Source organism: Helianthus annuus, chromosome 15, assembly GCF_002127325.2.
Source record: "Helianthus annuus cultivar XRQ/B chromosome 15, HanXRQr2.0-SUNRISE, whole genome shotgun sequence".
In the NCBI taxonomy this organism is placed as follows: domain Eukaryota; kingdom Viridiplantae; phylum Streptophyta; class Magnoliopsida; order Asterales; family Asteraceae; genus Helianthus; species Helianthus annuus.
The window spans coordinates 15549575-15621098 of record NC_035447.2 but is presented as its reverse complement, the minus strand read 5'-3'; the positions used below and the strand labels follow the sequence as shown (position 1 = coordinate 15621098).

The 71524-nt window shown below is 36.5% G+C and overlaps 6 protein-coding genes and 1 non-coding gene across 8 annotated transcripts; 3 read left to right on the top strand and 4 right to left on the bottom strand.

Moving 5' to 3' along the window:
• The first annotated feature begins 14086 nt into the window (after positions 1-14086).
• Positions 14087-19681, top strand: LOC110910885 (glucose-6-phosphate/phosphate translocator 2, chloroplastic). Its single transcript, XM_022155462.2, has 5 exons — positions 14087-14938; positions 17241-17466; positions 17579-17801; positions 18771-18984; positions 19400-19681. Exons 1-5 carry the CDS (start codon positions 14324-14326, stop codon positions 19409-19411), a joined length of 1290 nt encoding a protein of 429 aa, XP_022011154.1. The 5' UTR covers positions 14087-14323; the 3' UTR covers positions 19412-19681.
• Positions 19682-21922: 2241 nt separating this feature from the next.
• On the top strand, positions 21923-30853 carry LOC110910881 (phospholipase A I). The gene is given in 17 exon segments (XM_035984201.1): positions 21923-22789; positions 22942-23089; positions 23795-23873; positions 23978-24131; positions 24683-24892; positions 24970-25215; positions 25294-25456; positions 25964-26224; positions 26290-26411; positions 26918-27079; positions 27159-27351; positions 27435-27571; positions 27657-27795; positions 27890-28550; positions 29099-29315; positions 29409-29498; positions 30272-30853. Coding segments are annotated over 17 exon segments (4008 nt in total). The 5' UTR covers positions 21923-22210; the 3' UTR covers positions 30719-30853.
• A 290-nt stretch (positions 30854-31143) lies between these two features.
• On the top strand, positions 31144-31545 carry LOC110913356. Its single transcript, XM_022158191.1, has one exon. It carries the CDS (start codon positions 31144-31146, stop codon positions 31543-31545), a length of 402 nt encoding a protein of 133 aa, XP_022013883.1.
• A 96-nt stretch (positions 31546-31641) lies between these two features.
• On the bottom strand, positions 31642-34567 carry LOC110910882 (probable serine/threonine-protein kinase PBL23). The gene is made up of 6 exons (XM_022155461.2): positions 34473-34567; positions 33280-33401; positions 33021-33202; positions 32746-32935; positions 32200-32591; positions 31642-32033 (listed from the first exon to the last, which is right to left on the bottom strand). The coding sequence occupies exons 2-6, from the start codon at positions 33311-33313 to the stop codon at positions 31812-31814; spliced, it is 1020 nt and encodes a 339-aa protein (XP_022011153.1). The 5' UTR covers positions 33314-33401; positions 34473-34567; the 3' UTR covers positions 31642-31811.
• TRNAW-CCA lies at positions 34468-34539 on the bottom strand. Its single transcript has one exon. It is a non-coding gene; the product is annotated as a tRNA-Trp (tRNA).
• A 6016-nt stretch (positions 34568-40583) lies between the features above and the next one.
• LOC110910877 (cysteine-rich receptor-like protein kinase 15) lies at positions 40584-46330 on the bottom strand. Of its 2 annotated transcripts, none has more exons than XM_022155457.2 (7): positions 45254-46330; positions 44105-44239; positions 43881-44017; positions 41959-42169; positions 41627-41864; positions 41116-41266; positions 40584-41032 (listed from the first exon to the last, which is right to left on the bottom strand). In XM_022155457.2, exons 1-7 carry the CDS (start codon positions 46062-46064, stop codon positions 40733-40735), a joined length of 1983 nt encoding a protein of 660 aa, XP_022011149.1. In that variant the 5' UTR covers positions 46065-46330; the 3' UTR covers positions 40584-40732. The 2 variants fall into 2 exon arrangements, with proteins under 2 accessions (XP_022011149.1, XP_035840093.1); XM_035984200.1 differs by having other exon boundaries at positions 41627-41696; positions 45254-46329.
• Positions 46331-62560: 16230 nt separating this feature from the next.
• LOC110910878 (cysteine-rich receptor-like protein kinase 15) lies at positions 62561-65365 on the bottom strand. Its single transcript, XM_022155458.2, has 7 exons — positions 64498-65365; positions 64278-64415; positions 64056-64192; positions 63751-63961; positions 63413-63650; positions 63152-63302; positions 62561-63060 (listed from the first exon to the last, which is right to left on the bottom strand). The coding sequence occupies exons 1-7, from the start codon at positions 65294-65296 to the stop codon at positions 62692-62694; spliced, it is 2043 nt and encodes a 680-aa protein (XP_022011150.2). The 5' UTR covers positions 65297-65365; the 3' UTR covers positions 62561-62691.
• Positions 65366-71524: the final 6159 nt, after the last annotated feature.

Genomic DNA, 71524 nt, shown 5'->3' with positions numbered 1-71524 from the left:
TTTCCATTTAGAAAAGCTGTCTTAACATCCATTTGATGAAGATACCATCCATAATGTGCAGCCAAAGCTAATACTATTCGAACTGTTTCGAATCTTATTACGGGTGCAAATACTTCTTGATAATCTATACCATATTTCTGCCTGTATCCCTTTACTACTAATCTGGCTTTGTATTTGTCTACATTTCCCTTTTCATCATATTTTGTTTTATAGATCCACTTCACTCCTATTGGCTTTTGATGTTTTGGTGGATCCACCAATACCCAGGTGTGATTTTTATTAATGGAGTCCATTTCTCTGTCCATCGCTTCTATCCATTTTGCATCTTTACTTGCTTCTTCATAACTCGTTGGATCCGTACTTGCATAGAGAACAAAATTCACTACTTGATTTTGATTATATTTCTGTAACACCTCTGCATTTGAGAGTTTTCTGGTATTACGATATATATTCCTAATGCTTTTAGTTTTAATGACTTCGTTTTCTGAATCTGTAGATGAAGTGTCACCACTGTTTTGTTGATCTTGATCAGCACCTTGTCGTTGTGCTTCATCTGTTCCCGAGTTACTACAAGCTTGTTGATCACTATTGGTATCTTCTTGATTTTGTTCTCCATTTATGTTATCTGTCGTACAGTTATCACTCTCCTCTTCTTGATTCTTGTCTTTCTCTCCATCTTGTTGAGTGTGTATCTCCTCTCCGTCAGTGATAACCAGTGGTACATTTGATCCTTCACCTTCGAAAACCCATCTCTTATTTTCATCAAAGATTACATCACGACTGATGATAATCTTGTTAGTTTGAGGGTCGTATAGCTTATAACCCTTGCTAGCTTCACTATATCCAACAAATATTGTTTTTATTGACTTGTTGGATAATTTGTCTCTGTGTTGTTTGGGTACAAGAGCATAAGCTAGACACCCAAATACTCTCAGATGTTCTACATTTGGTTTCTGTCCATTCCAGGCTTCGAAAGGGGTGATGTTTGGTCTGGTCTTCGTAATTGTTCGATTTAGAATGTAAGTAGTGCATGCTACTGCTTCTGCCCAGTAGCAGTTAAGTAATTGCTTAAGATTCATCATGCTTCTACTTAATTCCATTAAAGTCCTATTCTTCCGTTCGGCTACTCCGTTTTGTTGAGGGGTATAGCTGTTAGTTAGTTGATGTCTAATCCCATTAAGTCTCAGATATTCCTGAAATGACTTGCTGCAATATTCCCCTCCGCGATCCGTCCTTAAAGTTTTGATTACATGATTCGACTGCTTCTCATTCAAGACTCTAAAATTCTTGAAGTGATATAACGCCTCGGACTTAAATTTAAGAAAATATACCCATGTCTTCCTAGTGTAATCATCGATGAATGTGATGAAGTATCTACATCCACCAATGGATTCTGTTCTCATTGGACCACATATGTCAGAATGAACTAATTGTAGTGGTTCAGTTGCTTGCCAGACCATTTTCTTTTGAAAAGGTTTTCTTGCATGTTTCCCTGATATGCAACCTTCGCATATGCTATCATCCTTCTTTATCTTTGGTAGTCCAAGTACTAACTCCTTGTTTTTCATATCAATCAAAGTGTCCATGCTTACGTGCCCATAACGTCTATGCCATAGACGTGAGGAATCATATGTAGTCATATTTAAGGCATATTTCAGATCACTTTCGGGATGTAATGGAAACATCCTGTTGTTAGTCATCTTGATAGTACCAATAAATTCATTATTTGAATCCTTAATAACGCATCTATCTTCTTTGAACGCGACTTCATATCCTTTCTTTATGAGTTGGCCTACGCTTAACAGATTATGCTTCAACCCCTTTACATAAAATACATCTGGTATCTTCCTTTCTTTCCCTCTAATAATAATAGAGACATTTCCGCTGCCTAATACATCTAACCGTTTGTCATCTCCTGTTCTCACCTCCTTTTTAAAAGATTCATCAAGGTGGGAAAACAGTTCTCGGTTACCACTCATGTGGTTACTGCAGCCACTGTCAAGATACCAACAGTCACTTTTGACTGTTTCCTCCATGTTGAATATCATGAACATAGTGTCATCTTGTTCATCGACATCATCTTCTGTATGAATTAATGCGTTATCCATTTTTTCGCGTTCATCCTTTTGTTGGCAAAACTTGGCGGTATGTCCAAGTTTATGACAATTGAAACATCTTATTGAATTCATATTGAAATTCTTGCCCTTATACTTATTTCGTCCCCTTCCTGCGGATTCATTCCTAAACGACTGCCTAGACCGATCTTGGCCTACATTCGTTACTTGAAATGCATGTTCACCAGGATTATCTTCATATCTTTTAAGTCTTAATTCATGTGATTGAAGTATCCCCATCAGTTCTTCCGTGGATACTTCAGCAAGATTCTTTGTTTCTTCGATCGTAATAACAACCGATTCATAACTCCTAGTCAAACTACGTAAGATTTTTTCTACAATCCTTTGTTCGTCTAATTTTTCTTCATTCATCCGCAATTGGTTTACTATATGGATCGTTCTATTGAAGTATTCTTCAATAGATTCTCCATCTTTCATATTTAAAGAATCAAATTCGCATCGAAGGGATTGAAGTCTTACAGTTTTTACGCGCGTTTCTCCTTTGTATGATTTATGAAGAATAACCCATGCCTCTTTCGCCGAACTTGCCTGTGAAATCCTTTCAAAAACTGTGTCAATTACGGACTGAAATATGATATGCAAGGCCCGTTTGTCTTTTTTAATCGATTCCCGGTATGCAGCGGATCGTTCTTCGGACGGATTCGGTCCCAGTTCTTGATACCCTTCATCGATAACCGTCCACAATTCTTGTGATTCAAGCAATACCTTCATTTGAATGTGCCAATGATAATAATTCTGTCCAGTCAGTTTGGGAATCTGTGTTTGTATGCCTTGTGTTTGATTCATGATCTCGAATTCGACAATAACTTGTGACTGTTAACGTTAAATGGATTTCTTGGATCGGATGTTGTGGCTCTGATACCACTTTGTTGGAAATCTTTGAATGATAGAACTTGATTCTGCAGAAAGTTCTAAGCGATAATGTTCATAAAATGAATTGATAATTTTACAGATCTGTTAATGTTGATATATATACGTACAAAACATAGGAATATTATAACTACCCTAAAATAAATAATAATACCGGACATATATATCTAGCTTATATGCATATATATTTGTAGACATATAATACCGGACATATATGTATACTTATATGTCTAACAATAGCAAGGAAATAAATTGGGCTATTCCAATAAATGATCTAACGCAAAAGCCAATGAGCAAAATTGAAGAAACTTGTAACAAAAAAGGGATCAAGATAATTTGATTTATTTCGTTACAAGGATATGGAACATTATAAATGCATCCAATGTAATTTACAAATAGAAAGCTCAGCTCTCTAAACTAACAAGGAGCAAAAGAAATTAAGAATAACAGCAGAAGTGATATCCCAAATACAATTTCCTAATCGAAAACAAATCCGAGCTAACCTCCTGATTGAGTCAATGTGACCAGATTATGTTTGTCGCGAGATGGATAACTCTTCCTTCCTTTATGCTCTTTAATAATTAGTCATAAGCCCAGTCATAGTACGCATTAGGCAAGGAATGCAAGAGTAAGATTTGCCGCACGTATCCGTATTATTGCCATCATTTAGTCCTTTGAGGACCCGATTAACCTTTTTCCCCTATGTCTAAAGAGTGTCTAAGAAAGTCACTAAGCTAAATGGTTTATGGGTTCAAAAGTAAAGATTAGAAACTAGTTTTTCCTTTTAACATAATTGGAAAAAAAAAGTAAACTACAATTTCATGTTCTTACAGTCTTCACAAAAGAGCACTACAAGAACACCACCAAAATATGTGAAGGAGTAGATTTGGGCCTTTGTGACACAATCAAAATTGTAATGACTTACAATTATGTGTTGATAAATACTTTAGAAAAAAAAAAGACTTTAGCGACATAGTTTTAATAATTAATTAGGACTTTATTTAAATTTTATTTAAAAATATCTAAAACTTGACTACTGAAATAGAAAACTAATAGAGTACATATATTTAGCATAGATATTAGTCATTATACCGTGCGGCATGCCCTGAAACGCATCGTCCGTTACCTAAAAGGTACTGCTTCGATTTGTCTTCATCTTGGGAAGACGACGTCCATGTCTTTAGTAGCATATGCTGATGTCGACTGGACGGGGTGCCCGGATACCCGCCGATCCACATCCAAATACTGCGTATACTATGGTGATAATCTCATCTCTTGGTCATCGAAGCGTCAATCTACTGTCTCACGCTCGAGTGCGGAAGCTGAATACCGGGGAGTTGCAAATGCGGTTGCGGAAATATGTTGGCTTTGAAATCTATTGCTCGAGCTACATCAACCTCCCTCTCACAATACATTAGTCTAGTGTGACAATGTGAGCTCCATTTACCTCTCCGGGAATCTTGTCCAACACCAACGCACTAAACACATTGAACTAGACATTCACTTCGTTCGTGAGCAGGTTCAACAAGGTTATGTTCGGGTCTTAGATGTACCATCTCGTTATCAGATTGCAGACATCTTAACCAAAGTTCTCCCACGAGTTCTGTTTGAAGATTTTCGTGTCAGTCTCAACATCTAGCATCTATTCCCCTCCTGCTTCAATAGCGGGGGTATAATAGAGTATATATATTTAGCATAGATATTAGTCATTATATTGTGCATATTCTGTTACCAGTCATCCCTAAAATATGGCCTCTATATATGGTGAATACATGAATGAGAAGGGAACGATCCAGAAAATATTTTCCCATTGTCTATCAAATACTCTTCCTATCAATTCAAAATTTGGTAATACTAAGTATTCTGATGATATATGCAAGTATAAATACAAAATAGCTAATCTTGGTCTTCAAGATCATAAAATTATCTCTAAATCAATTCTTATAAAACAATCGAATTGGGTATTTGTATTTGCAAGATGTAGACATGTAGTATAGCTCTAGATGTTAGAGTGACGAGATGGAGATGTTAGTTGATTCAAGTTGTTAATCTTTGAAATATATATGATTATAAGCTTTGATTGATTTCAAAGCAAATCTTGCACTGGTGAACTGTTTTTTGCGACCGGTTTCCCGTTTTCCGATTAAACTGCTTCTTCACTCAGCTCTGCTCCTTATCCTTTTCTTCATCTTTGTTCTGATTTCTCTTTATCATCACCATGGCTAGGCAATGATGTTTCTTCAACCTCTACACCTAATTTTCCCCAAACCTGTCATATATTACACAATTCATTCCAATTTAGCATGATGATACTAATTTCCTCAATTTGAAAACATCGGATCTTGACTATTCTGAAAGCTACAACTCTTTTAAAATTGCTAAATCGAAACTTACAGTTCCTCCAATTGAATTGAATCCTAAGAATGAGCTACCTAGGATAAATCATGTCACACCCCGACCGCGTAATACAACAAACCGCGGCGGAAAAGTCGGGGAGGGTCGTAACAGAATCATTGTTTCACAACACATGGTAATTGAAGTTTTGTTTTATTTCTTTAATTGACTCATTGTTTTGATACAAACCAAATAATTACAACAATTGTCTTTCAAGTTTTAAGTCACTAAAGCCCGTGTCCATCCTATGTGTAGAAGCAATCAACAATTATCACATAGTAGAACCTGAAACATATGTGAAAACAGTCAGCATAAAAATGTCGGCGAGTAAATAGGTTTTGTATGGCAAATTCATGGCTTTGAATCCATATTGCAATACCACGTCCAACTACGAGAGTTGTCGAGTATGTACCTTGAAATAAAAAAGTGTTTGATATTGCAATATGTTTTATCAACTTTACAAGTTGATATATGTAAAACCAAAACCATTGTAGCCATGAATCTTGACTGAAAACATTTGTCTTTGTAAAACCAAGTAGTGAATCGTTCTTTGAAAATAAACAAGTATGGTTTATATCTTTAAGTAAACCTCGTTGCGTGTCATCGTTTGAAAACATTCGTCCAAGTGATCTAGATAACGCTACGACATGTAATGTGATAAAAACACTTATATATAGGAAGTACCAGTGGCGTATCCACCATGCTTTTATCACATTACACACGCCTCGTTACCTAATCACTTACCATAAACCAATCGTCCAAATCGTTCTAATCGTTCAAATTGTTCAAATCGTTCCAGTCGTTTAAATCGTCTGTGTTTTAATTGTGAAATACAACTTTTGGTCATTCTTTAAAGAATACATTCAAACCTGTGTGACTCGATATACCACCCATCGGGTATCTTTAACTAGGCCCTGAAAGACCTTTTTAACAAGATTAACAAACCAACACATGATTTGTTAATCAGATAATAGTTTCTGTCGTTACCCACATTACCCACCAAAGGGATAGTCCGATAACGGGTATGTCAGATCCTATGGTACCATAACATACTACTGGTCGGCTTGATCATAGTTAATGAATGTCATTCGGATGTCTTTTGACTAATGCCCCAACAAGTTCGTTAACATTATTGAAATCATCATGTTTATATAAATCATAGCATTTGTTTATGAAAACGTGAAAAGCATTTAGCACATATGAGTCACCTCAAAACAATTGAAAGCATAAAAGAGGGGAGCTATGTACTCACTTGAGGTTGCAAGTATCCTTGATTAAGTGTCCTAACAAAGCTCGGGAAATCAAGGAATCAAGTGGCACCTAGTATCGGATCACTATGTTAATAAATCAACACCTAAATCGGGAGATCGGCTAGAATGAGGTCTCGTAAACCAAATGAGTATTGGAACTCATGTGATATGGTTTAACAAAGCCTACATTCTGATTTGAAACCTATCCTAAGTGCTTATGACCCGTTATGACCCGTTAAGGTAGTTTACACTTCTTTAACGGGTCATTTGCGCAAATGCGCGTTCGGATGGCCTAACTAGTCCTATGATAAGTATTATATGCCTAAACATGTTTAATTATGTTGCATAATCAGTTTAAGTGTCAAAATTTTGGTTACATATGCTTAAATTGAGATTATGCGCAAAAAGGGCATTTTGGCCATTTTCCTAAGGCATATAAACTACCTATCATACAACTAATTAAACTAAGTGACCATAAGGTATAACCTCGGAAGATTATTCCCTATACAACTATGGTCACAAAATATGTTTGGTCGGATCCTAATGATCGACCAAACGGGTCGGGTTTGAAAGTCTAAGCGGTTGTCGAGACCGCTTGACTTACGACCCTAAATAAGCACTAAACTAAAAGTGATGAGTTAAACGTGTTAAAACATGTTTAACTAAGTTAGAAAATTGATTTGGTATCAAAACAAAGTGTTTTGATACCCGAAAATAGTTCCGTCGTAAAATGCACATAACTGTGCACTTTGACCGAAACTTTGACTCATCACTTCGACTAGTCAACGTGGTAATCAGTAGGTATAGTCGCAAGGGATTATAACCATCGTGATTACGCTCACGTTGCAAAGTTCAATTGAACTTTGACTTGACCAATTCATGGTCAAAACCGAAAGTCAAACGGTAGTCAAACTGTTTGACTTTCCGCTTGTAATTGCTGAAATAAATGAACTAGCCATGGAAGAACACTTACAAAATGTTCTAAGGCTGGAAAATGACTAGAAGAACTCAGGTAGGTGGCCTCCAAAAGATGGTAGCCTCCACTTAGAGTTCAAGAGAAGAAGAATGAGGAAATGAGCAATGATGTAGGATGAATGCCTTGTTATTTATAGTTGTAGAGATGTCATGAGATCTTGACATGTGTATTGTGTGGTTAGCAAGCCATAATCTCATCCATAGAAGTGTGTGGACCAAATTAGAAGGCTTGGAGAACACTACACTTGGTGATTAAGCACATAAAACAATTAAACAAAACAAGGGAGTTCAGCTGTTTTGCTGAAAAAACTTTTTGCCCAGATCAGGGCATCGCCGTACGCGACGGCATAGGCCTTCTGCTGTCGCCGGACGCGAGGGCATAGGTCAAACTTTCAGAAATGGCAGAACAAGTCCCTGCACACTTCTATGAGCATTTTTGACGCATTTAACCCCCGTTAAGCCAATTTTAAGGCTCTACAAGGATGTTAAAGCATAGGGGACTTGAAATATGCTTGGAAATATCATGGATGTCAGTTCGTTTGGTCGTACGGTCACGTTGTTCGGTAAATTACGACGAAACTCGAACGGACGCGAAAACGATCCAAATTGCGCAAGGAACGGTATTTTTGCATTCCTATCACTAAAATAAAATATTTTAGTGATTACAAAAACTTTTGGATGTCCGGATATGGTCAGAACGCGAGATATGCACGTTTATGCAAACTTTCACAGTTTTTGACGCTTTTAGTCCCTGTTGATCAAATAAGCATATTTTCTCGCACCGAACCCCTCAAAGCTTATTTCTAAGCTATGTTAAGGGTATTTAGGGTATGTTTAGCTTATGATCTTGTTCCGGAATGTACGTTGCTATACGAATCGGCAGACTTTTGCAGTTTGTCGCAAATAGTCCCTGTGATCGAATAAACTTGTTTTTGCCATACCAAAACCTTCAAAACTTATTTCTAAGTTATGTAAAGGTTATTTAAGGTATGTCAAGCTTATGTCACTGTTTCGGAGTGTACGTTTTGCTAAACTAATTACATTTGCGTACTAGTTTACGTAAAACTTCCAGAAAAGCTTCTCGAGAGTTCGGAATCATACTAAATTTGATATGTGCACTTGTCACATGTAATTGTACAAATCCCGAGAATGAAATACAATATTTCATTGGATTCGTAATTGTATGATGATCGTAATGGCACAAATGTCACAAATCAGATGGATACATGTTAGGCATTGTAGCTATTACTCTATCATCATCTTTGTATTTACCACAACTTAATCCATTTTCTAATTCTCCTGGGCCTCATCATTTTTCGAGTTAGGCTACTCAGCATACCTCACCTCACTTTGGCTTTCAACCGACTTATCTGATATTTGTGAGAAATTTGATTCCTGGATTCCAAACTCTGGAGTCACTGCTCACATTACTACTGAACCTTCTTTCAATTATTACCCTGTTCCATATTCCGGTTCTAGGAAAGTTTTTTTCGGGAATTGTATGTCTCTTACTATTTCACATATTGTCACAACTTACTTCATTTATCTTATCGTAGTCTTGCTTTTAGACATGTACTTGTGGTTCCTGGTTTAGCCAGAAACCTTTTATCGATTACGCAATTAGAGAATCATAATCCGGTGGCTGTTGTTTTCTCACATTTTGGTCAATTTATTCAGATTCTTGCTAGACAGTTCCTCCACCATATGTGTGGTAGTCCGCATAAGCTATATTCACTTATTGCTTTCACATCGGCTTCCCGAGAGACTTAGCATTCTCACATGGGTCATCTGCCTGACTTTGTGATGTCTAGATTTTCATTTTTTGAATTTAACAAATAAATCCATGAATAAATATTAGATTGCATGTAGTGTATCATAATCATCTAGATTACTTTTTACTTCTACTTAATCACATTCCAGGGTTCCTTTACACATTATTCATTGTGATATTTGGGGTGCTAAGTTAATAATGATTACATTCATTTCACATGGATTTATTCGTTAACTCGTCATTCTCCGGCAATTGATGTTTTTCGTCACCTCAATTCGCTTGTTGAGAACCTTTTTTCATGCACCATCAAATATCTTTAGTGTGATGGTGCTCCCAAGCTTATTCGTAGTTAGAGGCTTGATACTTTCCGATTCTGGTATCACTTATCGTATTTTATGTCTATAAACACCCCAACAAAATGGGGTTGCTAAGCGGAAAATCATCATTTTTCTGAGGTTGCTCGTGCAATATTGATTCATGCTCACTTACAAAAGAAATTTTGGTATGATGCTTATGTCACTGCGGCTTTTCTCATCAATCGGTTACCTTCGCTGGTTCTTCACCATTCAACTCATATTGGGGTTCTATTCGATTCTTGACCAGATTACTTCACTCTTCGCACTTTTAGGTGTTTTTGTTATCCAGTTCTCGTTGACCCAAGTAGATAAACTCTCACTCAAATCTACTAATTGTATTTTTGTTGGCTACACTCCTAGACATTATGGTTATCTCTTTTATGATTCTCATACGTGTCGTATTTTCGTTCACGACATGTCATTTTTCGTGAGATGAGTTTTGATATACCTGGTTCTTCTTCTTTTACTTCCTCTTCTTTCATTACCATTTTATCCTTTTTCTATTCATCCTCCTTCTTCAACTTTTGCTTTTCCTTCCTTTTCCTCTTAACCTCCTCCTCCTACTTCTGTTTCTCGTTCATCTTCTCCTTCTCATCCTCCACATCATCCTATGATAACATGTTCTTGTAATCATACCTTAAAGCCTCGCGGATATATTTTCAGGTGTGTAGGATAAATTTCGACCGTGTAGGATAAAATTCTATAATGTGTAGGGTATATGTAGGAAAATTTTGATATGTGTGGGTTTTGTAGATTATATGTAGGTTAATTAATGATTTGTTGACTAATTAATTAAAGAGAGAAAAATTAATGAGATAAGTTATACATGAAATAATATTTTACCAATGTGTTCTTTCTTCTTTTTCTCCTTTCAATAATTTTCTTCTCATTTGATCCTCCCCATATATATATATATATATATATAGGAGAAGGATCCGTTAGAAACCACCCTTTATTGCGAGAACCGTGAAAACCAATGTGAACACAACCAAAAATACCTAAAAATAGTTAAAAAACACACAATTTTTTTAATATTTTTTATGAAAAAATCGCTACTTTTAGTAGCCAAATTTTTTTTTTAAAGAAAAATTTGGCTACTAAAAGTAGCGATTTTAATGTAAAAATATTAAAAAAAAAATTTGTGCTTTTTTGATTTTTTTTAGATTTTTTAAAGTTTTTTGGGGGTTTAGTTTTTAACATTTTAGCTGGGGGGGGTATTTTTTGCATTTAGCTTGGGGGGTTAGGTTTTTTTTTTTTTGGGGGGGGGGGAGGTTGGGTTTTTTTAGGTTTTTTTTTGCTATTTTAGTTTGTGTTCACATTGGTTCTCGCGGTTCTTGCAATAAAGGTGGTTCTCGCATGAACCTTACCATATATATATATAGGAGAAGGTTCAAATGAAAACCACTAGTTATCGCGAAAACTCGAAAACTAACAAAACAAACCTAAAAAACATACCAATTTTTTTTTGCATACCAATTTTCGCTATTTTAGATATATAAAATTTTTTTTTGTACACATGTGAATTATTACACATGTGCACTACAATTTTTTTTTTTGAAAAGAGTTAATTACACAAATGGGTCCTATGGTTTATACTTAGTTTCGTCTTTGGGTACTAACTTTTTTTTACAGGTTGAGGTTTTATGCTTTCAATTTTGTAACATCTTTGGGTACTAACACCAAAATTAGTTAATTAATAACTAAAATACCCTTGCATTTTTTAAGTTTGTCAATGTAACACATTTGGGTACTAACAACTAATTTTATTTAAGTTTAAATCAATTTTACAAAATCTATTTATTTTTTTATTTTCATCTTTTTATTATATCTCTAAATTAACATAAAGTCTATTTATTTTTTTTATTTTCATATTTTTATTAAATTTCTTATTTAACATAAAATCTACTTGTTACACTAGTATTTTTTTTAACTAGATTTGTTAAATAAAATCTACTAGCTATATAGTTTTATGTAAATTAAATTTCTTACTCGTTTTAAATAATGTAAACTTTACTCGTTTTCAATTTTGGATATATATGATCGATAATAATTATAATAAATATCTTTCATGTAAAAAAATCTAAGCCATTTTTAACTTGTTTTTTTTTTTTTTGTTCATTTACATTTTACTATTCTAGAAAGATATTTAATTTACATAAAATCTGCTAGTTGCACCAGTAAAATATACTAGCTATATAGTTTTATGTAAATTAAATATCTTTTTTACAAAAAAAAATGAGTTAAAGAAAGTCTTAATTTTTTTTAGTTTTATCTAAAATACCTAGCTATATAGTTTTATGTAAATTAAATATCTTTCTAAAATAGTAAAATGTAAATGAATAAAAAAACGAGTTAAAAAAGGCTTAAATTTTTTTACATGAAAGATATTTATTATTATTATTATCAATCATTTCTTTCCAAAATTGAAAACGAGTAAGGTTTGCATTATTTAAAACGAGTAAGAAATTTAATTTACATAAAACTATATAGCTAGTAGATTTTATTTAAAAAATTTATTTAAAAAAAATACGGTGTAACAAGTAGATTTTATGTTAAATAAGAAATTTAATAAAAATATGAAAATAAAAGAATAAATAGATTTTATGTTAATTAAGAGATATAATAAAAAGATGAAAATAAAAAAAAGATTTTGTAAAATTGATTTAAACTTAAATAAAATTAGGTGTTAGTACTCAAATGTGTTACATTGATAAACTTAAAAAAATGCAAGGGTATTTTAGTCATTAATTAACTAATTTTGGTGTTAGTACCCAAAGATGTTACAAAATTGAAACCATAAAACCTAAACCTGTTAAAAAAAGTTAGTACCCAAAGGCGAAATTAGGTATAAACCACAATACCCATTTGTGTAATTAACTCTTTTGAAAAAAAAAAGATTTTTTATATACAAAAACTAGCGATTTTTAATAAAATAAATTGAAAGAAAAAAAAATTGTGTGTTTTTTAGACTTTTTTAGTTAGTTTTCGAGTTTTCGCGTTAAAAGTGGTTTTCATGTGTTAATGAAGAGTACATTAACACATTCATTTTCTTAATGAACACGAATATTAAACATGCTAATTCTTTACTGGGATAATCACAAAAATAGCCATTGAATGGTCAACTTTTCAAAAATGGCCAACTGAAACGGCTCCACGAGCCTTTTCACGAGTTCCGACGCGACTTAAAAGAGCTTTCCTCAGCAACCACTCACCTTTTGACACGTGTACAACTGCAGTTTTTTTGCCCCATTAGGACCCACTTTCATCACGTGCACCTCTGTTCAGCCCCATTATTCAGCAATAATATAATATAACATCAACATCAGACGTAAGGGGATGCCCCAACAATTCTCCAGCCGCCTTGTCCACTTCTTCCCCTTTTCTCCACTCCCACTCAGGCAGGTATCTAGGGTTTCTTTTTCTTTTTTGTTCTACAATTTTCCATTTCTCCTTAATCCATTCCACTTATTCATCACAATCCGCAGGTCTCCTAACCGCTATTTCTACAGAATCTGCAAATTCAAATCCACTATGGGCCAGATCCAGTACTCCGAAAAGTATTTTGACGATACGTTCTATAGAATCTTCTAACCCCATATCAAACTTGTTTGTTAATCGGCTGTTGACGGAAGTCAATTAGAGGTGAAGAACTAAGTTGTCGGTCGGAGGTGATAAGAGATGGTAATCAGTGGTCGATTGATCGGCGCGGTGGTTATCAGAGGTGGAGGTGTTTGCCGGCGGTCGGAGATGATAAAAGTTGATCGGTGGTCGTGTACAGAGAGATGGTCGTCGGTAGTGTGATGGGGTCATCAGAGGTGGGTAGTGTGATCGATGATGGTGGAGGTTAGTCTATTGTGGGTGACGGTGGGTATGGTGGTCGATCAGAGGGTGAGTGGTGATTGTTATTCGACGGGTGAACAGTGGTCGTCGACAATCGTCGATGGTGGGGTAGTGGTGATTGTTGGTCAAAAAAGGGTGGATGGATGGTGGTTGATGTCCTCAGTGGTGGAGTGGTTCCTAATGGGGCAGAAGACAGGAAAACAGGGACTGGACAACCAAATTGGGGAAGAAGACAGGGATTGAACAGAGGTGCACACATGGCAAAAGTTGAGTGGCTGCTAAGAAAAGCTCTTTTAAGCCGTGTTGAAACTCGTAAAAAGACTCATAAAGCCGTTTCAGTTAGCAATTTTTGGAAAATTGACCATCCAATGGTTATTTTGGGGATTATCCCTTCTTTACTTCTCTTTTCCTTTTGGAGTAAGAAAACACACAAGTACTACAATGAAGGGACCTTGTTGTAACATTTTGGACAAGTATAAATAAGGTATTAGGTGTCCCCTTCTGCAGTGCATGGGTTTTCGTGATTCACATACTTGTCCCATACTCCCCTCCGCCGCCGCTGGTCCTCTCCGCCTCCGTACCTCCGCCGTCCTCCGTCGCACATTCACATTCTCCACTTCATCATCCTCGTAATCTCCGTCATTCATCTTGTTAAATTCTGAGATTTCAAAGCCCCTATTTCCCCTAAATATCCCCACAATCCACCACCCCCAAATCCCCAAATTTCACACAATGATTTGCTCTATCAAACACTCCACGACGTCGTTTCCATGCTCAGATCAATCACCCACAAGGGTTCCTGTTGGTGGGTCGACCCGAAACCCATCAAAGATCCAGTCTTTATCAAAACCCATTAGTTTCAAGGATTCAAAGATTGTTTTAAAGCAACCCCTTTATGTATCCCACCTTCAAGATTTTAGTGGGTCGGGTCGAAACCCATCAAAGATTCAATCTTTACAAAAACCCTCAAATGGGTCGGGTCAAAACCCATCAAAGATCCAATCTTTACCACCCCTTTACGTATCCCACATTCAAGATTTTGGTGGGTCGGGTCGAAAAGGGATCCATGAGACTGTGTGCAATGCGTATGAGGCTGATCATTCACAGCCGTTGGGTCAAAGTGAGGCGGGTCAAAAGATGAAAATTGGGTTGTATTTTGCAACATGGTGGTCTTTGAATGTGGTGTTTAATATTTATAATAAAAAGGTTTTGAATGCTTTTCCTTTTCCTTGGTTGACATCAACTCTTTCTTTGGCTGCTGGATCATTGATTATGTTGGTTTCTTGGGCTACTAAAGTGGTTGAAGCTCCTAAGACTGATGTTGAGTTTTGGAAAGCATTGTTTCCGGTATGTGGTTATTGTTGTTTTGCATATTTAGGTGTAGTTAGTTAGTTTTTTTTAATGAATTATGATCATTGCAGTTGTTATGATTTGAGTAAAGTTGTAGTTAGGGGTGTTTAGTATTCGAAAATCACAATTTTGAAGTTCGAAATGAATTCAAGTTGGATGCAAATTCGAAATGAATCCGAATTCTGCTTCAAATTATTCGATCAAGTAAATTAATACGAAATTCGGATAAAAAATCACGAATTTAAAATTTGTTTTGAATTTCAAATTGGATGAGAAATTGAGTTCGATTATTAGAATTGAATTTTCGAATCTAATTTGAATTCAAATTCTGATTCAACGCTTCAAAGCTATTAGTCGATTAATTTGAAATTCGATTCGTTGAACACCCCTAGTTATAGACTAATTTGTTGAACAACCAAAATTAGATTATTAGTTAGAACGTTGCTGCTCTCTATCCTACGGGGTAGAGGTAAGGCTGTCTACATCTTACCCTCCTCAGACCCTGTAGTGGGGCGTGATGTTTGGTTTTTTTTCTCCCATAGCGCCCCATAACGCCCCGAACACCACGACGGGCGGCGTTATGGGGACTTTTTTGGTGGGTGGCGCCATGCATATAGCGGCGCTATGTGTGTTTGGTTTTCAAACTTTGACCAATCAAAAATAGTTAAGGGTTTTTATAATTAATTAAAAAAATTGAAAATTAATAATTAGGTAATGATGGGTAGGAGCTTTATGACTACGGCCTTAAGTGACATAACGCCTCATAAAGCCCCTGTGTGACGTGGCACGACACGTGTCGCATAATGCCCGCAAAGGGGCTTTATGACTACGGATGGCCTTAGTAGATGAACATATCTTCATAATCTAGTTATATATGCGATTTAGGGGGCGTTTGGGATTTGCTTGTTCAAACTTTGATCTTCTAGTGTTTTCTAAATAGGCAGATTGGAACAAACAATCACTAAAAGATATTCGGATAAACAATACCAAGCACTCCAAACTGCTTAGTGGTGCATCAAATGCAGATAAAACAGTTTTAAAGTAATCTCAAATGCCCAATTTACACTTATAGGCGTTTTATTGTTTACATCTCAAAATCTGAGTATTTTCACATTGGATAGTTAGAAACAATGGCGAAGCTTGACCCGAATGACGGGGGGTCGGAAACGTATATACCCAAAAATTTCTATAGAACCGGGGGGTCGAAAACGTATATACCCAAAAATTTCTATACGAAAACTACATATATAACACTACTGAGCGAAAAGTTCGGGGGTCAGGCGCCCCCGCCCCTTCTATACTTCGCCCCTGGTTAGAAAATTGAAGTTACAATCATAGTTATCAAAAGCGGTCGCTTTTGGCGCCTAAGCGATATTTCTGGGCGAAGCGAGTTGAATGCGCTCCTACTTCCTAGGTGTTTTGAGCGCATTGATAATTAATCTTTTTTTTATTTGTAGATTCCTCATTATCTGCAGTATTTGTAGGACTATTGGCAACTGTTTATATTTGAATTCGGTATGCTGAATTAATCATTACTACTCACAGAAACTGCATATCCTAAATATATGGGTAGCTCCTTTTATCCTATTTTTTTGCACGGCTAAAAAACTTTCATTAGAATCCGGCAAACAAATACAACAGGAGCTAGCAAGTTACTCTTATCCTAAATACATTAACAGCAGTTTTTTGTTCTCTGATTTAGTTCTGTATTTTCCAGTATTTATTTTTAATTAGTTAATTCTGAATTAGTTCTCTAAGTTCTAGTTTTTGTTCTCTGATTTAATTCTGAATTCTGTTGTCACATTATTGTTTTGGTTTTGAGTACTTTATTCCCTTAATGAACTTTTTTATTTTTTTATTTAAGTGCGCTTTTTTTTTCTCGGGCCCACGCTTTTTTTGCGCCTATCGCCTAGGCCCTAATCGGAGCTAATGCGCCTAGAGTGCGCTTCGCGCCTTTAATAACTATGGTTACAATAACTTTTAGCGTATATTCTTGTTATTGACTATCAGTTTGAATGCGTGCCAAAAACCCCATAAGGCCATAACCTGTATATTTGGAAAATTATATAAAAAGAACTTTACTTTATTTACTCATTGACATGACGCAATTATCGACTTCCAAATGAATCTTTATATTTTTTTCGGTTTCTTATGCTTTTCATTGCACCAAGGCCCTCATCTAAAACACTTAAACTTGATTATGATTTAAAAAGAAGTGGTCGTCAGTCGTGACCCGAATTGGGTGTTTTTAAAATCTTGCTTCATTACATTGTTATAAATGGGATTTTTTTAAATGCAGGTTGCTTTAGCACATACGATTGGACATGTGGCAGCTACTATAAGTATGTCAAAAGTTGCAGTGTCGTTTACACACATTATCAAGAGTGGTGAACCTGCATTTAGTGTATTTGTTTCAAGGGTTTTTCTTGGTGAAACGTTCCCGATTGGGGTTTATTTGTCACTTTTGCCAATCATCGGTGGTTGTGCACTCTCTGCTTTAACCGAGCTCAACTTCAATATGACGGGTTAGCAATTTCTATTAAAGTATACATAAATGCATGCTTAATTCCTTGATTTGAAATTGAAAGAATGGAGATCATTAAACTTCTCTATATGTTTTGTATTTTTTACTTTTAGGGTTTATGGGGGCAATGGTTTCGAATTTGGCTTTTGTGTTTAGAAATATATTTTCAAAAAAAGGAATGAAGGGCAAATCTGTTAGCGGGATGAACTACTACGCTTGCCTGTCGATGTTGTCGTTGTTGATTCTAACCCCTTTCACCATCGCTATGGAGGGCCCACAAATGTGGGAAGCCGGTTGGCAAACCGCATTAACACAAGTCGGTCCCAATATCGTATGGTAAATTATCGTCATTTTCCCTTTCTTTCATATCAAGTTTATCTTTTTCGCTATGATTTTTTTTTTTTTGTTACAGGCAATATCATATATACCCTTCAAAACTTCATATTTATGTGACTAAAAAAATTAATATCAAATATACCCATCCAAAATACATAAAAATATTGGGTAAATTACATTTTACATCCTTTAAGTTTCAGCAAAATTTCAGGCGTTGACGCGTTGTCCTTTAACTAACGAAATTGTAGCGGATGTCCTTTAAGTTTTAATTTCTTTACAACGGATGTCCTTTATATCCTAATTTCTTTACAACCAATGTCCTTTATTGATCTTTATTTTTTTTTTAACTTTTTTAGGGAGAAAGGACACCGCTTGTAAAGAAATTAAAACATAAAGGACATCCGTTGTAATTTCGTTAGTTAAAGGACGCAAAATGTAATTTACCCTAAAAACATTATTTCCATCCATTCCGTTAAATACATTATTCAATATGACCATTATACCCTTTTGTTTCTCTTTACACTCCAAACTCCCATTCCTAATGCAAGGTTTAAATGAAGGGTATAAATGTCATAATTTGAAAAATGGTATATTTGATATCATGATTTTTTGTTGGGTAAACATTGATATTATAGAGTTAATTACTGTTTTCGTCCCTATGGTTTGTCATAAATCACTATTTCAGTCCACTAGTTTGAAAATTGCGATTTCAGTCCCTGTGGTTTCACTTTCGTAACCATTTCAGTCCACCTCGTAACCATTTTAGTCCCTGTACTTACAGAATAAATGGATTGAAATGGTTATGAAAGTGAAACCACAGGGACTGAAATCGCAATTTTTAAACTAATGGACTGAAATAGTGATTTTTGACAAACCACAGGGACGAAAACAGTAATTAACTCGATATTATATTAAGTTTGAAGATTACATATAGATACAACTAAATTGGGTTTGCACTTGTGAATTCAGGTGGGTGGTGGCACAAAGTGTGTTTTATCACTTATACAATCAAGTATCATACATGTCTTTGGATCAAATATCTCCTTTAACATTTAGTGTTGGAAATACGATGAAGCGGATATCCGTTATAGTGGCTTCAATTATCATCTTTCGCACACCCCTCCAACCAGTCAACGCACTTGGAGCTGCTATAGCTATCCTTGGAACTTTCATTTATTCCCAGGTAAACCACCTTCTTTCTTAGAGTCATCAAATTTGGTCATTTCGGTTGTGAGCTTCGATGCGTGTTACATACCAAACAGGAGAACACAACCCAAAAGACTAGTCTGGTGGGTGAGAGAGCCCATTTGGTATATAAACCCCATATCAGTTGCCCATACAACCGATGTGGGACAAGTCCCATACCTTGCAATGGTATTAGTCCATAACGATGTGGTGTGTTATAAAATCCGGCAAGGACATAGTACGTTGAACCTCCAAATAGTAAGATAGGTAGTTATGGTTCATAACTATGCAACCATTTTGAGTACATGTTTTAAATTGCTTATTGTTGATGATTCTGTTATTAAAAAGATAATTAAATGTCATTTTTTAATAAATAATATATATAAAAATATGATTGTATATTTCTTGGGCAGGCAAAACAGTAAAAATGGTAATGGAAGAAGGTGTTTTCTCGAGTAGATTTAAAGACGAAACGAGCTGTTATCGAAGCTTTTAGCGGCATTTAGATAGTAAAATAAGATGGAACATTCGTTTTGCGACGAAAGAGGCATCGAAATCTTGTTTTTTTTTTGTTCTTTTTTACTTGGTCAGTTTGATATTTTTGTTGATGGTAAATGAAAACAAGTTTGATGAATAAGGGTGTATATACAAACTTGTATAGATATATCTCTATATACGTGTAGAGATTCATAATATTATGATCGTTGATAATCTATTAGTAGTGGTAAAACGAGGGTGTCTAAGTAGAACAAATAATATTTGGGCCGGGTTGTTGAAACGGTTGTGAAAATGTTTATACTTGTGTTATAAATAGTTAAGAGTGACTCAAAATCAAAATTTTTAATGCCCTGAGTCTGTGGGTGCTTTTTCTATAACCTTTTGAGTCGTATTGAGTCGAATCTTTTAACCATTTAAGTCCAATTTTTTTAAACAAAATTGGACTCAAAATGATATAAAATGAATAAAATTGGACTCGAAATGTTATAAAATAAGCGGTTAGGAGCTCAGGCCGTTAAACTTTTTGATTTTGAACTCATATGGTTAAAACCACTAAAACACAGGAACTAAAAAGGTAATTTACTCAATAGTTAATAATGTATTAGTTATGATGAAAATAAGTGACTAATAGGCACTTTAAATTGATGCCGTAGTTATTAAGCCCAAGTTAAAATTGCACTTTTAACTTTTGCTTACGAAGTTACGTGCTTGAAAGGGTATACATGACTCTTTTAGTTTAAAAGATCTAAAGTTTTACATGTTTAACTTAAAAAAAAAAAATTGAACTCGACTTGTTTAGTTTATACATCTCAAACTTGGGTTGTTTCGAGCTCTATATGCTCGAGCTTGCCTTGTTAGTAATTTTAAAGATTGAGCTTAGCTTGTTTGTTATTCAGTTAGGGTATACGCAATGCTCATCCTGATCCTGCTCGGTATGCTCCATCCCCCTCCTTACACAATTTAGACGGAATGGTGTTCTAGTGCTCTCACTCTCATCATTTTCTTCTTTGCTTCCTCCCCTGATTAGTAAGGACTTCCCAGTTCCCACAAATCCATCCTTGTATCCCGATTGTCCCTCCATGTCATCTCCACCTCACCCGTATGGCCGCTGAGAGCTAGCCCGCCTTGCCTCCTCTTGCATGCATACCTTCCACCTTAACTATATATGTATATAGTTGTTTTATACAATATATCTGTATGTATTAATATAATATAACATAAGTTATTTTTATTATAGTTATAATAATACTTGCTATATAATTTTTATTTATTATATATTAGATGAAATAAAATTATTATGTTAATCAATAATACTACTAACTATTCAAGTTTAATTCAAGCCTGGGCTAGTTAGAAGGAAACATCTTTTTATTGGAGCATCAAGCACGAAACGATACAACGTTCAATAAAAGAGACATGTCGATGTACAAGATGGTGGCGGATGCAAAGGAAACATCTTATTACTGGATTTTACAAAGATCGAGGCATAGGCATGTATTCTGGGATGACTGGAGACCGTTTTGTATGTAGCTTTTAATTCACCTAGTTTTAGTCTACCCTATTCTGTTGTAATTGGTTTTGAACTATGCTTCTGTGTTTCCTTTGCTGCTTTACTATGGCTTCTATAGCATCTTGCTATAGGGCTAGATGTTGTTTGGGTTTAATAAGAAGCTTGTGTTGCCGTTAAAAAAAGCTTAACAAGCTTTTAATCTCGAGTAATACACGAACAATTGAAGTCGTTTATTCTCCCATAATATTTTATTTATAATCTCATCATTTAGATACATATGCAATCACAACTTTCATCTTAAAGTGTGAAATTTTAACTCGTTCCATTGTCCATTACGTTCTTTTTTTTTTCCCAGTGTCGTTAAATTTTCAATTAGCTTTTAAAAACCAACTATTTTACTTTTGCTATCAAACAACAAAATATGTAAGTTTCACCATTATTTTCATTTCATCCATAAACTTATCTTAAACTACTATTAATCACTTGATGGATATAAATTACTCCTATTTATTTACTTGTAAAGTTGTAAAGTCTAACAAGTCATTAGACTTTTATTGATTAACAACGACGTCGTATCACCGGTCTTCTTCCTTCAAACTTCAACGTACAAAACATGAAGAAAACACCACCAGATCAGATCCATAAATGCAATTGATAAACACTTAGACTGTCTCCAATGCATCAGCCTGCATTTACTACATGCATCCTAGTCATCACTGCCACATCAGCTTTTTACTCATTCTTAACAAATGCACTCTCCCTCCTCTTTTTAACTCCAACCCATCCTTCCCACATGCACCCTATCTCCTCTATTTTTTTTAAGCTTAGAATTGAATGGGCCCACCTTCTCTCTCTGCACTTGGTTGCACTTCCCCACCTACAAGCCTTCCCCTTCATCATCCACTCCATTGCATCCTTCCCACATGCAGCCTCCACGTCACCAAATGCACCCCCTTCACTTGAAGCATTGGAGGAAGTCTTACATATCACTTACTGTGTGTATACACACACACACATACACATTCATTATTCTCTCTGCAACCAATCATCCATCAGATCCTTCTAATTTCCCCCAATTTTGTAAGTTTGTAACACAATACCTTCCTTAAACCCTAATTTTTCAAATTGACACGTTCAGGAACTTGAATTTGTATAAAAATCAGAAATTTGATCGATAAATTCTTGTTAGATGAAGTCGGAAGAACCCTAGGTTATAATGTCGTGGGGATTAGGCTGGAAAAGGCCTTCAGATGTCTTTCATTTATCTCTATATTACGGTTCCGATGAGTCAGCATTAGATGATCAAAACAATGAGGATAATAACAATAATAATAATAATAACAATAACAATAATTGTTGTAATCAAGAGCTAGGGTTTCGGATTGATCTTGATTGGAATGGTGGAGATGATGAAGATCAGGTTGCTTTGAGGCTGCAGTCTCAGGTTATGGTGGCGTTGCCATTGCCGCACGATACGGTTGTCATTCGGTTACTGGAGAGTGACGGTTCTAGTCCGGTTAGAACCAGTGAGGAAGTGGTTGTGTCAGGGGATGGGAATGTGGTGGTATTGGAAATGAAGGTTGTGAAGCAGAGGGAACCGCTTAAGGCGGTGGCTATGTCACGGGTGGGTGGGTCGGGTCAGCAGAATGATGGGATGGGGGTGTTTACGAAGCTGTTGAAGTCGGAGTTTGCTGCGGAGGTGGGTTCGGGGCATGCTGAGGGGATACGGGTGGAGTCTTGTGCTGATCATTGGGTGAATGTTACTGTTGTCAGCCTTAACAACTGTGGGTTATCAGTAAGTTCTTTTTTAAAGGATACTGTAAGCTTAGAGATAAGTGTTGTGATATAGATTAGGTGTTCTTTTGGTGGAGGTTAAAGTGTTAAACTTAACAATGCTGTTAAGTTTCTGATCGCTTTTTCTAATATTGAACTGAAACTGATCAACAGATGCTTCCAGTAGAGTTGACTAAACTGCCTCATCTTGAGAAGCTATTCCTTAATAACAATAAGCTTACAGTTTTGCCACCCGAGCTTGGCGTTTTGAAGAAGCTGAAAGTTCTCACGGTTGATTACAATATGTTGGTTTCAGTACCGGGTAAGTTTGGAATGTGTGTTTTTAGGGCTGCAAACGAACTGAACGAACACGGGCAATATGTTCGTTTGTTAAGGAAATATGTGTTCACGAACTGTTCATGAACACTTACCGAACGAGATTTTATGTTCGTGTTTGTTCGTTAAGGAAATGAAGATGTTCCTGTTCATTTGTTAATTTTTGGTAATGTATGTAAAAGAATGTTCATGAAATCAAATAATGTTCACGAACACAAATGAAAACAAACGAACACAAACATGTGTTCACGAATGGAATATATAATACACTGATACTTATTAAATATTTTATTTGTTGGAAATTTTAAGTATTAAAATAAAATCTAAAAAACACTGATAAACTATTGAACACAAACGAACATACACGTTACCGAGCGTTCACGAACATACATGAACGAACGTGGCCTCTGTTCATGTTCGTTCATTTAACTAAACAAAAGGAATTTCTTGTTTGTGTTTGTTCATTTATTAAACAAACGAACTTCCCGCCGAACAGTTCACGAACTGTTTGCTGAACGTTCAGTTCGCTTGCAGCCCTATGTGTTTTCCTTCATAGTTTCGGTGTTTTCTGATTCTGGAATGATTTTATATCTTCTTTAGATTTCTGAAAAGACTCGTTACAGTTTATCTAGGTGTAGAACAAATGTACAGGTTGTGACTCATCTTCTTTTTCTTGTTTGAATACCACCAGTTGAACTAAAGCAGTGTGTTGGACTAGTGGAATTATCACTCGAACATAATAAGCTAATCCGCCCTCTTCTTGATTTCAGGTCATTCGTTCGTTAGATAAGTTATAACTTGTTTTCCTTTGTTGTAATCATCAAATACCTAATTTCAGTTAAAATGTACCTTTTTTTTATAATCTGTTATGCAGGGCCATGGCTGAGTTACATATTCTTAGGTTATTCGGTAATCCACTCGAGTTTCTTCCCGACATTTTGCCTTTGCATCAACTCCGCCATCTTTCTCTTGCCAACATTCGTATCGTGGCTGATGATAATCTTAGATCAGTGAATGTCCAGATAGAGGTACTGAATGGTGATAATAAATTAAGGATAAAATGCCATTCTCGTCCCTGAGGTTTGGCTAGTTTTGCGACTGTCATCCAAAGGTTTGTTTTTCCGCATCTGGATCCAAAAGGTTTGAAATCTTGCCATTTTCATCCTGCTCGTTAACTCCTTCCATTTTTCTCCGTTAAGCCAGGGGTATTTCCGTCTTTTTTGTTAATTTAAAGGGCAATTTGGTCTTTTTCACTTTATGTACAAGCATTTAGCATAATGTACAAGTATTCAAAATACCCTTACTAAACAAAAACAAAAACAAGTAGGTAAAAGTTAAAACGACAAAAATACCCCTGACTTAACGGAGAAAAATGAATGGAGTTAAGGAGCCAGATGAAAATGGCAAGATTTCAAACCTTTTGGATCCAAATGCGGAAAAACAAACCTTTGGACAAAAGTCGCAAAACTGGCCAAACCTTAGGGACGAAAAATGGCATTTTACTCATAAATTAATAATCTTCATATATTTTCTTTAATACAAACTACTGAAAAGTAACTTACTTTTGGTAACGATGCAGATGGAAAATAGCTCTTACTTTGTTGCATCAAGGCACAAACTGAGTGCGTTTTTCTCTCTTATATTCCGTTTCTCCTCGTGTCACCATCCTTTGCTAGCGTCTGCGTTGGCAAAGATGATGCAAGATGAAGGAAACCGTGTAGTCATTGGTAAAGACGAAAATGCAGTCAGACAGCTCATAAGCATGATAAGCAGCGAAGACCAACATGTTGTAAGTTCGGTTTTCAATGACTTCACGTTCGTTTAAGTTATTGTTCCAAGTATCTGTAATTTTGTATTCTATTTCAGGTTGTGGAAGCTTGCTCTGCGCTTACGTCTCTTGCCTCAGACGTATCTGTAGCACTTCAGTTGATGAAATGTGACATCATGCAACCGATCAAAAGAGTACTTACATCCGACGGTCCTCAAGAACTGAAATCCGTTTTACAAGTTGTGGGTCGGTTGGGTTTCGTCTCTGATATCGTTGCCCAAAAAATGCTTAGCAAGGATGTGATAAAATCGTTAAAATCGTTATGCGCCCATAAAGATCTTGAGGTATGCCTTTGAATTTTAATCGTGTAAGCCTTGATACGAATTTCCGCATGGCTTTCTGAATTAAGGTGTTATCATCAGGTACAAAGGTTAGCTTTAATAGCAGTTGGAAATTTAGCGTTTTGTTTGGATAATCGCTGAATTCTTGTTGCTTCTGAAAGCTTAAGAGATCTTCTTTTGAGGCTTACGCTTTCATTTGAGCAACGTGTGAGCAAAGCTGCAGCTCGTGTTCTGGCAATTCTTGGTTGGTTTGAGTGATGATAAGTTCTAAAAATAAGAGTAAAATGCCATTTTCGTCCCTGAGGTTTGGCTACTTTTGTGACTTTCGTCCAAAGGTTTGTTTTTCCGCATCTGTATCCAAAAGGTTTAAAATCTTGCCATTTTCCTCCAACTCGTTAACTCCGTCCAGTTTTTAACATTTTTGTCTTTTTAGACATTTTTTGTGATGATTAAAGGGTTTGGGTGGGAGAAAGTCGACAAAGGTGGATCTTTATTTCTTATAGTGTTTTTAATTTTAATAAAAATGTCTAAAAAGACGGAAACGCCCCTTATTTAACGGAGAAAAATTGATGGAGTTAACGAGTTGGATGAAAATGGCAAGATTTCAAACCTTTTGGATCCAGATACGGAAAAACTAACTTTTGGACGAAAGTCGCAAAACTGGCCAAACGTCAGGGGCGAAAATGGCATTTTACTCTTTCTAAAAATATAAATTCAGCTTATAAAATTTGGGTCACTCTGTTGGCTACAGGGGAGAATGAGAATCTAAGACGCGCTATCAAAGGACGTCAGGTTCCAAAGCAAGGATTAAGGATACTTGCAATGGACGGTGGCGGGATGAAAGGTCTTGCTACCGTTAGAATTCTTAAAGAAATCGAAAGCGGTACCGGGAGACAGATACATGAGATGTTTGACCTAATATGTGGCACGTCAACTGGCGGCATGCTGGCGGTTGCTCTTGGAATAAAGCTAATGTCTTTGGAGCAATGTGAAGACATATACAAAAATCTCGGTAAGTAAAATGCCTTGTTTTGCCATTCAATGGGCTGCGTCATAATTTGCTTTATGATCTTACAGGTAAACTTGTTTTCGCTGAACCCGTTCCTAAGGATAATGAAGCGGCAACGTGGAGAGAGAAGTTAGATCAGCTTTACAAAAGCTCGTCACAAAGTTTTAGAGTTGTTGTGCATGGATCTAAAGTATGTGTTTCTCCTTTCTAAACGTAGTTTTTTTATTAGAGTAAAATGGCATTTTGTCCCTGAGGTTTGGCCAGTTTTGCGACTTTTGTCCAAAGGTTTGTTTTTCCGCATCTGGATCTAAAAGGTTTGAAATCTTGCCATTTTCATCCGACTCGTTAACTCCACCCATTTTTCTCTGTTAAGTCAGGGTATCTCCGTCTTTTTTGCTAACTTAAAGGGCAATTTGGTCTTTTTCACTTTATGTAAAAAGACCGAATTTCCCTTAAAGTTAGCTAAAAAGACGGAGATACCCATGACTCAACGGAGAAAAATGGATGGAGTTAACGAGCCGGATGAAAATGGCAAGATTTCAAACCTTTTGGATCTAGATGCGGAATAACAAACCTTTGGACGAAAGTCGTAAAACTGGCCAAACCTCAGGGACGAAAATGGCATTTTACTCTTTTTATTATTATTGACAGTTAATATTGTTTCAAGAATAATAAACTAGTTACAACTTTGTCCAGCACAGTGCCGATCAGTTTGAGAGGTTGTTAAAGGAGATGTGTGCTGATGAGGATGGAGATTTGTTAATAGATTCGTCGGTGAAGAGAATTCCCAAAGTTTTTGTGGTATCCACATTAGTCAACGTGGCACCAGCGCAGCCGTTTATATTTCGCAATTATCAGGTTTCTACTAATGTTGTGTTAGCGCTAATTATTAATATGCATTTCTTAATTAATCATTGATATTTCATTCAAATTGTAGTATCCTGCTGGTACACCCGAAATCCCGTTGATGATGTCGGAAAATATATCAACAAATGTACCTGGAACAGCGACTACTGGTGTGCAAGTTGGATATAAACGGAGTGCGTATATGGGAAGTTGTCGACATGATTTGTGGCAAGCTATAAGAGCATCATCTGCAGCTCCATATTATCTTGAAGATTACTCTGATGGTAATAAACAGTTATTCTTGGTATATTAAACTATAAATGTATAATATAGCTTTTAGTTTTGATGTTATTAAAACGCTATGCAGGTGTTCTTCGCTGGCAAGATGGCGCTATTGTTGCAAACAACCCTACTATATATGCAATACGAGAAGCACAGCTTCTATGGCCAGATGCAAAAATCGACACGTTGGTTTCAGTCGGTTGTTCTTCTGTTCCAACAAAGGTAATTGCACCTTAATTCACTTGGTGATAGTGTGATACGAATATGTAAAACCCTAAACCCTAATTTTATTAAATTTTGATTCTAGCCTCGTAAAGGTGGATGGCGTTATTTGGACACGGGTCAGGTGTTGATTGAGAGTGCATGCTCAGTTGAACGGGTTGAGGAAGCGTTGAGCACGTTGTTACCTATGATTCCTGAAATACACTATTTTCGGTTCAATCCAGGTGTCATATAGTCGTATCCCAGTTCCTGAAATCAGAATTAGTTGATATATCATACATTCACCTTAAAAATATGTTACATTATCATTTAATACAGTTGACGAACGGTGTGATATGGAGTTGGATGAGACGGACCCCACAGTCTGGCTTAAGTTAGAGGCAGCAACAGACGAGTATATCAACAACAATTCTCCCACCTTTAAAAAGGTTTGCGAGAAATTGCTGCTGAGCTGTAGCGATGAAAAGCCGCCAGATAACCTCAACTCACCGCATTCAACAGGCGAAAACGGTCCATCATTAGGATGGAGACGTAACGTTTTACTAGTGGAAGCTTCTCACAATCCAGATTCCGGAAGAGTATTTAACCATGCTCGTTCACTTCAAACATTTTGTTCCGATCGAAATATAAGATTATCTCAACTGAACGCTGCATCAGGCACGCTTAACAATAAACCCGACCCGGGAACATCTTTTCCCACACCATTCACGTCACCGTTATTCACCGGAAGCTTCCCATCAAGCCCGCTTCTTTACAGTCCCGATTTTGGAAGTCATAGGGTTGGTAGAATTGAATCGGTACCACATTTAAGCCTTGATGGATTTCATTCCGGAAGAACTTCTTCTCCTCCGGAATCGCCGACAGTACCCCGACAGCTGTCGGCACCTGTTACGTTATTGCTCAAAAAGTTACAGAATTCACCGCAGGTTGGAGTTGTTCACTTGAGTCTCCAAAATGATACCACTGGCTCGGTTTTAAGGTCATTGCTTTACTTTGAGGAAGCTCGTTTATTGTTGAGTAAAACGTCATTTTCGTCCCTGAGGGTTGGCAAGTTTTGCGACTTTCGTCCAAAGGTTTGTTTTTCCACGTCTGGATCCAAAAGGTTTGAAATCTTGCCATTTTCATCCGGCTCGTTAACTCTATCCATTTTTCTTCGTTAAGTCAGGTGTATTTTCGTCTTTTTACCTATTTGTTTTTATTTTTCGTTTAGTAAGGGTATTTTGAATACTTGTACATTATACTAAATGCTTATACACAAAGTGAAAAAGACCAAATTGCCCTTTAAGTTAACAAAATGACGAAAATACCCCTGAATTAACAGAAAAAAATGGATGGAGTTAACGAGCTGGATTAAAATGGCAAGATTTCAATTTTAAACCTTTTGGATCCAGATGCGGAAAAACAAACTTTTGGACGAAAGTCGCAAAATTGGCCAAACCTCAGGGACGAAAATGGCATTTTACTCTTTCTTTCTAATATTTGCTAGAAGTTTTCATGATCTAAGTTGCGCTATTGTCGTTGTTATAGTTGGCAAAATGACGTATTTGTGGTGGCGGAACCAGGAGAACTGGCCGACAAGTTTCTGCAGAATGTCAAATACAGTCTGCTATCAATGTTAAAAGGTCGACGTAGAAAGTACACGTCAGCAATTACCAATATCTCTAGTGTTTCTGAATTGGTTGCCTGTCGGCCTTATTTCCAAATAGGTGGAGTTGTACATCGTTACATAGGACGCCAAACCCAAGTATGCTTTTGTATACCTTTCTTTGCTTATTTATTAATCTCGTTTGGTTATTTATCTCAACCGTAAGTGTTTGTATCTTGATGATTGATGAAGGTTATGGAAGATGACCAAGAAATTGGGGCCTACATGTTCCGCAGGACGGTTCCCTCTATGCACTTAACTCCTGAAGATGTTCGTTGGATGGTATGTTTTTAGATATAATACTTTATTTATTTCCATAACTAGGGTTTAAATATCATAAAAAAGCAGTATACGTTTTTATTTTTACGAAAAAAAAAATCCCTCTACCTAATTTTGACCCTTAACTTGTAAAATATACATGAAAAAGTCACTAGACTAATTTATGTATATTAAAACCCCTAAACCTTTTCAATTTGGTTAAACTACTTTTTAAGTAGTTTAACTAGTTTAAATTAGTTTTCAGAAATTACTTAAATTATTTACATAAACTTAAATTACATTATTAGTTAAACTAATAACGTAATTAAAATTTATGAAATTAGTTATTAAAATGTACATATTTATGATGTGATTCAAATAGTGACTTATTAACTTTCAAATTGTTCAAAATTTGGTGAAGTTACATTCATTTTTTTTGCAAAAAAGAAAAAGAATAAACAAATATTTATAATTTTATACCATCTTATTTTTGACCAATTTAAAAGTAAATCCCATTGTTTTGTTTTGTTTTTTACAAGTTTTAAAAGTACATGCATTTTTAATAAATTTAGGGACTTAAATATATAATAACTAGTTTAGTGATTTTTTTGTGTATTTTTTACAAGTTGAGGGACTTTAATATATCAAAATTAGGTTTAAGGGACGTTCTCATAAAAAATAAGAAAGCATATTGTTTTTTTTTTTTGTTTGATGGATATATTAACTCTTATAAATAAGGTCTAATTTGGCTTAATTAACTTAATTATTAGTTCATTTCATTGCTGGAACCCTTGCAGGTTGGTGCTTGGAGAGACAGAATAATAATATGCACATGTTTATACGGTCCTTCACCAGCTCTAATAAAGGCATTCCTCGACTCCGGTGCTAAAGCTGTCATATGTCCATCATCAGAGCCCCAAGAAATGCAGTTGACCACGTTTCACGGGTCAACTGAATTCAACGATTTGGACAACGGCAAGTTTGAACTCGGAGTAGATGAAGGAGATGATGAAATTACAGAACCCGTCAGCCCAGCAAGCGACTGGGAAGACAGTGAGACCGATAAAAGTACCGATAAAGGGATGTTAGTTTGGGACGATGACGAGGAGGAACTGTCCGTTTTCGTGTGCCAGCTGTACGATTTGATATTTATGAGTGGTGCTCGAGTTAACGTTGCTTTACAACAAGCTCTTGCAGCTCACCCAACAATAAGGTATTCGTGTCATTTCCCTCGTGTACCTTAACCTTGTAACATGAATTACGTGACATATATGTAAAAAAGACGATTTAAAGAATCGTATAATAGAGAAACTATAGAAGAAGAGACTGTTTATGTTGCGAGTGTGGTTCACTCCCTAATGATCCTTTTAAATATCTCATTTGACTTTAATTAGAAAATGTTTTCAATGTTTATATATCTAGTAATTAAACATTTTTTTTATTATATAAAAAAGTTGTTTCTGAGAACACAGTTTAAAAGTGAAGAAATAATAAAAATTGCACAGGCATGAGTGTGATGATTATGCCAAAAGGAAAGAGAAACATCACATTACTCACTTTATCAAAGGCATGATCACTTTAGTATAGATGGGATATATTGCATCTCATATACAAAGCAAAAGAAGTGCATTATACCAAAAGCAATCTTTTCCCACATTAGATAAACACTATGTCCACCACCATCTTGCCGGAAAAGATGGGCGGCGTTGATCTTGTTCCGGTTGAGGTAGGGGCATGCGGTACAGTGGGAAGCCTCGTAATGAAGGAGATAGAGTATTTCAGAAGGCTCGAGTCTGAATTACGTGGAGGTGATGATGATGGAAGTTCGGTAAAAAACTCTAGAAAACCTGACAAGCATTGTGGTGATGGTGGTGGTTCTAACTTTTGGCATAGTTTCGGTTTCTTGACCATCATATGGCGGAGGGGGAAGAGCAAAGGTGGCGGTAGTGGTAGGTTTTTGCCTAGAATGTGCACCATGGTGCACGTCGCTGTTAGCCGCCTCCACAGCCGCCAAAAGCTAAGCAAGATTCCGAGCTTCAGTTACCAAAATCTTAAAGACGAAGTTAACTGATTCGATGTTTAAACACAAAGGCTTACATATTCAACAGAATGTGACACATCTCACATTTATTTTTGTTTCAAAATCTATGTTTACAAATTACAAATATTCACCATGTAAAGAATATATGCCCTTTCTTTTTATATGTTCAAATCTTTGCTCAAAGGGAGGCCATAAGGTAATTTCTTTTACTAGCTAAACTATGCTATACTAGCGTGTACTTTATGCATCAAAAGTTGTACATTTATTTCGTTCATGGTTGGTTCAACTCTCAACGACTACTCATCAACGTTACTTGGTTCTTGGTCATCTTGAGCCGTGGCTAGGTACTCGAGAGCCACAACAACATCGCTTATGTACGGCCTTGTGCTAGCTTCTTCTTGTAAACACATTGATGCAATTGCGACGGCTTGATGTAAACACTTTAGCGGGTAATTACCTTTTAGCAACGGATCAGCCACCATTGGAATCTTAGCATGTTCTTTAAGCAAAGGTTTTGCCTACAATAGAGGTGATATGATATAAGTGATATATTAGGTGTATTTTAAACAAAATTAAATCGACAAATATACGAATAGCGGATAGGGGGGCAACTTTCTGTGGGCTCCACATGTATATATGCAGGTCATTTCATGAAATAATGTGATTTTTTTGGGTACAGCTTACCCATATAATGAGATTTTGCTCTTCGGTTGGTCTTTTGTTATCAACAACTCTTCTTCCCGAGATTAACTCTAAGAATACAACCCCGAAGCTGTATACGTTTGACTTTGTTGTTAACTCTCCAGTCGTAGCATATTCAGGAGAAGAATACCCGTATGTCTCCATCACTCTAGTCGAGATATGATCTTCTCCTTCTTTTTGGCGAATCTTTATTGGCCCATAGTCTGAGAGCTTAGGATTCATATCACCGTCTAGTAACACGTTTAATGATTTTAGATCTCGATAAATGATTGGAGGGTCAGCCATGTTATGCAGATATTCGAGCCCTTTAGCCACTCCTTTAGCTATCTTCATCCGCGTATGCCAATCAAGCGGTGTCTTCTTCTCATCCAAATCTTTACACGAAACAAACAAGTATATAAAACACAAAAGATAAAAAATAGGAGAACATACCAAAAAATGAACGTATTTTCAGGTCTGTCCTATTTATAACGGCTAAATTATTTAAAATATCTATGTATCTGTATTCTAGTTGAAATCAATATTTACCAAACAGGTGTTCTTCTAATGAACCGTTTGCCATGTATTCGTAGACCAACAACCTTTGATGACCATTCACACAATACCCGATAAGATTTACTAGGTTAGGGTGGTGAACACGACCGATTGTCAAAACTTCGGCTAAAAACTCACGATTCCCTTGTACTTTGATCATATCAAGTTGCTTAACCGCGACAACCTACACAACACTTCACAATGTCAAACCACAAACCACAACATCATCATGTGATCTACAAAAAAAGAGAGCAAAAAAGATGTCAAACTTGGTTTTTGTCTCCGAGGTGACCCTTATAGACCCTCCCGAAGCCACCCTTTCCAATGAGCAAATCGGGGTTGAAGTTTTCCGTTGCGTGGGCCAGGTCGTGAAAAGTGTAGGCCTTTGCAACGACTTCTGAATTCCCGTGTTTAAGCACCTCATTCGCTACCATCTTTTGCGTGCTATTTTCTGTTCATGTAACCACATAATAAAAAAACAATCAACTGCATACGCGCAAACATAATACAAACATACAAAATACTAACCTGTTGGCATGCCATTTTCGGCATCTTGAGTCATCTTGTCAATTTCTCGATTTGTGTATGTATACACAGATCATATCCCGTCTTTGATCTTCGTTTATGCGCAATGCTACCAACCTCTTTTCCTGTTGGAAACTAGATTGTCATTGTTTGAGGCTTGATATTCATTCTTAGAAACAAAGATGCCACATATGAATCATAAATTAATGATATATTAAAAAGATTGATGACTGATTCAAATGTGAGTTTTGGGGAGATGTTTGAAAATAAAGTTGGTCTGAAAATGAGAGGGTGGGAGGAGAATTCGGAAAATTTGTTAACTAACTACTTTATTTGTCATCATATTAACTACTTTTAATCTTTTTTTAGGAAGAATAATTTACATAAAGATTTTATAAAATACTATTTGGAGCATTTTAACAAACATTTGGAAGGCATTTTTTAACATCCCACTTTCACAGCAATAAACTGTCACTTGATGATTGACTTACCAAATGATTTAATCACAGTAACTGTTAGGTAACAAACAAGAAAAAAGTCATATAATCACATTTTGACCAACGTGGTTGAGCCATTTTATCAAACACGTGGAGGGCATCATCCAACTTGTCATATAATCACATTTTGCCATCACCCGGTTGCGGCATTTTATCAAACACATGGAGAGCATCGTCCAACACATTATACAAGAAATTACATTTTGACGAACAGGCGGTTGAGGCATTTTATAAAACACATGGAGGGCATCAATCCGATAGTCATATAATCACACATTTTGACCAACACGCGGTTGAGACATTTTATCATACACATGGAGGGCATCATCCAACGCGTCATATAATCACATTTTCACCAACACGTGGTTGATGCATTTTATCAAACAGGTGGAGGGCATCACCCAACACGTCATATAATCACATTTTGACCAACACGCGGTTGAGGCATTTTATCAAACACACGGAGGGCATCACCCAACACGTCATATAATCACATTTTGAACAACACACGGTTGAGGCATTTTATCAAACATATGGAGGGCGTCATCCAACAACCCAGTTTCTTTTGGTACAAAATAACCCAACTTGATGCTCAAATACACGATTAATTAGAGGTGACGAACTTGAAATTTGCACTTGAAACTGAAAATTGACGGAAAAAATAAAATTAAAAAGTTGTAGGACCAACAGGGTTTGAACCTGACGTGAATCGAACACGCAACCTTCTGATCTGGAGTCAGACGCGCTACCATTGCGCCACAGATCCTCCTGTTGATTATCTGTATCCTAAAATATAAATTATGAATATCTTCCAGTTTAATTAAAAATACAAAACACCTGATATTAATAATAACTAGTGGACTTCCCTCGCGCGTTGCGGCGAGAAGTCATTCCGAATTAGTTCGATTCAATAAGGTGTCGGTATCGTTATCGGCTCTTTGTACAGCGATCAAAAGATAAACCACTAAAAATAAATTCATAATATGTCCAAAATGATATCAACATATATTTTTATTGATAAAAACTTTAAAAATGAATATTGATAAAGATTTAAAACGTACAAATATCGGGGGCACTGTTGTTCGGTTGAAATCGACATGGTATCGATGTTTTTCGAACAGTCTAAGTTTTGTTTGTCACCGACACTCATTGCTTATTATATAAAAAAGTATTCTATACTGCTAATAAAGTTGTTCTAATAGTATTGGTTCGGTTTGTCACAATAAAGAACAAAAAAATCAATTATAATCGACTCGATATAGCAATCGAAAGAAACAACGAATATATGGGTGAATACAACTCCGTCTTCGACTAAACTTATTCCGGTATAAAATAATAGCAACTGGTAATGTAATTCGGTCAGAATCAAATCAGTTCATCACGAAACTAGTAGAAATATCAAGAAAAACATAAAAAAGAATACAAGTACCCATGTTGTTAATATGGTATCGTTCCATTCGTAAGGGTAAGGAAAAACTCAATTATATATATAACTTATTATAAATTAAACAAATATATTTTCAAGAATCACTCAATTGAAACTTAAAATAAAAAATAAAGAATAAGACATCATTACTTGTTATTTATGATTATTTAATTTAATTTAATATTATGTAATAATTAATTTGTGTTGGCACTATTCATAAAATATATGAGATATATATACTGATGTGACATAAACAATTTAGATTACGTTATATCATTTTGTTGTGTGCTTTATCTATGCCATGTTGTTAAAAATAAAAAAAAGAATGTTTGTGAAAAATATGTAAAGGATGAAAACTATGAGGTTAAAAGTGTAAAAGAAAAAACATAGGAAAATTATGTAAAAGATGAAAACTATGAAGATTAAAAGTGTGAAATATATAAAAAAATAAAAGGGTTAAAAGTAGGTAATAATATCCACCTTCAAATCAGTTAGTTAGGCTATTCGGTACGGGAGACATCCATGGGTCGTCTATTCCTGTTGACGATCCCCAACACCATTTCCACAGGGATGTGCGTCATCTCCCAGCCGTTCCAGCCAACCCTCCACCTCAGCAAAAAATGGTTTCAGATCTGTTTGCTTTCTCTCTATATGTATATATATATATATATATATATATATATATATATAGAGAAAGTATAATGTACATTAGGGCTTAACCTACATTAACATACATGACAAAAAATATAACGTGCGTTATTATCATAGAACGTGCGTGATTATAGTCCCATGCGTGATTATGTGGTCCCATGCGTGATTATGTGGTCCCATGTGTGATTATGTGGTCCCATGCGTGATTATACCCCTGATCCAACGGTTAACATTGTCTCCTACGTGATGTATGATAAGGCTTTTTGTATGTTAACCTTACTCTATATATATATATATATATATATATATATATATATATATATATATCTGTTTCTTCGCCGGAGATGACGTCGACACGGACACAAATCATGCCAGAGTTGTGGCGGTTTCATTCGTTGATTATGTAGGTTGTTGTTCTGGTGGTGTTGATGAGGAGTTTTGTGCTTTACTGGCGGTCAGATGATGGTGAGATTTGTGGCTGTAAGTGAGATTTGTGGTTGTAAGTGATGAAGATTGAAGATTGAAGATAATTGTGGCTGTAAGTAATGAAGATTGAGATTTTTGGCGGTCAGATAATGGTGCGCGCACTCTTTCTATAAATTTCCAGAAATTAATTAATTATAATAATAAAACATGTTGAATTAAAAAAAAATAAATAAATGGGGAGGCTCATCCTTCATTTTTCTGTTGGTCTATCCTTGGAGGGCCATCCTTTTTGGATGTTGACGTGATGACGACGTGGAGGAGCATTCTTCAAGAACTTGACTCCCCCACACCGAGTAGTCTTATATAACTAGGATCTGGATTAAGTAGCTGAAGGAATTTTATAATTTCTACAAACATTTGATTTCTGTTTTTGTTTGAATGTGTCAGATATGTAAACTAAACTTTTAACATATGTTAGTATGTTACTATTGTTATTATAAATATTATCATTATTATATTATAATTAGGAAATAGATTAGATAGGATGACGGTTAAAGGGTACGGGGCTGTTTGGTAGCCTCTGAATGGTCATTAAGAGGCTACCTCTTAATGGAACCATTAAGAATTTTACTAATGAGAAGGTAGAAGAATGTGACATGTGATGATTTACCATTCAGAGGTTACCTCTTAACCATTCAGACTTGAGGTTACCTCTTATTCATTCAGAGGTTTTAAACCATTAAGAGGTAGCATCTGAATGGTCATTAAGAGGCTACCAAACAGCCCCTACGTCAGTTTATTAAACCGGCGCCAACTATACCTTCACTTGCTTAATCTTCTTACTCGGAAAATGATGTCGTTAGGTGCATCAACATCGGTTTATTATGTGTGCAAGAAGAGGCAGATGCAAGGCCTTCCATGGCTAGTATTCTCAACATGCTTAATAACAACTCTATTACCTTACCGAGCTGCAAAAACCGCCATATTTTCTTTCAAAAAGGCTTAATAACAACTCTATTACCTTAATCGAGCTGCACTAATTTGCCTTTGTCTCAATTGTTGAGTGTTACGTGCCTTATGTCCAACTAGGCCTGTAAACGAACCGAACGTTCATGAACTTGTTCGGCGGGAAGTTCGTTTATGTTCGTTTATTTAATAAACGAACGAACACGAACAAAAAAAAAATTGTTCGTGAACGAACATGAACACACCTTGTATTCGTTCATTTATGTTCATTATGTTCATGAACGTTCGTTTAAATTTTAGTAAATATGTAAATAGTTAGATTTGTATAAATATTAGGTTTTCAAACTATTTATATTAATATGACTAATTAGTATATTTATGAACTCTAATTTAGATGTGTTTTCGGATGAATTGTAATATATTAGACTTGTTTGTTCAATCATGTTAATTTATGTTTGTTTATGTTTATTCAAATATGTTTAGTTAAATATTTTTTTGTTTATGTTCGTTTGTGTTCGTTAATGTTCGTGAACTGTTTGTTTAGGCTTTAAATGAATGAACACGAACATGCCCGATTTCTTTATGAACGAACACGACCAAAAAAATGCATTCGATTATATGTTCGTATTCATGTTCGGTTCAAGTTAAATGAACGAACACGAACATGCCTATGCTCGTTTTCGTTCGTTTCATTTACATGCCTATGTCCAAGGCTTGATGCAAAACTACGATTGAGCCGAGGGTCTTATTGGAAACAGCATCTTTATTCCTACGGGGTAGAGGGAAGATTGTCTACATCTTACCATCCTCAAACCCTACCTTAGCTTTGATATTGGTGGAAGAGTAAATTACAAAAATCGTCCTTTATGTATGTTACTTATTGCAAAGTGTGTCCTTTGTCTTCAAAAATTACAAAAAACATACTCGATGTTTGCAAAACCTTGCACGTTATGTCCTTTAGCCCTAACTAAGTTAATTTTTATGGTTAAATCTGACCAAGTGGACCTCATATAAGGGTAAATTAATATTTTTACCATATATATATTTTTATAGAAAACAATATTAGAAATCTTCAAGATCTAAAATATCTCACCAGATCTCTCCCTCCTCCCCCACCCCCCACCCCCTCACACACCCACCACTATCACCAACACTATCTACACACCATCACCACCACAACACCACTATCACCACCGCACCTCCACCACCGTACCTTCATCATTACCACCGAACCTCCATCACCGTCAACACCTCCATCACCGCACCTCAACTCCTGCTGCAAAACCCCCACCACCGGTGGCCGACCACCACTGCACAAACCCAATCACCGCACCTCCACCACCGTACCTCCATCATCACCACCGGACCTCCACCACCGCACCTCAACTCCTGCTGCAAAACCCTCACCAACGATGGCCGACCACCGCTGCACAAACCCCACTACCGCACCTCCACCAACGCCCAACCCCCAACCCCAACCCACATATTCTGATTTGAATATGTACAGGTCTGAACACCACCACTAATATTTTAAGCAAGAAAAGAACACCACATTTTAGGGCTTCAATGGAAATCTTGAAGATGGTAAAGAAGATTTGTGGGCTTCAATGTCATGGACAATAAAACACTGAACTGAGTCGGAATTGTACTTGAGAAAAGCCATAAAGTCCCTTGCTTGTGGTGTGCTTTGTGTGGCAGCAATAAAAGGAATTCTACCTTTGTTCTTGAATATCATGGCAAAGGGATTGAGTAGAAGGGTGTTACCGGGGGAGTTGAGAGTTAGAGATGAGAGTTGAGAGAGATAAAGGAAATTTAAATTATTTATTATAGCATTTTAGTGTTTAGGGTAAAATGACCAAAATACCTCATGTGGGGTTCACTTGGTCAAATTTAACCATAGCAACTAACTGTGTTATGGCTAAAGGACGTAACATGTAAGGATTTGCAAACATTGAGTACGTTTTTTGTAATTTTTGAAGACAAATGACATACTTTTCAATAAGTGACATACATAAAGGATGAGTTTTGTAATTTACTCTTGGTGGAATTTACTGAGTATGATGACGATGTGTATGTTGTGACAAATGTGAATCACCGGTGGATACAGGATGTCCGATGATCGATTAACAACATTACCATCAAGGTACAATCCAAAGAATTATACACTTCGATCAACTGGTGGGCAACTAAGGGAATAGCCTTGTTGTAATATAGTGTGCTCCCGAGTTAAGTGGTTATGAGTTAAAATTCTGTAAAAAATAGGTTTGATGAGATTTTGGTCGTTTAGAAAAAAAAAAAAAAAAACTTTTCTTTAATATTAAAAATAAATTATTTGACATTAAGGAGTTGAATATTGACATAACTTGTAAAAGGCAGGTTTGATAAGATTTTAGTCGCTCGGAAAGAAAAAAGAACTTTTTCTTTAATATTAAAAATAATTATTTGACATTCAGAAGTTGAATATTGAGATATTCTTGACTAAGACATAACTTGGTGAGGACAAAATACGGTTCAATGGTATGCTTGTTGTCCTTCTTTACTTGGTCAATTTAAATATTTATTACATTGGTCGGGATTTATTCTTCATTTATTATTTCACCAAGTTGGTCTATTTCTATTACACAGTTTAAGTGGCTGTTTGGTAGCCTCTTAATGACCATTCAGATGCTACCTCTTAATGGTTTAAAACCTCTGAATGAATAAGAGGTAACCTCAAGTCTGAATGGTTAAGAGGTAACATCTGAATGGTAAATCATCACATGTCACATTCTTTTACCTTCTCATTGGTAAAATTCTTAATGGTTCCATTAAGAGGTAGCCTCTTAATGACCATTCAGAGGCTACCAAACAGCCCCTAAATAAATATAACAAAAATATTTTTATATACTAAGTAATAAATCTTTAAAAGCTCGTGTATTGCATGAGTTAAATAAACACGAAATATAATGTAATCGTTAATACATACAGTCGTCAAGATATGTTTTGAAAAAAAGCCCTTTGATGTATTATTTACTTATTATAACAATTACTTTGTTTTTTAAATTTGTTATTAGATTAGAAACTCGTGTATTACACAAGTTATAGCATTTTACTTTGTTTTTCTATTTATTAATAGATTAAAAACTTGTGTGTTACACATGAAGTATTAATAATTATTAGTAAGTGAAAAAAAAGAACTCGTTAAGAAAAGAACTATTAAATAAATTAATAACAGATAAATGAAAAATAAAATAGAATAAAATAAAGATAAAGATAAAGATTATATATAAATAAATTAGATAATATAGTGTAATAACTAATATTAATCATATGGATAATAAACTAAATGAGAAAATAACACATGACATTAAACTGGAAACATTTATTAGAAGTAATATAAATTAAATTATAAATAAAATATACTTGTACAATCTAAAAATAATTATACAATTATTATATTGTAACACATAATTAACAAATAACCATGACCTCGAGCTTATCTAAATTTACTTTACAAATTGTTGGAATTGCTCATAGTTGAAGAATAATGTTCTGGTATGCGTCTTTGTCGATTAGGATTTGGGTCCGTGTGCATGAAAAAAGCAGGCTCGGATGGGACCGCGAGGGTTATAGAGGAGCTAGCGAGCATGAGAACAACGGAAGCCATGGTTGGCCTGTCGGAAGCCTCTTCTTGAACGCATAACAGACCGATGTGGATGCATCTAATCATGTCGCGTATGGAATTTGTGCCATCTTTCAATGTCGAATCAATCAAACTTGAAGCCGTTCCATCCCTCCAACATTTCCATGCCTTGTAAAATACACATTACAGCATGTTAAATTAGACGTCGTTAATAACTCGTTTTAACTCTTAAAAAATATTTAAAAACTTACATGGCTAAGTAGATCTTCGATCACCACTCCGTTCTGGAAACTATGGTTATTGCGACCAGTTACAATTTCAAGAATCAGTACACCAAAACTATAGACGTCTGATTTAACTGAGAATAGTCCATGTAGTGCATACTCGGGTGCCATATATCCACTAGTGCGTATGACAAGAAAACATGTTAGATTCATAACTCCGTGAACTTTCATTAATAGAGTTTTTAATATCACAAGCTTTCCTTTTTAGTAATGGTGTACCATCTTTAGCGACAAGTTTGCGTATAATGACGATCAAGCTTTAGTGACATTTTCTTGTCAGCAATAAAATTTGGTAATACACGGCAAATTACTCATTATTTTAAGGCAAAAGTCATTTCTTCTATTTAAAAGGTTTTTTTTTTTTTTTTTTTTTTTTTTTTTTTTTTTGCAACTTTAATTTTTGTTGATGCCCTTTTATAGTGACAGATTTTGGTAGTTTAGCGACTAGTATTTGACACATTTTTGATAGAAGACTTACTAGGTTCCGACAATCCGAAAAGTGTTGGCTTGGGATTCTTCAGGTGTGAACAACCTTGCCGTACCAAAATCTGCAATTTTAGGAGTCATTTCGGCATCCAATAAAATGTTACTAGCTTTCAGATCTCGATGAACTATCTTTAGTCGCGAATCCTCATGTAAATATAGAAGTCCCTTTGCAATACCCGTTATTATTTTGTATCGCCTTTCCCAAGTAAGCATCATACGCTTAAGTGGATCTAAAATTCCGATGATCAAAGAATGTATTTATAAAAAGAACATCTTATATCTATTTTTTTTTAAAAAGTTAGCATAAGTTTTAGTTCAACTTACGGAATATAAACTTGTCTAAACTCGCATTTTGTACAAACTCGTACATCAAAAGCCGCTCAGAACCTTCGAGGCTAAATCCTAGAAGTCGAACCAAATTCCGATGCTGCAGTTTTGCAAGTAGCAAAACCTCATTCTTGAATTCTTGTTCACCTTGCCCTGACTCCCTCGACAACCTTTTCACTGCTATTTCTTTTCCATTTTCCAACTTGCCCTGAGAAATTTCATCCAAAGGATTTAGTGACCTTTTTTAAGGTTACAAATCTTGTAATCATCTCAAAATCAAGCTGTTTGGAGCATCGTTTCGAGGTAAGTTTTACATCAATTGACCCGTATCCTCGTTCTAATCAAAATCCCTAAAACATAGGTTTGTAATTCGGAAATAAAACTTACCTTCGTTAAGTTATTTTTGACGGGGGACCATTATACAAACAAAATGAAAAAGTTGGGACCATTATCGGGAATAAATTCAGTTGGGATTATTATTGCCCAAAAACAGCCAGCATTATTTAAATCCAATTTATCATATATAAATATTTTCAATATTAACTATGACTTCATCTAGATTTTTCATTCGGTTCAACCACTCAATCAGTTTACGAGTAGTATGGCTGGTAATTACCAGTCATGGTTAGAATCGACTGATCATGTAGCCTATAAAAATGTAAAATTTTAAAAGAGTATGAAAGCTAATTTTAGGAATTAAAACATAAAATTGGTAAAATTTGAAAGGGTTGAAAAACTATAAATTATGGAGAAAAGAATAATAACAAAATAAGTGTTTAGAAATGGAGAATAAGATGTTTTTAAAATTTTTAGAGAAATATCTGTTTTTTTTATTTAAATTAGAGTGAATTGCAAATTTTCTCCGTTATCTTTATACCATTTTTCAGGCGGTATACTTTGTGTTTAAAACTGGTGAGTTTTATCCTTAGTGTTTGAAAATCCTACACATTCTATCCTTTAGGCTAGCCTAGTTAGATTTTTTTTTAAATCAGGTCACTCAAGGGTAATTTAGTCTTTTTACCTATATATATAGGTGAATTATATAAATAAATCTCACTCTAGTTAAAGAAACTTAAGAGACCCATTTGTGTGGACACAAAAATCTCACATGTTTTACTTTCTGGCACTCAACTTCTTCTGAATCTATGTACATTTTTTTTTCAGAAGAGAGAGGAGATAGAATGTGTTACATATTTTTTCGGCGTTACATATTTTTTGAACTACCTTTTACACATTTTAATAGTAGTTTTTTTCAAAAATTTTGAACTTCAAGTTTACAATTTTCAAAGTTTACAAAGGTTTTTAGTTTTGTAGTGCACGTAACAATATGTTACATCTTTTAGTAAGTTTTTTTGTGTAACACTTACAGACAGTTAGACTGTAACAAATTCTTAAAAAACCATTTTTGCAGATTTTACACTTTTCTGGAAAAGTAACTTTTTAAAGTTAAATGAATGGTGGTGATTTTCTTAACTTACCAAGGTTTTCATTTTATCATTCCCATATATATATGGAATGTAAATGCTCTAAAGTCTAAGGGGCTATTAATTTATTTAGCTTTTAAATGAGGCTCTTAATGGTTCAGACCTCTTACCACCTTTTACTGGTTCAACACTTAATGGTTCAGACAGTTTGTTTCACGCACGGATGTCTGAATGGTTTAGACATTTGCCTCTGAATGGTTAAGACCTCTAATCTGAATTGGTTGGACATTTGCCTTTGAACAGTTAAGCGTTATACTGGCTCTTAATGGTTCAGACCACTTACTGGTTCAGCACTTAATGGTTCAGACCTCTTACTGATTCAGCACTTAACCATTCAGAAGTTGGCAAACGTCCCCTATACCTTCAAACCGACACATTTGTTTAGTCGATATTACTATAGTAATATCCTGATAGACTGATAGTGTGGTTCTGTACCTTATAAACTACTCCAAATCCACCGTCTCCAAGTTTATTGTTTTCTGAGAAGTTATTTGTTGCTGCTTTAATGACACCAAAGCTATATTGCAACGATTTAGCTGTGGTTATTTCCTCAGTATCTCCCTTCTCACGAACTACAATTATCGTCGCAAATGTTGAAAAACTAGAAACCGTCAATTAAAAAAAAGAAATAAAAAGCGAGCAAGGTAGTCGGCACCCACCTGAATTCATTCCCGACGATCGACTTTCAAGCCTTCTTTTTCTTCTTGTGAAAACGCAGAAGAAAACCAAAGCCAATATTACAACACTGACGGTTGCAGTGACAACAATAATAACGACTGTCATACTATTCTTGTCTGAAAATCTCAATGGAAAACAAAAATATAAATAAATAAGAAAAACCATACATTTCATTTTCGCTCAATTTATATCTTTGATTAACCACAACATTACCACATTACAAATCACATGTCTTTCACCGTTGGAAACATCTGTCACTAATTCGTCACTAAAGATACCAAGTGTTGGTAATCCATCGGTGAAAGAGCAAACGGAATTTGGTTGTACATAAAGATTTCATAGGGATCATAGATTTTACTGACAGGTCGCCAACACATTAACAAAATAGTTTTTTTGGGGTTTTGATTGATCCGTATGTAAAAGTCTGTTTCTATTAGTGCAATTAGGATTAGCGACTACTTTTGCGATGGAAATCAATGGTTGGAGACGGAAAATCCACATTTTAAAACATGCTTTTTCATTTTTTAGTATATACTATTAATCACAAAATAATTTTAATATTCCTATGTAATAAATATATCAATATATACAATTAATCACAAAATAATTCTAATATTCATATGTAATAAACTTAAATCTTTCTGATTGTACATATTGAGTAAGGTTATTATACAAATAGTCTTAACATACAAAAAACCCTTAACGTAAGAAGTAAAGAAAAAAAATATTATTAATCATGTATTTTAGTCTCATAAATAAAAAAAAAATCATGATTTTACACTCGTAAAGTAATTATATCATTTTGTTAAGTAATTTTAATTACTTTACAAAATACTTTACAATTTTGTAAAGTAATTATAATTACCCTCGAGTAATTACTCTAGTACTGTAAAATCAGATTTTTTTTTTCAATTAAATATCAGTAGGGAAGAAAATTCAAAAAGAAAATCTCTCGTTCACTTCTTACGTTAAACCTACTTATTTTGTATGTTAAGACTTATTTGTATTTGATCTTTACTGTATATATATTATCTTTTAAACCTACTTTTAAAAACACATCAACTAATTTAGGTGTATATTTAGAAGTAGGTTTAAGAGGAGTATAGATTAGCAGCTTTTGAAAAAATTACTTGGAGGCGGCGGAGAGAGTATCGGAGGCGGCGACAGAGCTTCCATCGGTGGTGGAGAAAGAGCCACCGTGGCGTTAAAAAAACGCACATTCAAGTACCTAACGACGCAACTCGGAGACAGAATCCGTACATCTAAACTCAATAAATCCGGAATCCGGTTAGTTGCGGTCTCTAAGCAGCTATAACATTCATCCTCCGATAACTCCGGTGTACACTGCATAAGCCCATAAATCCTCATAAAACCCGGGCCTGGCGTGTCTCCGGTGGCAAACTTCCTACGCGAATCGCCTCCAGCAGCTTCCGTTTTCAACCGATCCATCAACGGTCTCATCGCCTTATACAACTCATCAGCGTTCTGTATATTATTAGTAACCCATATCATAATATTATTTGCATCCACAGTTCCTAAGATCTTCTCGTTGGAAAATCTCAACATGCAATCGTCAAACCAAACCGTTGCAACTTTCCTGTACGGGCAGTACAACTTTGCCCTACCAAACGAATCGTTAACGCACTGGCGACAGGTGTCCGGCTCAACGTCGCCTCTGCATAAGACGAGTGTGTTGACTTCGTCTGGTGCTTGACCCACGGAGCGGTTGAAGAAGCCGTTGGTGGCGGCCGTGGCTGCGGCGAGTGATGATACCGCCAAGTTGAGATTTGTTTCGTAGGTGCTGTTTGCTGTGTAGTTGCTGCCTTCGCAGCGAGTGTCGAGGAAACGAGATTGAGATTGTGAAATGAGTGTTAGTAGATTGAAACAGAAAAACAAAAGCGGTTTGGGGATGATAGTGATAATTTTATTCATCGCATTCATCAACTTTAGTGCAATTGGAGTAGGTTTTTTTTTTTTTTGGAACGGCAAATTTCATTCAAAACGCGATGCTAGTAAGATGCTAACGCGAAAGAGGGACAACGAAATTACAAAACAAAATTACACCAAAGGGAAACAACGAAATTACAAAACCAAATTGCAATTGGAGTAGATGAGAAGGAAAAATGTGGTTATAATAATAAACTTATAATTAATGTGTTGATGGGAAGGTGGCCTGTTGACTTTGACATGTGTGTATGGGATTCAATACTGAAATAGTGAAATGCTGATTTTTCTTTTGTTTGAAAAACATCCAAACTATATGAATTCAAGAAAGCTTTCTCTTTCAAAATAGTTATTATCCGTTTACTTGGTCTTTATCCATCCTCGGTTTTCCATGGATCTACGCTAACGAATTACCGACGGATGATATCTGCGCGAGGGATTATTAGACAATGATATTGTGTTTGTATTTGATTGTGTGATTAGGTTGCAATAAGTGTGGTTTATATAGACAATAATGTTACACTTCTAAGTTCTAACCCTACACTAACACACTGTTACATTTGGTTTAATAGAGATAACTAGATTATTTGAATTATAAATGCAGCACTAGCTAGGAAGTAACTATCTTCCAATCACTAGTACAGAATGGATCTAAAGATGTGGAGATAAGCTCAATTGAATTGGTCTTTTAGCTGGTTACCCATTTGATGCAGTTGGGTCACGGGTCTGGGTACTCCGAACCGTATCAATACCCCCTCTTCAAAATCGACCTGTTGCCGGTAAATATTGAAATTAGTTATTTATTAAGAAACTGCAAGAATTCTACAGATTTTACAAATTTCGATTTCTGTTTTTGTTTGAATTTACTTTTTGAATCTAATACTAGCTGATTTTGATAAGTGATTGTTTGTAGTTGTAAAGTTCACAGTAAAAAATAAGATTCATCATTTTGATCAAGTTCAGTTTTTTATTTTCATTTAAACAGAGACGATTACAGACTAATGACAGGTTCACAGTTAGTTTTATTATTGTTCTATTCTTTAGGGGGTTAATTGTAACTAGCTAGTTAGTTGTTTGTAACAGTCTATATAGTTCGTTAATGAAAGGGTAACGACTAGCGTTGAGTTCAGGGGCGGACTTACTGTAGGTCCCTCGCGGAGGATGAGGTTAAACCTTAACCTTGTTATATTAACACACTAGCAAGTGCGGAATCCAAGCTAGAGTGCAACCGAGTTGAGACAAGCACAAACACAAAACACACAAGGTTCACCGATTAACACCACTTGTATTAATGCGAATGAAAGGTTCCGGTTACAAGCACAAGGTTTACAAATCAGTATTGCAAACTCTCTAATGTGTGTGTTCTTGACAGAAGTGTCTCTCAAGTGTTTTCAAATGTCTAAACTGAAAAGAACACACTGCATGGGTATATATACCCAGCACAGCAAGTCTGGTCGAAGGATCAGGAATACTGATCGAAACATCATCTTTCGATCAAACAGCCATCGAATGATCCATATATACCTCGAAGGATGGTATATCCTTCGAGGTCCATTAGTATCCTTCGTGGGATATCTTTCGAGCTCATCGAAGGATAGAAGCAATCCTTCGATGACCCAACCTTCGACACAGACAAGTGATTATCATGCACTAATTGTTTGGCCAAGTCAAACCAGGAGGATGGTTGACTTGGTCAAACTTACAAGACTAACAACGGACATCGTTTAATATCGACACGATACAGAGTACAGACAAAGTACAGACACAAGTGCACCAACAAACTCCCCCTTGGCTGTAGCTTTGTCTCGATATTGATCATCTTTGATCTTCGTGTCTTCAGGACTCTGATGTCCTTTCAAGTCTTCAATGTCGGAGGATCTTCAAAGTCTTCACGTCTTCAAAGCAGAGAGTGTATCAACAAACTACCCGTATCATGTAGGAAGTGTGTTGACAAACTCCCCCTTAACATAAGCTCCCCCTTGAGTTATGCTTGTGAATGACTTGATCATCAAAGCTTAAGATCCTTGTGGTGTTGATGATGGTCCGCGGCAACTCGATCATCTTCATCTTTTGAGTGCCTTCACGTCGTGTCTTCATTCCGAAGCTTGTCATCGACCATGTTCTCCTAGCCTTTAGAATCTGCACATGCAAGAAATCTAAACGCGTAATGAGAACAACTGCTTGGAATAGTTAGTATAAACAAATGACACACGAATGACCATGTCACAATCAAACACCGTCCGACAGTTTGAAAGTTTAATAAATTTCTCAATTTTAGATTTAACTTTCAAAACTTGCAAATTTCGACCGTTTATGAAGATTTAGCCAATTCGGTTTTCGTTCAGGTTTCAGGTAACGAAGACTCGAGCTCCAACATCGTACGATCGAAAATAAAGTAGAAATAAAATCTTTTTGGCTTTTATAAAGTTTATATTAAAACACATCTAAAATCTTTTTGGTATTTTTGAATAAATTAAAAGACAACAATTTTAATATCCGTTGAGTGTTATCAAACGACATCACCGCTAATGTCGTGCTGATATGCACCAAACGACGAAACTGTTTAAAATAAGACAATAAAAGTTAAGCAGCAAATAAATATATACAGACATTCTTTTTGCGAGTTTCGAGGGTAAGAGAATCATATCAGTGTACGGTCATGTCAAAACACTCTTGTTGTTCAGTTAGTTAACATTAAAATAAGCATCCTATAACAATTATCGGTATTGTTGTCCACTTAAGCTCAACTTATCAGATGTAATCATGGCGAGGGGATACGTTAAGGTATGATTTATACTTACCGACCGGTGTTCATCCACATCACGACACATTCCCGTATCAAGGTATGCACGAGAGTTCATCTTACCGGTGAGTATACCGATTATCATCTGTTTGAACGTATATGATGTGAGATACTCACTTATTTTGATTTGAAAACAAGCCCTATGTGATATAATCACTTATTTATGAGGAACTTGATTTTCATATGCATGAGGGCACAGGAGCAAGTCCGTGAACAGGTCAGTACTTTCGTACAGCAGAGAGACGAACTTGACTCCCGGAAAAATGTGATATTTTATCACTTATTTGTAGGGACATGTGATTGTTTATCACTTATTGAGGTCGAATGCAGTATGAGATATGTACACGTATGTATAGTATCATGGAAGATCTAGACTTGCGTCCCCGTTATTTTTCGGTAAAAGATACAACCATGATACCCAGATGATAAGCAGCATAAAGACCGAATATCTCAGAACCTCGGCAATCTATCAAACGAAATTTCGGTACTAAGACCATATGCCAATGAATGGTTCCCACCTGGTCTTCAGTCGATTTAAGTTTATATCACCCTGCACACTTTAAAATGATTGTGAGCCTACCGATACATCTTATATAGAGCTGCTTATCGTTTTTCATTTAAGGTTTAAAGAGGTTTGGATAGACCACTGATGTACTATCATTTTCTCTTTTGCTCGCCAGGAAACTCATTTTTGTTTTTCTATTGTTTTTGTGTTTTTGAAATTTTTCGATGTTTTTGGATTTTCCGATTTTTGGATTTACTCCCCCTAAAATCAATAAACTAAGACAAATTTAAAACACAAAGGTATTTACAAAAATGATTTTCCGATGTTGGTTTACTCTTGCTTGACCTTAATGCCATTTACCAATAATAAAAGGTCAAATCTTGATTTGTCAAATGCTTTGGTAAAGAGGTCGGCACGTTGGTCATCGGTGTGGACCTTAACAACATCGATTAGCCTTTTCTCGAAGCAATCACGTATGAAGTGATATTTGATTTCGATATGTTTGGTCTTTGAGTGCTGCACAGGATTTCTAGTGATCTGTAATGCAGCAGAATTATCAACGTAAATAGGAGTAGTTAGGAATTCAAAACCGTAGTCGCGTAATTGTTGTTGGATCCAAAGAACTTGGGAGCAACAACTTGAGGCAGCAATGTATTCAGCTTCGCAAGTTGATGTAGCGACGCACGTCTGCTTCTTGCACTGCCATGTGACTAGGCGATTTCCTAAAAACTGACATCCAGCCGTTGTGGATTTGCCGTCGATTTTGCATCCGCCATGATCAGAATCACTGAATGCGATCAAGTCAAAGTTATTATCCCTAGGGTACCATAGACCGGTGTCAGGGTAACCCTTCAAATAACGAAAAATCCTTTTTACAGCTGCAAGTTGTGAGGCCTTCGGGTTGACTTGATATCTGGCAAGCAGGCACGTTGGGTACATTATGTCTGGCCTTGATGCTGTGAGGTACATAAGAGATCCAATCATTGCGCGGTAGTATGAGGGGCTAACAGCTTCACCCTTCAAGTCTGGAGTAATTCCGTGATTTTGTGGCAGTGGGGTACCAATGGGCGTTGCATTAGACATCTGGAACCGGCTCAAGATGTCACCAACATATTTAGTCTGATAGATGAATATCCCAGACTCAGTTTGTTGCACTTGTAGGCCCAAGAAAAAGGTCATTTCCCCCATAGCACTCATCTCGAATTTATCCTGCATAATGCGCTCGAAATTCCTACACAAGACATCATTAGTAGAACCAAAAATAATATCATCAACGTATACCTGTACCAGAAGAAGGTCTCCATCTTGTTCTTTGATGAAGAGAGTACAGTCGATAAGACCTCTTCGAAAACCGTTCTCCAGCAGATAGGTAGATAAGGTTGCATACCAAGCTCGCGGTGCTTGATGTAGACCATAGAGAGCTTTGTTGAGCAACCAAACCCGATCGAAATGGATAGGATCTTCAAAACCTGGGGGCTGTTCGACGTACACCTCTTCTTCAACCACACCATGTAAGAATGCACTTTTGACGTCCATCTGGTAAACCTTGAATCCTTTGAATGAGGCATAAGCCAGAAAGATCCGAATAGCTTCCAGACGTGCAACAGGTGCATAGACTTCGTTGTAGTCGATCCCTTCTATCTGTCGAAAACCTTGAACGACTAAACATGCTTTGTTCCGAATAACCACTCCACGGTTGTCTTTCTTGCATTTGAAGACCCATCGAGTGCCAATTTTCTTGTAGTTCTCAGGTCTTTCAACAAGCTTCCAAACACCAAGCTTTTGAAATTGCTGCAATTCTTCCTGCATGGCTTCAACCCAAGCATTGTCTTTCAACGCTTCTTTCCACGATTTTGGTTCTTCTTGTGACACATAACACGCGAAGGACCAGTCATTTTGTTGACCAGATTCTCTTATAGCTGAATACAAACCAGCATTCCGGTTGTTTCTCAGCTGATTACGCGTCTGCACACCGCGATGGACATCTCCTATAATATTCTGCTGGGGGTGGGTATCATGAATCCTCATTTCAGGATTTTCTGACACACGTGCATTGATACCCAAATTGTTAAGATTAAGATCAACAACCAACTCCACACCAGGAATGTGTGTAGAGGTGGATGCATTCCCTTCAGCAGTGTCAACATTCTGCATATGAGGTGTATCAACAGAGGCACCTTGAACAGGAGCAACTGGAGCCGAAGATCCTTCAGCTGCATCATGATATTCATCATCTTCAGAAGAATCATTATAATCAGCAGCATCTTCATAAACCTCATTTTGAACCATATTGTTGACAGACGAAGAAGCTTGAGGGTCAACAACAATAGGTCTAACCAAAGGCGAGACAGCAGCGTTGTCACTTTCCAACAACATCCTAGCCGCTGCTGACTCTTCGTCAAAGGTTGGCAGATTGAAGGAGTCAAAAAGTCCATCATAATCGAACATCCACGGATCACCCGGAGCCCTAACAGGACTCGTGTACCTTTGAACCCTCACTTCACTCCATAGCTCAATCTTTTTGGTAGCCAGATTCCAAACACGAAAATTCGGAGTAGCATATCCAAGGAAGAAACCCTCGATAGCTTTAGCTCCAAACTTTCCATCCGGCTCAATCATAGTACATGGAGCACCAAACGGTTCTAGGTAAGAAAGATCCGGTTTCCTTTTCTGAAGGAGTTCGAAGCAAGTTTTGCCATGTCTCTTTACTGTAAGAACTCTGTTTAACGTGTAGCAAGCAGCCGATACAGCCTCCCCCCAGAATTGAATAGGGAGTTCCGACTCTACTAACATTGTTCTTGCAGTTTCGATAATCGTCCGATTCTTCCTCTCCGCGACACCATTTTGTTATGGAGTATAACGAGAACTGTACTCATGAAGAATGCCTTTAGAAGTACAAAACTCATCCATAACTTGATTCTTGAATTCGGTTCCATTGTCGCTTCGGATCCTCTTCACTTTCAACGAATAGAGATTCTCCAACATTGTAAGAAGATCCTTGAGGATGCCAGGAGTTTGACTCTTGTGTGCCATGAAGGATACCCAAGAAAATCTAGAATAATCATCAGTAACAACTAGACAATAAGCATCTCCGAATGTTGTCTTGTGTTTCATAGGTCCAAAAAGATCCATATGAAGACGTTCGAGAGGCATGCTGACAATGTTGATTTTCTTCAAAGGGTGAGACTTCTTTGTTTGCTTCCCTTTTTGGCACGAGACACAGATATCTTGTAAATGAAACTTCTCACAGGCACACCATTCACAAGATTATTTTTCACCAAATGGTTCATCTTTCTCAAGTGAATGTGTCCCATTCTTCTGTGCCAAGATATAGACTCCTTTTCCGTGGCTTTCGAGACAAAGCAAGTGACTTGTGCAGATGTTGTAATCGCTTGGCTCATGTCGAGAATATAAAGATCATTAACTCTCGGAGCCGATAAGAGAATCCATTCTTGTGGAATTTTGAATCCAGGTTTCAGCACATAGCAGCCGGCATCATCAAAATGCACGGAGAATTTTTTATCGCAGATTTGCGACACACTGAGAAGATTATGATCAATTTGCTTAACATAATTGATCTTATCGAAGCACACAAAACCATTTGAGATACTTCCCTCTCCAGTGATGAATCCTCCTTTGTCTCCCGCAAATGCGACATACCCTCCTCTAATATTTCTCACGTCGTATAGGAGCCGTAAGTCGCCAGTCATGTGCCTGGATGCTCCACTATCAACAATCCAGTGACTATTAATAGTTCCTCCTAGAACACCCTGCACATGTCATTTAAAAACATCAGTTGAGGATGGGGACCCAAGCCTTAGTGGTCTTGGGTCGTCCCTGAGCATCACGAAACGTGATATCAATCTCTTGATGGTTTTCAAGAACAACTGCTCCCCCTGAATTGTCACCCGCCTTAGGTAACCAAGTTTGTTTTTGCCTACCAGTTTTTGAAGATTCTGGTTTTACAGGTTGTGACACACTTGGTTCCCTTTGAACTGTTTTAACTTCAGATTTCAAAGCTTTTTCAACAGTTTTCATGTTCTTACGTCGTTGTTTAGTTTCTTGTTCTTTTACAGTTCGTTTATCATGTTTAGGTGAAACTGACCGACGTTGAGGATGAACTGTTTCAGGTGGAGCTTTCTCAACAAATTTATTCTTTGGAGCATTTGGGCAGTTTTTGATGATGTGCCCAATTTCTCCACATTTAAAACATGTTCTCCTTTCAACAAACTTAGGAGAACTTGATTGACCACAAGATGTCGAACTCGTGGAACCTGAGGTACTAGCCTTTTCATCACACCCATTTGTGCGTTGAGTGTAATTGTTATCAATGTTACGTTTTAAGATCGTGACCTGTTGTACAAAATCTGTGTTTGATTTATTCTCAAAAGTCTCAATCTTATCAGTACCTGTGGATGCCACGAATTTGACACTTTTTGCTTTCTTTTGAGATCGAGCTCCTTTTGTTTCAGATTTCATCTGAGAGACTTTATGCTTTTGAGCTCGTTTGACTGGTTGTTTACCATTAGAAGCACTAGGTTGTTGAGTGGTTGAAGATTTTTGATTACCAAACTGTTTTCTAATCTCAGCCTTAGGAATTGGATCCAATTGTGTTACAACAATTCCCGGAAGTGTTTTTCCCAAAAATTTGTTTGTGTTGTCTTCAAAGACTTTATCAATCAGAGATTGATTTACATTTTTAATTGGGAAAACGTGATCTGAGTAGATTTTATTATCTCCAACCAATGTATACAACACATTACTGCTTTTAACAGTAGACACACATGTCTTATCAACTTTGACAGAATCAATCACTTGTTTCTTAACAGATGAGACATCAGGAGTATCAGGATCACAAAGGATGTGATTCTCTCGTGGAATAACTACTCCTTTCATCTTGTTAAGTGATTTATCCTGATCACTTACATCCACTTCTGATTCATCATCCGATGTCTCATAGTCCTCGATAATTGGAGGACTTTGCTTCATGGATGATGAAGTTTCTTGTTGCTTAGAGGATGTGTTTGAAGAATTGTCCGGTTTGAACCCTAGGCCAGTAGCAAATTTCTCAACATCTAGAGGCACACTGGGTTCATACCGAGGCATTTCCTCCTCATCAGGCATCTTGGTATAGTTATTAATCAAAGGGGGCGGACATTTCTTATACCCTATGCCTTTCTGATTTCCCTTTGGTTGTTGAACATCGATGATGTGATCAAGCACAAATTGGGAGTTAGAATAACTCTCAAATTTTTGTTTGATCGCATCATGCTCGCATTGGGCAATGGCTAATTGCTTCTTAGTTTCTTCCACAATGTTAATGTATTCATTTATACTTACTTGCTTGTGGTAAACTACTTTGTTCACTTCGGACACATTTTTCTTTAATGTTTCAATTACTGATTTAAAATCTTTTTCGTTCCGAGTTAAAGCCATATTTGCCTCTTTGCATTTGGAAAGTTCAATAACCAAATTTTGATTATGACTATGTAGCTTTTCTAGTTCAAGCTTTATTTCAGCACATGATTCACAAACATTAGGAGCAGGAGGTTCAGAATTTACCTGACTCGAAGAGGCTGACACATTTGTCATAAAAGCAGTTTGAAAAGAAAAAGATCCGTCTTCAGAAAAGAACTTTTCCATTTCCCTGGATGTAGTAGCAGCCTTCTTGATCAGAATTGATTTCTGACATATGAGATCATCAGCTTCATTCAGTAAATCCTCAACACCAGAACCTGCTTCCTCCTTCACATCAGACTCTGATTGATTATCCCCAGAAACAGAGCCTTCTTCATCAGAACTTCCAGAATAACCAGAACTGCCATCACTTTCAGAGGACTCTTCTTTATGAACATGCTTGATGATTTTTGCATAACAAGCTGTTCCACTTCCTTGATCACCTTCACCAAACTGCACAGACCAGTCACATCCCTCATCAGCTTGAATAGTCAAAGCCCGATTGGGATTTGAAGTTCCAGGCTGGCCCTGATTGTTATTAACTGCCACAATCCTCCTTTCACGGTTTTCTTGCTGGGCATTCACATTTGTATTACTCGTCTGGTTTCTAAAAGGGTTGTGATTGCCTTGTTTTGTTGGTCGAGTGCACTCACGTTTGAAGTGCCCTTTATTACCACAATTGAAGCATGTAACGGCATTAATATCAAACCCATACTTCGTATCTTTCTTTCCTTCCAACGAAGTTCTTCCAGTTCGAGCCATGAAATCTTTTGCCCTTCTCACTGCACTAGCAAAAGCCCATTTGATATCCATCAACTCCATTTCTTCCTTGTCGATCTGTTGATAATCTTCATTGGTCATGTTGATGTTTCCAAGCTGACCTGCTACCAAACCACAGTAAGCACTGACCATTGTATTGATAATTTCCATATGCTCCTTAGCAACTTCAATGCTGATGTGTGAAAGGTTTGAATTATCGACTCGGATTGTGTTAGGGTTTTGAGGTTGAGAATTGTTTGTATAATGAGCCTGCTGTTGTTGTTGTGGTGGTTGGACTTGTGGCTGTGTTGGGACGGGAATGTAAGACCTCGGATCAAAAGCCGGAGCAGCAGTTGATTGAGGAAATGGAAGAGAACTTGTGTTGGACACAAATGCAGTTTGCAGTTTAGGTTGCTGAGCTGCATCGGATCTTGCCAAAACATCGAAGCCTGGAAGGTACATTTCTGTATTCTGAGGAGCGGGAGCTCGCTTTGCTTTCCTGATTTCTTCATCATTTTTATGTTCCAGCTTCTGAATGAACTCATAGATGTTAACCGTGTCTAGAGTTCCAGTGTGCTTCAACAACTCAATAAAAGAACTCCATTTTGGAGGTAAGGCGTCAGCAAACCTATTCACCATGTCTTGTTGAGTATATACAACCCCATAAGCACACATTTCACTAATCAGATGATAGAACCGTGTTGTCATATCATTTAGAGTTTCGTTTTCCAAAAACTGAAACGATTCAAACTCTTTCTTCAACAAATCATGACGAGACTTTCGAGTAGCTGCATTGCCTTCTCCTCTAGCAACTAAGGCATCCCACAATGTTTTCGTGGTCTTGCAGTAGGAGAATTGATGATAGATATCTTTGTTGAGTGCTTGTGTAAGTGTAGCAAAGGCCTTTTTCTCCAATTCATAAGCCTTATTGTCATTTTCGAGCATGTTAGCATAACCTTCTGAAGTGGACGCTGCAACTTCAAGATTAGCATTGAATGCATTGATGAAACATGTCCAAAGATCGGTGCTTTGCCCTTGAACATACGTGTGAAAGCGGTTTTTCCATGATGGAAAGTCGTTCATATGGTTCAACTTTGGTGGACGATTGTTGCTGCCCGTTTCGCTCTCACTAATCAAAAGATTTTGAATGCTTTGACTTTGATTGGATACCAATGCCCATTGACTTGGACTGATTGATGGCGGTGGAAACATACTTTTCGCCCAAGCTGCAGCAGAGGTTAGCTCTTGACTAGATTGTGAGTCAATACTCCAGTCCCAAGGACTTGTACAACTCATTTTGATGAGATACTAATAGAAGACCTACACAACACAAACTGTTAAGTTCAAACAGACAAGAATCGAAAGATACAAGTTGTTCGAAGGATCAACAATGTTCGAAGGATCAACAGTGTTCGAAAGATCACTGTTGAGTTTCGAACAATTGATTTCGAAAGATTCACAATTTGAAAGATCCTTATCTTTCGAACAATAATCTCGAAAGATTCACAATGAAAGATCCTTATCTTTCGAACAACGATTTCGAAAGATTCACAATTTAAAGATCCTTATCTTTCGTAAATGTATCCTTCGAAAAGATTCCCCTGAGCTCGAAAGATAGATCACAAACTTCGAAAGATGTTCGAAGGATGGTTATCTGTCGAAACTCCTTTGATCGAAAGATAATCTTTCGACTTCGAAGGATATCTTTCGAATGGAACTGACACACCTGACACAAAGTTGACAAGTTGGTGAAAAGGTGATAGGTTGGTGAACAACTTTCGGTAGAAAGGTATGTTCCTTTCTACCAACTCAGATTTGACCTTCAAAATATTTCCCAAAACGGAAAATCTTATCCAGAAACTCCGGTCACCGGAACACACCGGAATTTGGCCGGAAATCACCAAATATCTTAAAAACAAGTTTTAAGTTACCCAACCCGCCTTTTAACACTCCCTGTTGGTTTAGAACACGTTTTTATGCCAAGAAATCCAAGAAAATCACTAAAAACGGGAGCTAAACCAAGTGTCCAAACACATCAAGACTTGAACAAACCCGGTTTTTAACAAGGAAAAGAGTCTTGGCTCTGATACCACTTGTAGGTCCCTCGCGGAGGATGAGGTTAAACCTTAACCTTGTTATATTAACACACTAGCAAGTGCGGAATCCAAGCTAGAGTGCAACCGAGTTGAGACAAGCATAAACACAAAACACACAAGGTTCACCGATTAACACCACTTGTATTAATGCGAATGAAAGGTTCCGGTTACAAGCACAAGGTTTACAAATCAGTATTGCAAACTCTCTAATGTGTGTGTTCTTGACAGAAGTGTCTCTCAAGTGTTTTCAAATGTCTAAACTGAAAAGAACACACTGCATGGGTATATATACCCAGCACAACAAGTCTGGTCGAAGGATCAGGAATACTGATCGAAACATCATCTTTCGATCAAACAGCCATCGAATGATCCATATATACCTCGAAGGATGGTATATCCTTCGAGGTCCATTAGTATCCTTCGTGGGATATCTTTCGAGCTCATCGAAGGATAGAAGCAATCCTTCGATGACCCAACCTTCGACAAAGACAAGTGATTATCATGCACTAACTGTTTGGCCAAGTCAAACCAGGAGGATGGTTGACTTGGTCAAACTTACAAGACTAACAACGGACATCGTTTAATATCGACACGATACAGAGTACAGACAAAGTACAGACACAAGTGCACCAACACTTACCCCTAGCCCAAGGTGGGCGGGCGCACCCCCGGGAAAAAAAAATTTAGTGCTATTTTCCGTTGAAAATCCGCACCCCTTGAATTTTTTCATCCGCACCCCTTGGAATTTTTCGTCCACACACCTTAGGTAAAAAATGTTATCGATTTATATTTTACATTTTTTAGTAAACTCTAATTAAAAAAATACTACCTAAATTATATAAACTTATACTACCCAACTTAACCCAAATACCCAATACCTTGACTCACTATTTCATTAAACATAATTAGCCCACTAATTACTAGCCCATTAACCAAACTCAACCTAAGTTCAAACTATAATAATTAAAATAAGCCCAATAGTCTCTTAGAATTCCTCCCGCCCTCCCTCTCTTGGGTCGTCTCCTGCCAACGATCATCGAACATAACAGCAACCATAACAACACGTCATCAGCAGCCGCGAACCACCACCGTCCGACACCAAAGGGTAACAAAATTCTTAAATAGGTTTGAAATTTCATGTGTTTTGACGTTGTTTATGGTTGTTTAGATGATTTTTAAGGTGATTATGTTGTTTAGATGATTTTTAGTGTGATTACACACCATTTCTAGGGTTGAAAATTAAAATTGAAACATTATGTTATGGAGCGATAAACTTATGGATCAATTTGTTTGTGATAGGAACCATGAGTAGGGACGTTATTGCGCGATTTCTTTTGTTTTACATGACCTGACCCGAACCGACCCGATACGAACCGATTTTTTTACTTATGTACCTAGGGGCCTAAAATTTTTTAAAATGTTCTGCACCCCCATGGAAAAATTCCTGGGTCCGCCACTGGTTGAGTTGTATAATCTTCTTTCCTGATTTCTCTCTTAACATTGGTATCAGAGCTACCAATCCTCGTTAATTGTAACTAATTGGTTAGTTGTTTGTAACAGTCTATATAGTTCGTTAATAAAAGGGTCACAACCAGCCTTGAGTTGTATAATCTTCTTTCCTGATTTCTCTCTTAACATTGATATCAAAGCAAACAATTCTCGTTAATTGTAACTAGTTGGTTCGTTGTTTGTAACAGTCTATATATTCGTTAATGAAATTATGAAAGGGTCCAACCATCGTTGAGTTGTATAATCTTCTTTCCCGATTTCTCCCTTAATAGATTTTGATTAACATCTTTCGTTCTTAGTACAATTCTAAGCAATTGAGTTAACCTTAGGGATTGAATTTTATAGGAATGAAAACAAAATTGTGATGGCGTGTTGTTTCCTGGACTTGTTTGACTTAGTTTTAATTGACTCATTTGGACCTGAACCTTGGGTTGGCCTATTAGGTAAATGAAACGAAAACTAATACAACTACAATAAGGATGAATGGAAGTTATAGGATATGCCACAACTAAATATATGCATTCCAAACATATACACAAATACAACTCGCAATTCAAAACATGAAAATATGTCTCAGTACCGAATGTTAAATGTAACTTCAGTCCCAAAGAATTTAGTACTATAAAACCACAACACCAAAACAATTCATCTATCGGGAATATAGTTCGTTCATAGAAATATCACTTGCTACAAAGTTTTGTGAAGATCTTGATTTACCTTTCAAACGATTAGGATGACTAGTACTCGAGTTGTACTCTTCGAACAAGGGTTTTTCAGGATTTGTGTTCGTGTGCTCAAAAAAGGCAGGCTCTTAAGGGACCGAGAGGGTTAGAGATAAGCTACTAAGCATGAGAATGACTAGAGCCATAGTTGGTCTCTCATTTAAGTCTTGAACACATAATAGGCCAATGTGGATGCATCAGATATGGATCATATCGCGTAGGGAATTGGATCTGTCTCTCAACGCAAGATCAATTAAACTTGAAGTTGTCCCGTCTCGCCAACTTTTCCATGCCTGAAACAAGAAATTGTAACATGGGAATCTAATGTAAACTAATATTATATGTTTGAACATAAAAAAAACTTACATGACTAAGAAGGTCTTCAATCACCACTCCGTTCCGGAAAGTGTGGTTTTTCTGCCCCGTTACAGTTTCGCGTATCAATACACCAAAACTGAACACGTCTCTGGTTTTACTGAAAATTGACTATGCATTACGTACTCAGGTGCCATGTATCCACTAATACCAAAAAAGACTTGTCAGTTACTATACATGACTACATGATAAAACATAGATATGAAATAACTCACATGATTACAAAAAGAAAAGTATCCATTTTATGCACGGACACTTACTATGTTCCAACGATTCGACTAGTGTTGGCTTGGGTTTATTCAGGGCTGAACAACCTTGCCATACTAAAATCTGCGATTTTTGGATTCATTTGGGAATCCAACAAAATGTTACTAGCTTTCGACGTATTATCTTTAGTCGCGAATCCCCATGTAGATACAAAAGGCCCTTTGTAACACCTCCTAAAATTTTGTATCTTCTTTCCCAATAAAGAACCACACTCTTTGTAAGATCTAAACATTTAAGATCAACAATTAGCATATTATTAAAAGAATAAATTTCTATGAATTCATCATTATTCTTTCTATAGAATACTTTTATGGAGAGTCAACTTTCTTAATATAATTTTATGTAGACTTGCATTTTGTACAAACCCATACATCAAAAGTTGTTTGGAGCCTTCTAGGCAAAATTCTAGAAGTAGAACCAAGTTCGAGTGTTGTAGCCTCACAAGTAACAGAACCTCATTCTAGAATTCTTGTCCCCCTTGCTCCGAATCCCTCAACAACCTCTACACAGCTATTTTTTGTCCATTTTGTAACTTACCCTGAAAATTTTAGGTCCAAAGATGTTGTTGGTCTCCGTAATCCTTAATAAAACCGTTTCACATATGATAACTTAATTTCTAGTGTCTTGTTACCTTATGAACCAAACCAAATCCACCTTGACCAGGCTTATTGTTCTCGGAAAAGTCATATGTCGCTACTCTAATTATACCGAAGCTATATCATAACGATTCAGTTGTACTAATTTCATTGCTCTCTCCTTCCTCATAAACTAGAATTTTTGTCACGGACATTATTAAGAATTCGAAAACATATATCTTTATCAAGAAAGTAAGATAAACAAAACAAAGAACACATACCTAAATTCTTCAGTGGACATGCTTCTGGCTTTCTTTTTCTTCTCATGAACACAAACAAAAAACACCACAAATAACACAAGGCTTAGGGTTGCAATGACGACGATGGCTTGTTAGTGTGTGTCTAAATAGGTTTGTGTTCGTGCTTTGAAAAATTGACATGGTTAGTTAGTGTATCGTGTTCCTGTCTAACCCATCAGGTCATTGTGTCTTATGTGTCGTATATGACGTAGTTATGCCATCCTAAGTATTATCTGTTAACATAGTTTTTAACCATGAATAGTTGAAGGAATAAAGATGTAAAAAATGAAGTTAAAGAGAATGTATATAAAAAACAATTAATACCAATGTCGTGACAGTTGCAAGTTCGTTTGCTATTATCTCCGATAGGAGATGGCGACAACGCTCATTGTCAGTTTGCAGACCTTCGTTCCTGTTGCCATTCGTCTCTCGTAAGTTTTCTGTCATACTCTTCGTTTTCAATATGTATAGTGGGTTAAATTCTTGAACATTATCTTCCCTAAATGTAAATGTTACTGCAAGAACATATAATACACATTTTACAAATTTTGGATTTCTGTGTTTGTTTGAATGTTGTTTTGAATCTAATACTAGCTGATTTTGATAAACATCTTCAGTTAACCCTAGTGATTGATTCTTAGAGGAAAGAAAACAAAATTGCAGTGGGTCAACCCGGGCATTGTTTCCGAGATTTGTTTGGATTAGTTTTAATGAATAATTTGGACACGAACCTTGACTTTTGCCCATTAGGTAAACTAAACAGAAACTAGTAAATTTATAAGGAGGCACGGGGCGGTCACGTTATACTTTCGTATAACGTGTGATACTTTCAAAGTTCCCACCGCCGCCATATAATTAACGCGTGATGGCATGTTCCAAAGTATAACGCGTGGAAAAATTAACGCCGTGATGGCCAGATTTTGTGAGTGGAATTGTTGGTTGGGGGGAAATTGTTGAGTGTGGTGGTGAGTGATGACCATTGCCACCAAAAAAGGTTGTGAGTGATGGAAAAATGGTTGATGACATGTCGGAACTTGATTGGTGCTTGTGAGTGATAGAAACTATCACTAGTGAACCACCCCTCCTCCCCTAACAGGGATGAATAAAAGTTATAGGAAATGCCACGCCTAAAATGATGCATTCCAAACATATATACATAAATTAAAGATACAACCCACAGTTCAAAACATGAATAATTGTCTCAATAGCAAATATTAAATATGACTTCGATCCCAAAGAATAACCATAACAATTCATCTATCGAGAGTGTAGGTCGTTCCTAGAAATATCACTTGCTACAGACCGTTGTGAAGATCTTGATTTACTTTTCAACTGATTAGGATGACTAGTACTTGAAGTGTACTCTTCGAACAAGGGTTTTTCAGGATTCGTGTTCGTGTTCGTGTGCACAAAAAAGGCAGGCTCTGAAGGGACCGGGAGGGTTAGAGATAAGCTACCAAGCATGAGAACAACTGAGGCCATAGTTGGTCTCTCATTTAAATCTTCTTGAACACATAATAGACCAATATGGATGCATCGAATCATATCACGTAGAGAATTGGATCCGTCTCTCAATACAGGATCAATTAAACTTGAGGCTGTCCCATCTCTCCAGCTTTTCCATGCCTAGAAACAAGGAATTGCAATATGGGAATTCAATGTAAAGTTGTAAACTCAAAATTATATATTGGAACATAAAGTAAATAAAAAAATTTACATGACTAAGAAGATCTTCAATCACCACCCCGTTCTGGAAAGTGTGGTTCTTCTGCCCAGTTACAATTTCAAGTACCAATACACCAAAACTGAACACGTCTGATTTTACTGAAAACTGACCGTGCATTGCGTACTCAGGTGCCATGTATCCACTAGTACCAAAAAAATACTTGTCAATTACTGCACATGGTACGACATTGCTATAGAATAACTCACAAGATTACGAAAGGCAAAATATCCATTTTTTTGTAGGGAGACTTACTATGTTCCAACGATTCGACTAGTGTTAGCTTGGGTTTCTTCGGGTGTGAACAACCTTGCCATACCAAAATCTGCGATTTTCGGAATCATTTGGGAATCCAACAAAATGTTACTAGCTTTTAGGTCTCGATGAATTATCTTTAGTCGTGAATCCTCGTGTAGATACAAAAGGCCCTTCGCAACACCTCCTAAAATTTTGTATCTTCTTTCCCAATCAAGAACCACACGCTTTGTTGGATCTAAACATTTAACATCAACAATTAGCATATTATCGAAAGAATATTTATACAATTCCTCATTATTCTTTCTATAGAATACTTTTATGGAGAGTTAACTTACCGAATATAAATTTATCTAGACTTGCATTTTGTACAAACTCATACATCAAAAGTCGTTCGGACCCTTCTAGGCTAAATCCTAGAAGCCGAACCAAGTTTCGATGTTGCAGCCTCGCAAGTAACAAAACCTCATTCTTAAATTCTTGTTCCCCTTGCCCCGAATCCCTAGACAACCTCTTCACAGCTATTTCTTGTCCGTCTTGTAACTTACCCTGAAAATTTTAGGTCCAAAGATGTTATTGGTCTCCGTAATCCTTAATAAAACCGTTTCACATATGATAACTAATTTCCTAGCGTCTTGTTTACCTTATAAACCAAACCAAAGCCACCTTGACCGAGCTTATTGTTCTCTGAGAAATCATTTGTTGCTGCTTTAATTATACCGAAGCTATATTGCAACGATTCAGCTGTACTAATTTCGTTGGTGTCTCCCCCCTCATAAACTAAAATCATCGTCATGAATAGTAAGAACTCGAAAAGATGAATTTGTATCAAGAAAGTAAGATAAACCAAACAAAGAATACACACCTAAATTCTCCTGTGGTCGTGCTTCCTGCTTTCCTTTTCTTCTCATGAAGACACAAACGAAAATCACCACAAATATCACAAGACTTAGGCTTGCAACTACGACGATGACTACAATAACTGCAGTGTTACTACTGCTGCCTGAAAATCTCACAAAATATTAGTAAAGTTATACAGATTCTTATAGCATGGTACAAGTCAAGTGTATCTAGCAGATGTTTACCTGAAGGTGACAGTGGAGGTGGTGGTGGTGGAGATGACTGTGTTGGTGGTGGCGATGGTGGTGCAAGATCCACCGTAGCATTAAGAAATCTGTAATCTTCATATCTAAAAATGCAACTAGGATAGTAAATGCTTGCTCCACGTCGACCTTCTGGAATAAACCTAACTGCACTATCCAAGCAATTATAACACTGAATTTCTGATAAATCCGGTGTGCACTGCATGTACCCGTAAATGGTCGTAAACCCCGGTCCATCCGTGCTGTTAGCTGCGTATTTACGAAGAGATCCGCCACTTGAAGCATCGTTTCTAAGTTGATTCAACAGCCTGTTGAGTCCTTGGTTAAACTGGTCCACGTTGGACGCGTTATTAGGGTTAGACGAGATCCGTGCAACGCGAGTGTCTGGATCAGTTCCCAAAATGGTCACATTAGAGTACCTTAACATACAGTTACCAACCCAACCAATTGCACCCTTTTGGTTTGGGCAAGTATCTCGTATTCTTGCACTAGCTTCATTTATGCACCTCCGACAATCGGCTGGCTCAACGTCGCCTCTACATAGCCCGATCACGTTGGCTTGATCGGGGGCTTGACCAACAGACTGGCTGTAGAACCCGTAACTGATGCTGGTATCAGATGTCAAGGACGACAAAGCATTATCAAGATTACTTTGGTACGTGCCGTTTAAGGTGAAATTCGCGTTGTCATTGCAAGTGATATCTTGAGACACTGAAAGGACGAATATGTTTAGGATGATTACGATGAAAAATAGATTCGGTTTTTTGGTTACCATCAACATGATGTTGCAAAAATAAAACTTGATGGAGCTTGGATTAGAGTAATAGCATTGAAATGAGAATATGATGGTTTTAATATTATTTTATAGATTGACAAAAGAGTTGTAGTTTAACTACTTTGTCAAATTTTGTAATTGGAATTCAAGTTATTTGTTTGAATTTTATTGGTCAAATTTAGTGGCTGACCGTGTCAATTACTTCTGTTTTTGTTTTATTTTTTCTGTTTTTATTAACATATTTTTTAGTGTTTTATTAATGTATATTAAGTATATTCATATTAATTATATTAGAGGAGGAGTTGGGTAGAAAATGGATTTTTCCTAGAAGGTCTAGGAAGCAATTAGATTGCAACACATGATATTGAAGGATTTAACTAGAATGACAATTATGTAATTTCACAATCTATTTTTATTTTAGGAAATTATCTTCAATAACTAACTATCCATAATGAAACCGATTTGCTCCATAAAATTTTGGAATTTTTTGTTTTCCATTTCTGATCTCACTTAATATTAATCATTCCTTCGTTTTGTTGTTCATAAGATTCATCGCTGATCATATTTTTATACGGAGAGAAAAATCATGTTTGTTTTGGTAAATATTTTTCAAACATCCATTTTATTAAGTAAATATTTGAGTTGAGTGTCTTTTTACGTCCATGTTGTTTGTTCACTTTTGACATTTCAGAACAAATTTCAAAATTGTACCATTTTCCTTCCTGACATCTCTGGAAACGTGTTATTTCAGTCTTAAAAACTAACTCCGGTTAAAAAAACTTAATTAGCTCAGGGATGAAAATGACATTTTATTCTAGATTTTTTAGACTGAAATGACACATTTCGAGAATGTAAGGGAGAAAAATGATACAATTTTGAAATTTGGTTTAAAATGACAAAAGTGGACAAACCATAACAACATAAATTACACTTAACTCTAAATATTTTTACTACCAACAACCATTTGAAAGAAAAAAACAAAACTCATTATTTTAAAGAGGTTTTTCTTCCATAGGTTAGAATTTGATATCGGTGTTATTATTCATTTATTCACCATTTGCCTGGAAAAAAAAAACAAAACTCATTATTTTGAAAAAGTTTGTCTTTTTCACAGAAAAAAATCTGACTGATTCCATACGTTTGAATTTGATAACGGTGTTATTATTCAGTTATTCACCATTTGCCTGAATAATATTTAAGATGTATGTATTTTCTGAGGATGGTGGTATTTGATGATTTCGTAATTGCTTGAATATTATTTAAGATGTATTCATTATCTGAGGATGGTGGTATTGATGATGTTATACCATAAGCTATGTATATTATATATGTAATACTTTAAGTTATGTATTATTTGGTAGAAATAATGAAATATATTATCTATTATATAAAACAACATTTAAGAAGAAAGTATTATTTAACGGGTAAGACTTGTCAAATTGAAAAACACTTATTAAATTAACAGAATAGAAAGGTGGTTCGATGGTGGATGACTTACTTTACTTTTTCTAGACTCCTTCATGTTTTCTTTTCTCCAACACATGTTAGTTTCTGTGTTCTTTTTCTCGAAACTCTCTTTAATATATCAACCTCTTTATTTTTCTTGAAACTTTCTCTTTAATACATCAACCTCTTTATTATAAAATTTTAGAAATAAAAGAAGAAATGTATACCATAATCTGAGTAAAATACAATTTTACAACTGTATTTACATGCAACTTACGGTAGTTTCTGTGTTTTTTCTCTCGAAACTTTCTCTTTAATATATCAACCTCTTTATAATAAAATTTTAGAAATAAAAGAAGAAATGTATACCATAATGTGAATAAAATACAATTTCGTAACTGTGTCTGTATTTTACATTGCAACTTACGGTCATTAAGAAAAGGAAATAGTCACAATTATTTATCATTAATTCTTTCTTTTATTCTAGTTTCATCAACAAAATTGAAGTTAATTACCTTTCAAATACTTAATTATTTTCCAATAGTATCTCATAAAAATAGAGAATTACTTTTCTAGTTTGATTATAAATTCAGGGGCGGACTTACCATATTGGGAGGGGTAGCCCCCGCTACCCCTTAGCGTTTCGTCAGTAGTGTAATGAAAATAAAAATTTGACGTTTTTTCGATTTCGCTACCCTATAAAAAAATTATGTTACCCCTATTTAAAGCCCAACATCTAAGGCAGATGAGAAGAGAAGGGTGAATCTGAGATAAAAACTCGGATTTTCCGATGGAATGTGCCGCATTGCTAGAAGAGAACTGTGACAAACGAAGAAGACAACCTACTGAACATGACTTTTGGATGTATTGGGCCTTTTTGAAACTTTAGTGAAGGCCCAGTACATAATCTGTTGTGTTGGGTCTATTAAAAAATTAAGTAAATGGTATTTAACAATGCAAAAGGAAAAAGAAGAAAGGTAATAATAATAATGTAAAAAAAAGTCTACGATCGATCAACTGACAATCTTACAATAATTAACATCTTAATGTTAAAGCTGTGCATGAAGAAGGCGCTCCTCAAAGGTAAATTTGATTTATCAATAATATATTTCATTTGAGAGAGAGGGCGATTTCCGGTGAGAAAAAATTTTAACTTCCGACCAGCCGGCTCCACGAGAGTAGATTAAAGTTGCTTAGGGGGTAAGGCATAATCGATCCACCCACCATCACTCGTTCTATTTTCTGTTGCCTCCCATTCGCTGACCCTGGGGTTTCCCGGTATCGGCTCGACGGAGAACAGGTTAAGCGGATTTGTGTTGTTGGCTGCCTCTGATTCTCAGTCTTTCTGTGAATCCCGATCTTATCCTTCCTTCCTAATCTTCTTTTCTGGTACTCTCCATTCGCTGACTGTTCGACTTCTACTGTAGAATCAAAGGTTTTGATTGCTTAGTAGGTCTGTTATTGGTCGCGGCTATCTGAGTATAGTTTAGCTAGACTGATACGAATCCTATTAACCTCTTAAAAACCGGCGATTCAGCTATGGAGAGAGAGGAGGGCGAAATTGAAAATTCTGATAGTCGGACCGATAATGAAAAGAATAAGAAGTATGATGAGGAGCAGATAAAAGAGAAAGCTATAACTTTTTATGCCTCGAATATACACCCACATATCTCCGACAGCGAACTTTGGATTGAATGCATGAACTATGGGCATGTAGTGGATGCCTATATTGCGAAAAAACTGGATAAAAGGGGGAGCCGCTTTGGTTTTATAATGTTCATAAAGATAAAGGATGTGGAGAGGATGACAAAGGCCTTAAATCAGATGTCTTTTTATGGCTGGAAGATTAGAGTCAACGTGGCTAGATTCGTCAAGATAGTAAAAAAGGATAGGAAAAAGGAAACAATGTGGAGGAGAAAGGATGTAAGACAAGACAATACAAGTGGCGTTCCGGTGGCAACAAATAATGCGTACAAGAATATCAAAGGATCATGGGCAGACGTGGTAGCTGGGAGATAAACACAGCAAGAGGAGGATAGGTGCTTGAACTTTACAAACGAATCCCAAGCCTATAAACTATGGAGAGGTAAAGCAGTGATCGGAGAAATCATAAGCTGTGAAGCTCTTAGGGACGTAACAACATGAAGAAAAAGCTAAGTTTGAAAGATTCTCAGGTAAGATATTTAGGGGGCATGCAGTTATTAATTATATTTGATTCAACAGAAGAGATGGAAGGAACTATGAAGAAAGATATGGATCTATGGAATTCTTGGTTCAAGACTCTAAAAACCTGGAATGGTGAATATATTCCCTACGAAAGATTTGCATGCAGTGGCGGAACTAGACCTTCAACTCAGGGGTATCCCAAAATATTTTAGAGGTGTCCTCGTACTTGTTCAGGGGTGTCCTATGTATAAAAATCAAAAAAAATTTTTTTTACACTACTGGTAAAAACTTGAGCCGTAGCCCGGGCCACGCCCGTTTACACTACAGGTCCGCCCCTGTTTGCATGGTTAAGAATTAGAGGGATTCCACTACAGCTCTGGATAAAAGAAGTTTTTGACGTCATTGGCGAAAAATTTGGGAAGATAATCAAGAAATCCAATGCAGATAAAAGAGACCTATGCTTTAATGAGGATATGATCGGAATTGTTGTTAACCATGGTGCCGAGATAAACGAGAAATTTAAGATCAGATGGAAAAATTTGGAGTATGAGGTCTGGGTTTCGGAAGTTCACCAACAGTGGCTCCCGGATTTCATAAATGAATCGGTTGACGAAGTAAATATGACAAGTGAACAAGAGGATCAGGCCATACCAATCATCACAGAGGAGAACACCCAGCCGGAAAAAATGGCGACGGTAGAAACGACAACCCCGGTACCGGAAAATGAACGGTCACTGAACTCGCTGGTAGAAAACGAAGAGTTAGGAGAGGAACACGAAAAGGCAGGAGATGAATTTTTGGGGGAAGAGGAAACTGAATTAAATGCGCCGACAAATGTAGAAGTCGAGAAGACAGGTGGGGAAAATAAGTCAACAGAAAAGTCTGGGTCCCCAATTTTTGGAGAGAGAATACCAAACGGTTCAGTAGTGGATCACAATATTGGGCCTTCAAACTTAACCCATAAAAAAAGAAAAAGGACCAGCCTTTCTGAGGCCCGGACCAATTGTCTGAAACCACATTCAAAGGTTGGTAAGAACAAACAACTCGACTTAAATATTGACTTATCCGATGACTCTAGACCTCGACCAAAAAGAAGGACGCTATTTAAAAAGGGTAGAACGAACAGAAGGAGGCAAAAAGGAAAAATTAGGTTAACAGAGGAAGAGATAAATAGTTTCGAGATAGCCGACGATGGTATAGAAGACGATTATGATTCGGAATGGGAGGTAGAAGACAATATTGGAACAAATCTGGAGACTGAAATGACAACAGAAGAAGTATCGGAGATTCCGAAGGAGACAAAAAAAGAGTGAAGTTGAAGCGACTTTAGACATTGGGCTAAAGACTGGTATTGAATTGACCGGTAAGGAAGCACTATTGAAGAAAGTAATTGAAGAAGACCAGGTGGATGCTAGGATCCAATGAATTTTGGGACCCTTAACATCAAAGGTGCAGGAGGGGCGGGTAAAGCTGCAAAAGTTAGAGGTATTCTCGTTAAATATAATTTGTCGTTTTTAGCAATTCAGGAGACACAATTTAGGGATTTACCCTTGAATAAGATAAGAAAGTTCTAGGATAATACTGGTTCCGAATTCTCCAAAGTAGATGCAGATGGTAGATCAGGTGGATTGTTGTCGTTGTGGAATCCCTGCATGTTTAAGAAGGAATTGGAAATCAAAAATAAGAATTTTATCATCCTGAAAGGTCGTATCACTGGTGAGGAAGAGGATTTAGTCATAGTTAACATATATGGCTCAACACTGAAGTCAAATAGAAGAAGGATGTGGGATGAACTGCTAGCAGCGAAGAACTTGATTAATGGCAAATGGATCATGCTGGGTGACTTTAATGAGGTAAGATGCCCAGAGGAAAGATTTAATTCACATTTTGATATAAGTGGAGCAATGAGTTTTAACAGCTTTATCAGTAGTGGGGGTTTTATGGAATACAACATAGGGGGAATGAAATATACTTTCTTGTCGGGCGATGGTAAAAATCTCAGCAAGATCGATCGGGTATTGGTTTGCGAGGATTTTATGGGGAAATGGCCAAATGCATCTCTTATAGCCCTTAACAGAGACATTTTGGACCACAGCCCCTTAGTATTAACAATGGTTAATAATAGCTTCGGGCCGTCTCCTTTCAGACTTTTCAACAGTTGGTTCTGCATGGAAGGTTTTGATGAGGTTATAAGAAGGGGATTGAGCAAAATTTGTTATTCGAGATTCAAAGATGAGGTACTGGCAGATAAACTCAAGGCAATAAAAGAAGAGATCAAGATGTGGCATAAGAACAAAAAGGACGAAGAGGAAAGGGATCTAAATGAAGCTCGAAATTCACTTAAACTGTTAGATGATCTGGTAGAAAATAGACAGCTAGCAGAATCCGAGGTGTCTACTTGGGGAAAAAGTAAGAGAAAGGTCAAAGAATGGAATGATAAAACAGCTGCTGATATGCAACAAAAGGCGAGGTCTAGATGGTTAGAACTAGGAGACGAAAATACAGCATACTTCCACACAATAGTGAACAATCACATTGCCAGGAACAAGATAAACGGGCTTTGGATAGAAGGGGAGTGGGTTACGGATCCGGTGGCAATTAAGAATCAATTTTTGTCGGCCT

What these genes read in the sequence shown, in the direction of transcription:
- LOC110910885 (XM_022155462.2), top strand. Translation starts at nt 14,324, where the DNA reads ATGATTTGCTCTATCAAACACTCCACGACGTCGTTTCCATGCTCAGAT. An exon ending in TTTGGAAAGCATTGTTTCCG is followed by an intron (nt 14,939 to 17,240) that starts GTATGTGGTTAT and finishes TTTTAAATGCAG; the next exon opens with GTTGCTTTAGCACATACGAT. An exon ending in GTCGGTCCCAATATCGTATG is followed by an intron (nt 17,802 to 18,770) that starts GTAAATTATCGT and finishes TTGTGAATTCAG; the next exon opens with GTGGGTGGTGGCACAAAGTG.
- LOC110913356 (XM_022158191.1), top strand. Translation starts at nt 31,144, where the DNA reads ATGTCCACCACCATCTTGCCGGAAAAGATGGGCGGCGTTGATCTTGTT.
- LOC110910882 (XM_022155461.2), bottom strand. Translation starts at nt 33,313, where the DNA reads ATGACTCAAGATGCCGAAAATGGCATGCCAACAG. An exon ending in CGAAAATGGCATGCCAACAG is followed by an intron (nt 33,203 to 33,279) that starts GTTAGTATTTTG and finishes TTACATGAACAG; the next exon opens with AAAATAGCACGCAAAAGATG. An exon ending in ATTAGAAGAACACCTGTTTG is followed by an intron (nt 32,592 to 32,745) that starts GTAAATATTGAT and finishes TTTCGTGTAAAG; the next exon opens with ATTTGGATGAGAAGAAGACA.
- LOC110910877 (XM_022155457.2), bottom strand. Translation starts at nt 46,064, where the DNA reads ATGAATGCGATGAATAAAATTATCACTATCATCCCCAAACCGCTTTTG. An exon ending in GATTTGGAGTAGTTTATAAG is followed by an intron (nt 42,170 to 43,880) that starts GTACAGAACCAC and finishes GAAATTTCTCAG; the next exon opens with GGCAAGTTGGAAAATGGAAA. An exon ending in TTTAGACAAGTTTATATTCC is followed by an intron (nt 41,865 to 41,958) that starts GTAAGTTGAACT and finishes TCGGAATTTTAG; the next exon opens with ATCCACTTAAGCGTATGATG.
- LOC110910878 (XM_022155458.2), bottom strand. Translation starts at nt 65,296, where the DNA reads ATGTTGATGGTAACCAAAAAACCGAATCTATTTTTCATCGTAATCATC. An exon ending in TCTAGATAAATTTATATTCG is followed by an intron (nt 63,651 to 63,750) that starts GTAAGTTAACTC and finishes TTAAATGTTTAG; the next exon opens with ATCCAACAAAGCGTGTGGTT. An exon ending in AGTCGAATCGTTGGAACATA is followed by an intron (nt 63,303 to 63,412) that starts GTAAGTCTCCCT and finishes TTTTGGTACTAG; the next exon opens with TGGATACATGGCACCTGAGT.